Raw genomic sequence first — 72,089 nt, 5'->3', positions numbered from 1 at the left:
ACGTAACATATAATAACGGTAATGATAATATCGGGAACTAAATTAACGACCCATAAATGATGTAGGCCTCACAGTTGCGATTTGATTAGAATAATGTTTATTCAGAATGAAAACTAATAGCGAAAGTGGTCGTATTTAGAGTTACTGTTACACTCGAGCGCATATCCATCTGACACAGTTCGATCATTCACAAACTTATCGCGAAATACAAGTTATCTACACGAAAAGGTAGAGTTCACACCAGGCACGTGGCTGCTCACCGCTCAGAGACTAAGTCCCGTGATACCACACAACGAGAAATTTTCTAATTCCTTTCACTTCCTAGCTGCCTAAAGACCGACTGTCCGCTTTCGCGTCTCAATCCGAACTGTCCCTTTGGTGTCTCCAGCCGAACTGCCCTCTTTCGTGTCCAGACCAGAACTGCCCTCTGCCCGTCTCCGACCGCGTTTCCAGCGCGCCGAACATCTTCGCTCAACTGACCAACGTAGTTAGCTTTCCTGAAGCCGTCCATCTGATTGGCTACAACTTATTCTACATTATTTTACATTTTAACACATTTAAATAACCAAAGCCTGACCACTTTCACGTTCTAAATAAAGTAACTATATATCCATTACATAATAAACGTTAAGTTCTTTTACATAAAACCAATACAATTTTCTTCTTAGCTTTGAATGCCACGACCAGTAACCTAGCACCAATGTGCTTTCTGATAAATAAATAAAGAACAAAACTAACTATTATGCACTAAACTTTACAACAAATACTCTATTACCTAATGATTCAAAAAGGTGTCATGCTGTGATCGTTCTGTTTTGTGTGGAGGAAATGATGGTCTGATGCTTAACTGAAAATATTGATAATTTAAATTTACTATATCTTTTAAACAAATAAAGTTACAGAGTTGATATTTACAACGTTGGCATTTTCAAAAAATGGTTCAAATGGCTCTGAGTACTATGGGACTTAACTGCTGAGGTCATGAGTCCTCTAGAACTTAGAACTACTTAAACCTAACTAACCTAAGGACCCAGAATGAGATTTTCACTCTGCAGCGGAGTGTGCGCTGATATGCGCAGAGCACTTGCCCGCGAAAGGCAAAGGTCCCGAGTTCGAGTCTCCGTTGGGCACACAGTTTTAATCTGCCAAGAAGTTTCTTAACCTAAGGACATCACACACATCCATGCCCGAGGCAGGATTCGAACCAGCGACCGTAGCGGGCGCGCGGTTCCAGACTGTAGCGCCTAGAACCGCTCAGCCACTCGCGTTGGCATTTTAATGATGCGCTTCTATATGAAATGTCGATCGTTAAGATCGACCAAAGCGTTCAGATTTTAGCATTCAGGTCTCTGTTACAAAACTTGTTAATTTCTCTTTAACAGTAAATCCTAAACTATTATAGATATGACCAATACTCAAGTTTTATTGGGATCACCATGAAAATTTATGGAGGACAGCAGATTAAAATTACTGTGGCTTGATTTCCTGCATTACTACAGAATTAAATAGTTTTCATAAATGTTTCCCTTTATGGCCGATCTTAGGTCCACCATAATTTACACTGCTGCGTCTCCTCGGCCAGAAACGGATTCTGCTGGGTTTCCCTATGACGTAGGTTCTCGTCTGTCTCACTCGCACACTGCAGCGCTTAGGCCTCAATAGACAACAGACGCCTGTGAGTTTCCCCATCTCGTGGGGAATCTGCGCCTTTTGTGGCATGCGGTCCTGGACGACAGGGTTCGTTTCACAATTCCTATAGGCTAACTCTTTCGGCCATATTTTTTAAATGAGAGCGCAGTGCTCGTTAACTCACAACAGTAAGCAGTGCGTAGAAGGTAACGCGTTTCTGTCGTTGTGGGCACAACGTCACTGAGGAACATTGTAGCGCCCATATTTGTATCCTGGAGGCTGTGTGATTTTATGAGTGTTATGGCTTTCACTTTGTTACTTTTGATAACTGAGTGATGGGTAAGTAAAGGTGTTTGAATACGCGACATCAGTGCCAGATTTTTCTGTTGTTGTCTGTAACACTAAAAATCGTAACAGAAAACGGAGTGAAGTAGACTTTCATGCTTTCCCTCTTGATGCAAGCTTCCAAAAAATTTGGCTGACGAAATGCTACAGAAAAGACGCCGTGAACATTACATACGCCAGAATATGCACTCCTCATTTCGAAGAAACAAATTTTGTTAGAGACTTGCTAAACTCATTAAATTTATTCAGGGAGGCATTTTTAAGGTAGGTGCATTGCCGTCGTGCAATTTGCCTTGTAGTAAAGCGAGTGATAACACACCGCGTGCAGCTTAAGAGAGGAAGGAACGTTTTAACAAACGTGAGATCCGTAGAAGGAGCCTAAAGACTTTAGAAAAGTTTTCACCACGAAATAAGATTGCTGATAAATGTAGGTTTATTGATGAAGTTGTTTGTTATGCTTAGGATAAAGTTAGTTAAAAGATCTAACGGTACTGTTAATCGAGAAATAATTAAAGTTTACGCCAGAGGATAATAATGTATTTACTCGTATCTGTGCTGCATCAAAAGATTAGACAAAGGAAGCAGAGGCAGTTCACCATTGTAAAGCAATGGAATGATTTTGTCGTCACGTTGGTGAAGAATTGAACAATATTTATGTAATTAATTTGTGTGGAACTTAGATCAGTGACAGAGGTGAAGCTCGTCTGACAGTGTTTGTTCGACAGAATTGGAATCCCAACTACCTAGCAAGATCCTAACACTGATGGTGCCAAATTCTGGCTTGTTTCCCACATAACGCTCCAGCTTTACTCAACAGAATGGTTGGTATGTGAACTCGTTTATGTTTCCACCAAACCACAGTTTGCTGTAGTGGTAAGTTATCGAGGCAATTCCCTTTTTCATGGAGAATTGAAACAACTTGGATCAACATTCTCTACCAAGTTTGGAATAGTTCTGTCATGAGTGGTTCTCACAAATGGCTTAACGATTCTGAGGGTCTACAACGACCTTGTTTCAACTTTGATCTTTCAGCGCTTTGTCGGATTCTGCGCGTACTGTAATATCTCATGATTCAACCTCACATACTACTTCTTCCCCTTCCATAGTACTGTCTGTGTTTCTGTCCACTATATAGCCCTTCTATAAATTGTGCCCACCTCTCAGTCTTCCCTTCTTTGCCTACTACCGTCACATAAGTTCTTCTCTTTGTTCCAAATGTCTCTTTCATTTTTTTATGGGCACCATCTAGCCTTCCCAGTCATGCGCTACAGTCTGGAACCGCGCGGCCGCTACGGTCGCAGGTTCGAATCCTGCCTCGGGCATGGATGTGTGTGATGTCCTTAGGTTAGTTAGGTTTAAGTAGTTCTAAGTTCTAGGGGACTGATGACCTAAGACGTTGAGTCCCATAGTGCTCAGAGCCATTTGAACCGTAGTCATGCATGCTTCTACAGCGTTGAATTTCTCCTCAAGGCATTCCTTATTTGTCATTTTGCACATTCGTCAGTCTCATTTTTTAGACATCTGTATTCTCTTTTGCCTGCATTATTTGCTTCATTTTTATATTTTCCACTTTCGTCAACTAAATTTGGTATCGGATAGACCGTCAGTGACAGAGCAGCTCGTGTTCCTGCTTCTAAAAAGGCGAGTACACCGTTCGTTTGGTGTATATTTTTACGAGCTTCCAGCAGGAGCGACTTATATATTTACAAATACCTGTGTAGTTACTAGATTATTTTTGTAATTTCTTGCATGTTTGTGTGCACAAGCTTTTATTTTAATAACAGTGTAGCGTACCATACTGCCATTGCTATCGACCCTTATATCGACCCTCGGATAGTACAGACTTTGTTTTGGTAAGTGTAGCTCAATGTCGTTTGGACCATTAGTGAGGGAGCACGTCGAATTCCTGCTACTAATAAGCTGAGTACACCTTTCGTTTGTTGTATATTTTTACGAGCTTCAAACGGGAGCAACTGCAGTAATGGATAGGAACTGCGATTGCTGTGTACAGATGCAAGCTGAGTCTGCGACCCTTCACTCACAGCTCCAGGCTGCGTTGGCTTCAGTAACACAGCTTGAGGCTGCTGCCAAAGGGCATCACTGTGGGTGGTCGGACACGGGGATGTGAGAGACGTCGAGCACGTCCCACGCGTCCCCCATTCAGTCCACTGCTGTGGCCGCCCCAGGTACTGCCCTCACTGAGGTTGACCCCTCACCCATGGTCAAGTGGGAGATCATTCCAAAGTCTGGCAGGCAGCGAAAAACTTTCTGAGGGGCTGATCGTAGGGCCTCCCAAGTTCGTTTGACAACCAGGTTTCAGGCGTTATCTGTGGCTGACGATATCTCTGAGCCGGATGCAGTCGTCCACCCTGTTCCAGAGGAAGCTTCTCGGCCCGCAAGGTCTGGCGTTCACAGAGGATGGGTTTGCTGGTAGTTGGGAGCTTCAACGTTAGGCGCGTAATGGGGCCCGTTAGGAACACGGCTGCCAACTAGGGGAAAGAAGCCAGTGTGGACTCCATGTGCATACCGGGGGGGGGGAGTCATTCCGGATGTGGAAATGCTGCTTCCGGATGCCATGAAGAGTACAGGGTGCAGCTAATTGCAGGTGGTGGCTCATGTTGGTATCAATGACGTATGTCGCTTTGGATTGGAGGAGATTCTCTCTGGTTTTGGGCGGCAAGCGGAAATGGTAAAGACTGCCAGTCTTGCTTGCGAGATTAAGGCGGAGCTCACCATTTGGGGCATCGTCGATAGAATCGACTGTGGTCCTTTGGTGTAGAGCCGAGTGGAGCGTCTGAATCAGAGACTCAGGCGGTTGTGACCATGTAGGCTGCATATTTCTTGACTTGCGCCGTCGGGTGGTGGTTTCCGGGTTCTGCTTAATAGGTCAGGAGTCCATTACACATAGGAAGCGGCTATACGGGTAGTGGGGCTGTGTGGAAGGGAGTGGGCGGTTTTTTAGGTTAGAGGGCCTCAAGGAACCACAGAAAAGGCGTCCGTCTAAATGGGGGCAGGTAAAAGACAGTAAGTTAGTTGTAGAAACGATCGGTATTGTAGTTGTAAATTGTCGTAGCTGTGTTGGGAAAGAACCAGAGCTCCAAGCCCTAATAGAAAGCACTGAAGCTCAAATATTTATAGGCACAGAAAACTGGCTAAAGCTGGAAATAAGTTCAGCAGAATTTTTTTCTAACGAACTAACAGTGTTCAGAAAGGATAGATTAAATACAATTGGTGATGGAGTATTTATTGCTGTCAGAAGTAGTTTGCCTTTTAGTGAAATTGAAGTAGATAGTTCCTGCGAAATAGTATGGGTAGAGGTTATACTTGACAATCGGACTAAACTATTAACTGGGTCGTTTCACCGACCCCCCCCCCCGCCCCCCCCCCCCCGACTCAGAAGATATAGTTGCTAAACAGTTCAAAGAAAACTTGAGTCTAATTTCAAATAGGTTCCCAACTCATACAATTATAGTCGGTGGCGACTTTACTCTACCCTCGATATGCTGGAAAAATTGTACGTTTAAAGCCGGAGGCAGGTATAAAACGTCATCCGAAATTGTACTGAATGCTTTCTCAGAAAATTATTTTGAACGAATAGTTCATGAGCCCACTCGAAGCGTAAATGGTTGCGAAAGCATATTTGACCTCTTAGTGAAATAATCCTGGACAAATAGTGAGTATCGTGACGAATACAGGGATAAGCGACCACAAGGCAGTAGCTGCTAGGCTGAATGCCGCAACTCCTACAACCATCAAAAAGAAACGCAAAGTATTTCTATTTAAAAAAGCTGATAAAAATGCTCTTAACGCCTTTTTAAGAGACAGTCTGCACTGCTCCCGATCTGATCATGTAAGTGTAGAAAAGTTGTGGAGTGTTTTCAAAGAGATAATATCGACAGCAATTGAGAGATATACACCACATAAATTAATAAGTGATGGTACTGATTCCCCATGGTACACAAAACGTGTCAGATCGCTGTTGCAGATGCAGCGAAAAAAGCATGCCAAATTTAAAAGAACGCAAAATCCCCAAGACTGGAAATGTTTTGCAGAAGTTCGAAATATAACGCGTACTTCAATGCGAGATCCTTTCACTAATTTCCATAACGAAACTCAGTCTCGAAATCTGGCAGAAAACCCAAAGAGATTCTGTTCATACATAAAGCACGCCAGTGGCAAGACGCAGTTAATACCTCCACTGCGCGGTAGCAACGGTAAAGTCACTGTTGACAGTGCCACTAAAGAAGAGTTATTAAACACGATTTTCCGAAACCCTTTCACCAAAGAAAACGAAGTAAATATTCCTGAATTACAGTCAAGAACAACTGCCACGATGAGAAACATAGAAATAGATATCCTCGGTGTCACAAAGCAGCTCAAATCAATAAAAGCAAAGCTTCCGGTCCAGATTGTATATCAATCAGGTTCCTCTCAGAGTATGCTGATCCAATAGCTCCCTATTTAGTAATTATATACAACCGCTCGCTCACAGAATGATCCGTACCTAATGACTGGAAAATTGCCCAGGTCACACCAGTACCCAAAAATACCCAGCTCGTTTTGTATTATCGCGAAGTAGGGGAGATAGTGCCACAGACATGATACGTGAATTGGAGTGGCAATCATTAAAACAAAGACGTTTTTCGTTGCGACGGGATCTTCTCATGAAATTTCAATCACCAGTTTTCTCCTCCGATTGCGAAAACATTCTGTTGCACCCACCTACAAAGGGAGAAATGATCATCACGATAAAATAAGAGAAATCAGGGCTCATATAGAAAAATTTTAAGTGCTCGTTTTTCCCGCGTGCCGTTCACGAGTGGAACGGTAGAGACACAGCTTGAAGGTGGTTCATTGAACCCTCTGCCAGGCACTTTATTGTGAATAGCAGAGTGATCGCGTAGATGTAGATGCAGATGTGTTATCCAAGGACTTCCAATGGGCATTGTCTTGTTGCATATTTATCCCTTTGATGCCCCCAGTATTACGCATCTCAAAGCTATCTATTCGTCTTGTACATAATTCTGTCCCCTGTCCTGAGGGCTCATAGCAGTAAGCACACTCAACAGTCTGACATCATTCAAAACCGTTGGGAAGCAAATACATCAGATAAGTATTGTATGTGAGCGTAAATTATTATTTCAGCACATACACTCCTGGAAATGGAAAAAAGAACACATTGACACCGGTGTGTCAGACCCACCATACTTGCTCCGGACACTGCGAGAGGGCTGTACAAGCAATGATCACACGCACGGCACAGCGGACACACCAGGAACCGCGGTGCTGGCCGTCGAATGGCGCTAGCTGCGCAGCATTTGTGCACCGCTGCCGTCAGTGTCAGCCAGTTTGCCGTGGCATACGGAGCTCCATCGCAGTCTTTAACACTGGTAGCATGCCGCGACAGCGTGGACGTGAACCGTATGTGCAGTTGACGGACTTTGAGCGAGGGCGTATAGTGGGCATGCGGGAGGCCGGGTGGACGTACCGCCGAATTGCTCAACACGTGGGGCGTGAGGTCTCCACAGTACATCGATGTTGTCGCCAGTGGTCGGCGGAAGGTGCACGTGCCCGTCGACCTGGGACCGGACCGCAGCGACGCACGGATGCACGCCAAGACCGTAGGATCCTACGCAGTGCCGTAGGGGACCGCACCGCCACTTCCCAGCGAATTAGGGACACTGTTGCTCCTGGGGTATCGGCGAGGACCATTCGCAACCGTCTCCATGAAGCTGGGCTACGGTCCCGCACACCGTTAGGCCGTCTTCCGCTCACGCCCCAACATCGTGCAGCCCGCCTCCAGTGGTGTCGCGACAGGCGTGAATGGAGGGACGAATGGAGACGTGTCGTCTTCAGCGATGAGAGTCGCTTCTGCCTTGGTGCCAATGATGGTCGTATGCGTGTTTGGCGCCGTGCAGGTGAGCGCCACAATCAGGACTGCATACGACCGAGGCACACAGGGCCAACACCCGGCATCATGGTGTGGGGAGCGATCTCCTACGCTGGCCGTACACCACTGGTGATCGTCGAGGGGACACTGAATAGTGCACGGTACATCCAAACCGTCATCGAACCCATCGTTCTACCATTCCTAGACTGGCAAGGGAACTTGCTGTTCCAACAGGATAATGCACGTCCGCATGTATCCCGTGCCACCCAACGTGCTCTAGAAGGTGTAAGTCAACTACCCTGGCCAGCAAGATCTCCGAATATGTCCCCCATTGAGCATGTTTGGAACTGGATGAAGCGTCGTCTCACGGGGTCTGCACGTCCAGGACGAATGCTGGTCCAACTGAGGCGCCAGGTGGAAATGGCATGGCAAGCCGTTCCACAGGACTACATCCAGCATCTCTACGATCGTCTCCATGGGAGAATAGCAGCCTGCATTGCTGCAAAAGGTGGATATACACTGTACTAGTGCCGACATTGTGCATGCTCTGTTGCCTGTGTCTATGTACCTGTGGTTCTGTCAGTGTGATCATGTGATCACCCCAGGAATGTGTCAATAAAGTTTCCCCTTCCTGGGACAATGAATTCACGGTGTTCTTATTTCAATTTCCAGGAGTGTATATATGGACTGGTACTTACGAGCACAATCATCGTTGCCCAGCGGTGTCAGTGTCACATCCCCCCTCCACTTCCAGAGGCTCTATCATCTCCATTATCATTAACGTTTGCACCCATGAATCAGGATAGTATGATGCATATGTCATCGTTATCATCTGCAAAATGAAAAAGAAGCTTCAGTATATCATACCTATACACAACCACATATACAAACACAGTAAAAAAATATTATTTGTTACTTACTTGAAATACCTGCATCGAGACAAGTACATTTCCGATCGTCATCATCCCTTCCATATCTAGTGCCACTGCATGAGCATTTCATGATAAAATGCCAGATAACTACTGATGAGGGTCATGCTTGTGTAGTTATGTCTTATATAGCTGCTGAGGACCGAGTGGAGTGGGAGGTTGCATACTCATCTGCCTTTGACTGTCTTGCAGGCAGACGTCATATCCTATGCCTATTGGAAGTGTGTCAGAGGACTGGGGCATAAGGTAAGGGCCAGTAGATGTCTGTAGGTTGCCATGGCTAGACATCTGGAGATTGTAGTGTCTAGTCGTCTGGAGTGTGAGGGATCATGGCCACGAAATAGCCACCGAAGCCGCCGTCTGAGGTGCACAGGGGCATGGCCAGGAGACGAGCAGGAGGAGATAAGGAGTCTTTGGCAATGCAAGGGGGCCACTGCACTTGTTAACTGTCTGCACGCACAATATCGTGGCTGCTGCAGTCAAGTCACGTGTGGCCTAGTAGCATACGCGTAATTGTTATGGTACTGCATCACCACATAGAAACGTTGTAATAAAACATAAAATAAATAGACCATACAGTATGAAACTGTTTAAAACAAACAACCTGTATCCCACTTGGATCCTTCCAACTCCTTGTGGTACAGAGCAATTGCATGAAAACGTTGCAATAAAGTAACTGTAACATCTCCTCCGACCTGGAGCGTGTTGATAACGAAATTCTGCTACACATACGCCCTACAGTGTGTTACATTGCACCAAAATATTTGAGTAAATAGACCACGCAATGTGCAAGCTATTTCACTTGGAATTTCCGCTATTTTACATTGCACTAACGTCATAGTGGCAAACTTACATGACTATTCACGAAGGCCGCCTTCCTGGGAAGCCATCTTGGTGATCTTTTGACCTTCTGACATCGTGGCCGGTCGGTGTGGCCGTGCGGTTCTAGGCGCTGCAGTCTGGAACCGAGCAGCCGCTACGGTCGCAGGTTCGAATCCTGCCTCGGGCGTGGATGTGTGTGATGTCCTTAGGTTAGTTAGGTTTAATTAGTTCTAAGTTCTAGGCGACTGATGACCTCAGAAGTTTAGTCGCATAGTGTTCTGAGCCATTTTTGAACATCGTGGATCGCCATCTTGGGGAAATTTGGTAGCCATGTAGGCTGTTTCAGTCTCCTCAACCAGTAGGATAACCGCCCTTCAATAGGTTAAAGGGTTGGGGGGGGGGGAGAAAGGTCATTGATATGGATGACAGGTAGGGAGCTAAATATCTTTGAATTGGATAGAGATGGGGGAGAGGAGGACTGGGAGGGGGACGAGGAGGGGGAAGGAGCTACAAATCATTGATAAGATGGGGGACATCTGGGAAAAATGCAGAGTGTTCAGAAACTAGCAAAACCATGATACTACAGAGCATCTCGGACATAGCAGAGGTTGTCAGCTGTTCATGTGTTACTGTCAGGAGCATCTATGGAAAGTGGTTGAAGGATGGTGGAACCACAAGCTGGCGGCAAGGTGTTGGATATCCACGCCATTTTGGAGATCCGAGGTGTGTGCCCTCTGTAGAGTAGAACAGGCTGTGGGCACGAAGGTCATGTCCAGAGATGCTGTCATCCAGGCGAATGGGTGCTCCATACAGACACCGCGCCAAGAATGTAAGCTCCGAGGGTTCAAATGGTTCAAATGGCTCTCAGCACTATGGGACTTTACCGCTGTGGTCATCAGTCCCTTAGAACTTAGAACTACTTATACCTAACTAACCTAAGGACATCACACACATCCATGCCCGAGGCAGGATTCGAACCTGCGACCGTAGCGGTCACGCGGTTCCAGACTGTAGCGCCTAGAACCGAAGCTCCGAGGGGGTGGGGGGCGGGGGAACTATGCTTGTTGTGGAGGACGTTCGCCTGGGCTTCCGTGGGAACAGTGGTAGTAATAGATGGCAACATGATAGTAGTGGGCTACGTGAAGATTACTGCAGACCCCATGCATCCGTTCACGATGGATGTCTTCCCTGACGGCAACGACATCTTTCAGCGTGATAACAATAACGAGCGACGTGGCGCATTGCTTATCACACTGGACTCGCATTCGGTAGGTTGTCGGTTCAAACCGGCATCCGGTCATCCTGATTTAGGTTTTCCGTCATTTCTCTAAATCACTTCAGGCAAATGCCGGGAGGGTTTCTTTGAAAGGGCATGGCCGATTTCCTTCCCCATCCTTCCTTAATCCGATGGGACCGATGACCTCGCTGTTTGGTCCCCTCCTCCAAACCAACCAACCAACCAATCGTGATAATAATCCTTGTCACAGGGCCAGAATGGTGCTGCCGGCCGGTGTGGCCACGCGGTTAAAGGCGCTTCAGCCTGGAACCGCGCGACCGCTACGGTCGCAGGTTCGAATCCTGCCTCGGGCATGGATGTGTGTGATGTCCTTAGGTTTAAGTAGTTCTAAGTCTAGGGGACTGATGACCTAAGATGTTAAGTCCCATAGTGCTCAGAGCCATTTGAACCATTTGAACCAGAATGGTGCTACGGTGGTTTGAAGTGCATGATACTGAACTCACTTTGAAGTCCTGCTACCAAATTCGCCAGATCTGAATTCAGTAAAACACGTCTTGGACACTCTTGAGCGCCAGCTCCTTACACACAACCACCAACCCATAATTTACTGGAATTGCGTTCAAAAATGGTTCAAATGGCTCTGAGCACTATGGGACTTCACATCTGAGGTCATCAGTCCCCTAGAACTTAGAACAACTTAAACCTAACTAACCTAAGGACGTCACACATATCCAATGCCCGAGGCAGGATTGGAGCCTTTGACCGTAGTGGTCGCGCGGTTCCAGACTGAAGGGCCTAGAACTGCTCGGCCACACAGGCCGGCGGAATTGCGTGACCTGTGCGTAAACATCTGGTGTCACATACCTCTGGAAACCTACCGAGGTACTGTCAAACCACTTGGTACATAAATGTTTGCTGTTCTGCGATTCAAAGGTGGACCAACACGCTATAAAGCCGGTGGTCATACTATGTTGGCTCATCAGTTTACCGGAAAAACAAATGCTACAGAGAAATGAGTAGTATTGAATGCAAGCTTGAGGGCGAAAAGTGGAGTGGGTATTACAGTTTTTAGCAACAAATATTGCAAGTAAACAGAACAAGTCTGTTTACAAACAAGACAGCTAGCGCGTATCTTCGACATTTGTACAGCTGTCCAGATATTTTCAGTGCAATACAGTTACTAACATAAATGAGGTTTAAGATCAAACGAAATACAATTACTCTTAAACGAGCCACCGGAGACTTTGGGTCTGTTATACGAAAGTACTCGTAAAATATCTATGAACAAACCGCAGTTTTGTCGGTGGAGTTCTGTTTCACTCTGTCTAGTTTTTCTAGGTAGGTAAGTACTCTAAAATTCCTGAGTAATCCTAATATTGTCAGTGTTCTCAGAAAATTACTATACGGTAATTAATTTCAAAAGGTTAACGATTAAAAATTGGACTGCAAGGTATTGGATTTTTCTGAAATGTTTTTGAAAGGAGTTAACCATCTTTTTACAGCTTCGTGCGCCATCAGCAGTGTTAAAAATAGCTACTTGTTTTATTTAAACGATGCATAAGGATTAACGTTAAAATGTAAAATATTTTATGTAACAATATTTAATTTTAGAACGTTTCATTTGGCATGAGGTGTGCAGTTATTTTGAATATCCGGAATTTAGGATAAAAATATGAGCATAAGCTGTGAATTAGTGAAGTTAATGAATTTCAGTTGCTATCCTGACCACTACGAGTATAGTTTACATTCATGGAGTACGAATCGACGATTACTGTAACAATTTTAGTAAGACGAAAACTTTAATTTTGAACGGAATAGTAAACCCTGCGTAGCCGCAGGTCGCGAGAAACGAATTGCCTACTCACTAATGAGTCACTAGGCTGGGCGTATCCGAAAGAAAGAGAGAGCGGAAACACCGAGTGGTCTATGATCGATTACCTATCGCATGGAAAATGTAAAACGAGAAGCAGAGCCTTCATAAGGCTTAACAGAGATACTTCGGCCATGAAGCCATTGTCGTTTAAAACTCTGACCAACGGCTGATCTAAGTCAACTCGTCACAGTACGTGACAAATAACAGACAAACGGTGGTATCCAGTCATTACTCTCCAATTCCTATACGCTGCTGACTTGACAGTCAAAACAAGAATTATAGTTTGCGACCACTTGCACACTCATAAAGCAGTATGTCTGAAACATTTCTCGGAGACTCGTGTTGCTCGCATCAAATCTGCGTCGGTGACTTCCAGTAAGCTCAAAGACGTCTTAAAAATCGGAGACTTGTTCCTAACACAGCTAAATAGTATGCTAACTGCTGTTTTCGGGATTGCAATGGTTTATTGCAGTTTTCACCTCCGTAGACTTTTTTACTGTTTAGTCCACTGCGGGTTGTGATTGTAAACTAGCTTGATAGCTGCAGTGCTTGCCTACAGTCTCACGTAGTCAGTAGGTCAGTTGGAGAAAACACTATTCATCAGTGCTGATGAAAGCAAGTTCCCCATGAAACCGTAACCTCATGCAGTAGACCACTCACTTTCAAGGTTTTAACTGTAAACTAATCTGGGAAACTGTTACAGCGATTTTAAACACCAGTGGATACATTCCGTTGCTAAATTACGATATACTGGTGCTTTTTCCTTATTTATTCAGTAAATGGTGCAGTTTCTTCCTCTTTTATGAGCGACAGTAGTAATTTATTGTCTGATGGCCTTCTTACTGATTCAAAATATAAATATTTAGCAGTTACCTATCTGTTGAATCGCATGGAGAGGATGTGCGTGGCTTCGGTAGGGTCCAAGGTTCAGATGTAGCGTACTTTTTCATTTCTTTGATTTAGATATGTGATACTGTAACGATTCATGCAATTTAACACGTGTGACGTGCAACATTTATAACCGTGTTCAGCTTCACAAGCCTCCGTGTTATGTATTATAGAGAAAATCTGGCACCAATCCTATTTCGTCCAGGCCTCTTTCCCTTCAAATTCTTGTGCCTTCACGGATGTTATCTGCAATCTTAATCTATTTCATTTTATCACTGCTGACCTTTCACGGTATTTAGAAAGGAAAAGGTGGGCCGGAGTAAAATGTCTTGATGGCAGAAACAAACCATTTATTTCTTCAGTTCAAGTAAATATGTCTCATGAGGACAAGAGATTACTTGTTATGACAAAGAGCATGATCAATAGTTATTGCTTGTCAAGACGCAGCTATGCAGCTACTTATTTATGCAACAAACTTTCTCGACTGGCAAGGCATCCTATTTCTGCTGTGCAGAGAGAAATTCATAGTTAATCATTGGGGCACCACTCTTTATTCACACGAACTTTTCCAGCGTCAGGCTCTGTCCTCACTTTCTATTAAGTACACTTAATTTGTCAGTTTCAGTTTTTGTCACATTATTTACTTGTGTCATTAACTTAAAACTCCTTTGAAGCCACTGAAAAGTACTTTATATAAAAAAACTCTTCAAAAACACTCTAAATATTGCAAACTGGTCAGATGTCCTTAACATTTACTGTCTCTATATGACTGTCAGAGAACCATGTCGCGAATGAAGTGAATAAAACAGTGGCTGCTTAGTTATTTTACCATCGACTGATAACTAGAATTTATATGCCTTATGTACCTAATGTAGAAATCTCTGTTTCGCTATGAAAGGTATTTGAGGAGGTGGGCAGAAGGATTTAATCATTCTAGAGTAATGATATATTGATGCCTGAGTTCTGTTACATTTACTTAGTTGAAAAGCGGACATCATAAGTATAATCAATATATAGACCACAGTTAATGCTCTTCTGGAAGTCAAATTAATGTGATCGCTCTGTAACGCCACGATATAGAATAAACGTAAAGTACGAGACAGTCCGCAGCTCGTGGTCGTGCGTTAGTGTTCTCGCTTCCCACGCCCGGGTTCCCGGGTTCGATTCCCAGCGGGGTCAGGGATTTTCTCTGCCTCGTGATGACTGGGTGTTGTGTGCTGTCCATAGGTTAGTTACGTTTAAGTAGTTCTAAGTTCTAGGGGACTGATGACCATAGATGTTAAGTCCCATAGTGCTCAGAGCCATTTGAACCATAAAGTACGAGACAAAGCTTAAATATTGTGTCGTTGAATCTCTGATTTTGTGAAAGTTTGACTTCGTTCCGCAGTTTTACAAACCACACAAGTTATTCGACTTCAGAATCCAAAACGTTCATCGCCATCACCATAAAGAACGAACATAACAACATATCCTTCTTTTTCTCCTTTTCCTTGTTTCATCTACATAAAACCAGAACTCTGGCCAAATTTGTTACAATTCACAACGTTTTATATTTAATTTTTTTTTACACTTACAAAGTTAGTGAGTGTATAAGCCCGAAATTCCTATCTCTTATTTAGATATAAGTACACGTTTCCCATGAATCAGTAAAGCAAGAATTTGTAAATAATTCTTAGGGAACCTTCCTCAGACTGGATCTTTGTTGCTACTCATTGATACTCCTACCTCAAGGATTAATTTATTTCTAAGCGACTAGTAAACATTACCTCTATAGGTCTTACGGTCCTTCTGATTTTGTGAATAATTTTGAAAATTCAACTCACTCTTATACAAGTATGAAAGAAAACCTGTTTCACGATTGTACAGTTTTTACTGAAGCAGATCTGATTTCCTATATCAACGTCACTTGTTGTTTGTTGTCTAGTGTATCATCAGAAAAAAATGTGTGTGAAACCTTATGGGACTTAACTGCTAAGGTCATCAGTCCCTAAGCTTACACACTACGTAACCTAAATTATCCTAAGGACAAACAGACACACCCATGCCCGAGGGAGGACTCGAACCTCCACCGGGACCAGCCGCACAGTCCATGACTGTAGCGCCTTTGACCGTCCGGCTAATCCCGCGTGGCGTGTATCATCAGAATTTATAACAACAAATCCCCTCCTGAATTTTAGTTTGAGTTGTGATGCTGCCATCTCATCTGTGCCGACAGCGTGTATATTACAGTGGCTTTCCGTTTCAAATAAAGAAGCAAGACGTCGAGACGAAGCACACTGTCCGACAAAAAAAGTGAATCACCCAGAAGGGGAGGCGGATACGAAATGAAACCTCACGGACTGAGAGGGTATGCGACATGATTTCAGCTATTACAACATCAAGTCAAATTTACGAAGAACTTGACAGTGTGAGTCTATGCTGGCCCGAAGCTGTTGCAACTGGTCTTTAGTATCCAGTATACTGACACTGGGATGATTCTGACATCTGAGATGGTCCCACACACGTACTATTGGAGACAAATTTGTTTCCATGTTTCAGTGGAACAACATGAGCCAAAGTTACTGTGTCATAGAAAGAGACGCTAAATATCTCGTTCAAAGAAATGTTTTCGGAAAACGCGAGAACAGAGTTTTGTATAATATGTACAAATAAGTAACACAATACTGTCAAAGGAACTAAGCTACTCCTTCATATAGAATCAAAGGAACGTGCTACAAGGAAGGCTTTCAACTTAGATTACTCGTATCTTCAAATTCTTCTGTAAGCCTATTTAAAATTACAGAGCAGACAATTTTGTACAGTGTTTAATAAAATGTTATCGAGATTCATGAACTGATTTCGGTGATCGTTGTAATCACCTGTTCCAGGTCTAAGACCATTGTTTATGGATGTACGCACTTGCCCCAGAATATAATGTCATACGAGTTAATGGAGTGAAAATCAGCAAAGTACACAAACTTCCGCGTTTCAGAGAGGAAAGGAGCACTCAGTTTCTGCATGAACGTGATGCTTCTACATTTTTTTATTGCTAAACGTCAAATCCTAAGGACATAAAATGTTTTATTCACTAATTATTTCAATATTTCGTAGTAATACAATTTGATATTTGGTTATGATTGGATTTAGGACGCTCGGCATCGCAGCCTTCAGCGCCAGTGTCGTCACATTTCAAAATGTTGAAATGTGTGTGAATTCCTAAGGGACCAAACTGCTAAGGTCATCGGTCCCTAGACTTACACACTACTTAAACTAACTTATGCCAAAAACAACACACACACCCATGTCCCAGGGAGGACTCGAACCTCCGGCGGAAGTGCAATCCGTGACATTGCGCCCCAGACCGCGCGGCCACTCCGCACGGCTCGTCACATTTACGAGCGTTCTGTATCGGAAACTGCAAACATTGAGTTTTATTGCAGCTCAACCGAGAGCTGTTGTTATCCACTATCCTGTTTGCTAAATGCTGCAAATTACATTTCACGTATTTCAAAATAGCACTTACATCCTCTGTAAATAGAAAAAAATTCAATCATCTGTCGTGTTTACTACTGGAACATTGATACGTATGAGGAAAAGCAGAGGACCTAGCATGGAACTGCGCGGCACCATCCATTTCACAGCAAGCCATCAAGATTAAAAATTTGTCCAGTTTATTGACAACCTCCTGTGTCCTATTTGCTAAGTATCAAAGGATCCATTGATGAGCTCTTCCCATAATTTCATAGTGCTCCGTCTTACGCAGAAGTATGACATGGCGCACGCAAGGTAGTATTCTGTGGTTCTCGGGAAGTCATTTAAGAAATCCGCGAAAAACCTAAATCTGGTATTGGTCCCCGCTCCCCATGAATCTGAATACATTGCTGTAACCGTTGTACCACCTCTTTCTGTATACTTATATATGCTTGTGAACAGATTATGTTGACTTCGAAGTTAGCACTAATCTTAAAGGAATATAAAAGACCGTTACTCATCGCATTTATGCTCGTTTTTACATGTAACCTGTCGCATCAGAGTGACGAATATGAACCACGTTACTATTCGATCCAGCGAACCTGACTAGATACAGATTTTTTTGTATCAGAAGCGCATACACGTATTAAAGCAAGAAAATAACAATCTTGACCGAAACAACGAAAGACATGGCTTTATGAGGTCAAGACTCGGTCCCACACAAAATTGTAATAAACAACCAAAAAAACAGAGAGAGTGAATGAATGCAACTTCTTGGAAAATACCATTTCCGTCACAAGTGAAAGAAACACACGGAATAAAACTAAAAAAATAATTTATATTAACGGAATCATATACAGAACACTAAACAAAAAATTTAGTAAAGAAAACCCAATAAAGTTCCACAAAATAATGGCAGTACCAAATATACTTTATGGCAGTGAGATTTGGACAGTAACAGCTGGAAGAAGAGCAGTTGGCTGTAGACTATCTAATATATAAGGAATACAACACTCAGACGAAGCATAAATGAACCTATCAAGGAGTATAGACATGGGCGTACCCAGCGAGGGGCAGATATTCGCAGGTTTTTACTAGTTTACTGTTTTATTTAATAACAAATGCTCCATGTTTTCTAGGATTGTACAAGTGCATTCTTGTATTTAAAATGTTTATTAAAAGCAGTTTTTCACTGGTTTACTGTTTTATTTAATAAGAAGTGCTGTATGTTGTCTCGAGTCCTTGTTTCCTGAGACTAGTATGACCTGCCCCCCCCTAGGTCAGATCCTGGGTACGCCCTTGAGTATAGAAATAAATGGAGAGAACTTGTCACAAGAATGAATGAAAATAGAATGCCTAAAATAATAATGAATTATCGACTAATAGGCAAAAGATCAATAGGTAGACCAAGAAAGAGGTGGAGAGATCAAGTAGAAACTAACCACAGAGTACAGAATCACTGAACAAGAGGGCGTAACAGGCAAATGCCTAACACTAGATGAAGGAAGAAGAAAATAATTGAAACTCTGTGTACTACAATGTAATATTCCCGTCCAAATGCACTATACGCTCTCCATACAGTAAATTCGGTTCCTAAGAGGCAAGGATGCAGGAAGAAAATAGTTACGCAGAGATCGCAATGCAAGGTGAACGGCTGCGAAGTTTTGCAGGTGCCAATCTAGAAAACTCCTTTACGTCACTCGCAATCTAATTTCGCGTGAGCCTTGAACAAACCGGCTTCAAAGTGGTTTGTTGTGCAGAAGCAGGCTATGGAAATTATGTATGCCTGCAAAGAAGTTCTGTTCTGTCGTGTGTTTCATGTAGCCGTGTGCTCATTGGCTGCGGGTGAAAAACGTTGTGTTGCCTTTTCCTCTTCATGTCCCCAGATACTAACCCATTACAGTGAAACCGTATCCGTTGCGTGTTGCATAACAGTGGAAACGTACGGTTAGATGATTAATCAGCTAGAGTCTTTTGGAGATCATCAGTGAGACAACCTGAACGTTTTCAAATTCTAGGACAGGAAACGCAAAGTTTTTAGTGACTCCATTGTTGAAACGGGTCACGCCATACGAGATCCTGCTGGTTGCCCTTAAAATAAAAACTGTTTAATGTGGCTCCTTGGCTACGAAAACGTACAATGACATTTATAGCACCCTTATGAACATCTTCAGGTGGGCGTACCCAGCACCCTGCGCATACAAGCGTTTTCTGTAATTCTTCAGCTGTTACTACGTATTTTCTCTTTGGCTTGACATTGTGGGGTGACTACTTCTACAATGCACTGGACGTTATCTTTAGTACAGATCGTCTAATGTAAACCGCTTATCATTTTAAACACATTCATTCGCATTTCACTTGACGCAACAATGTTCTCCAGGGTGTACGTACCATCGTAGCCAAAACTGAAACATTTATCTATTTTAAATACTGGTAGAGTCGCTCTAATTTAGTGAGTGACAATACATTTGGGCTAACAGAAGACACGTTAACTGAGTTTTAGTGGTACACGCTACACACCTATGTTATACGTTCTACATTTCCAGCTGAGTCAACCTGCATTTAAGCCCGTGTTTCACATACTTAACAGGTGAGAGTAGATTTGTGGTATCTATAATGACGTTGTTCGTGGCTAAGAAACAGCAGACGTTCGTTGTTCGATTATTTCTTCAATGTTCGTGTCAAAGTTTCGTGAACAGGAGACGTTGACATATATACTTAGGTGGCCAGCAACTGCGGAAAAAATTACAATTACATCGCCTGAAAAGTAAGTGAAGCACCCAGAAGACATGATCGGATGGCAATGTAACTTCGATACACACCATCGGTGGATACGAAAATGATTAGAGTTGCAATTATCTGTGACCAACAGAGCGGCCACCAGAGTGTGATACTGCTGTTACCAGGCTAGTAGGTTATATAAGGGGCACGAACAGCGTCAGATGTTGAGTGATCACTAGGAAAGACATGGTTATGCCACGTACTCTTGTACGGCAGCGTGATCAGCACCTGACATAGTTTCAAAGGGGCCTCACTGTGGGTCTCCGTTTGGCCAGCTGATGAAACCGCACAATATTTTGATTTCTGGACCAATCGAACGTGATAGGGGCTCGATGTTGGATTTTATGGGAACGTGAGAGCAACCAACATACTCGTCGCCAACGTTCCAGTCGACCACGTCTGACCAACACAACACAAGGAGGGATCGCTGTAACATCGTAACCCCTTTATGTCTGCTCCTGCCATCACAGACCAGGTAATGGACTCTCTGCAACATCGTCTCATGCTGCGTCATTGGTCGGAGACTAGCACCAGCCGGACTATGAAAGTACTGTCCCATGCGCCGGCTGCCGTTGAAACCATAACACAAACGGCTACGTCTGGAGCGGTGCCGTGTCCGGGAAGCACGGAGTGCTGCTCAGTGACGTCACATTGCGTTTAGCGATGAATCGCGGTTCTACATTGCCCCGCCATTGCGGGTATGGCGGTGACCTGAAGAGAGGTCCCATTCTTCCGATGTTTTGGAAATGCACCTTGGTGTTACTTTTGGCGCCATGACGTAGGGAACCATCAGGTATGACTTCATGTCACAGCTGGTACTGATTGAGGGAACTCTGACGCACAATGGTACGTCAAGAAAATCTTCGTCCTCGAGTTTTAACATTCAAATTCAAATGGTTCAAATGGCTCTGAGCACTATGGGACTTAACTTCTGTGGTCATCAGTCCCCTAGAACTTAGAACTACTTAAACCTAACTAACCTAAGGACACCACACACATCAATGCCCGAGGCAGGATTCGAACCTCCGACCGTAGCAGTCCCGCGGTTCCGGACTGCGCGCCTAGAACCACTAGACCACCACGGCCGGCATTTTAACATTCATGTGTTAGTACCGTGGTGTCGTTTTTCAACAACACACTGCTCGTCCACAGATGGCACATGTCTCTATTAACTGTCTGCGCAATGTTGAGGGACTCCGGTTCTGTCCACGCCGTGCTTATGTTCCGTCTGTAAAGATCTCGTTGTCAAGCAGGTGTAAACCCTATACTTCATGTCCATCTCCTTCCGTATTCGGAGAAAGCGAGGCAGGACCAATCATGTTTTGGGTTTTTTAAGGTTTTCCAAAGTAAGTTTAAGTGGTCACCTGCACGGTTCCTTTAACAACGGCACTGTCCATTTTTTCCACCATCCTTTTCCAAATAAGCTACTGTTCTGCATCGAATGACATACAATATGCAGATAACTGTGGACACGAGTACATTTTATATGCTTACCTAACGGAAAGTCATGCTTCACCGGCTTAGCACAAAGTACGGCTGGTGATAAATGCTTCAGCTGACCACGTTATACAAACCCCTGAATAAGGTCAGATAATATGCAAAATCCCAACAATGTTCAGTGTCTTATTAAACTTAACATTATAAACAGAAATGTCTTTTTATTTCAAAGCGTCGAAAAATTATTGGTATTTAGTTAACACTCGAATTGAATCTGTTTTTGTAAGTTTTTTGGTAAAAAAAAAAGAAATAATGGGTCAATGAGACGATTGCTACTACCTATTTCTATTTTTATATATATATACACTCCTGGAAATGGAAAAAAGAACACATTGACACCGGTGTGTCAGAACCACCATACTTGCTCCGGACACTGCGAGAGGGCTGTACAAGCAATGATCACACGCACGGCACAGCGGACACACCAGGAACCGCGGTGTTGGCCGTCGAATGGCGCTAGCTGCGCAGCATTTGTGCACCGCCGCCGTCAGTGTCAGCCAGTTTGCCGTGGCATACGGAGCTCCATCGCAGTCTTTAACACTGGTAGCATGCCGTGACAGCGTGGACGTGAACCGTATGTGCAGTTGACGGACTTTGAGCGAGGGCGTATAGTGGGCATGCGGGAGGCCGGGTGGACGTACCGCCGAATTGCTCAACACGTGGGGCGTGAGGTCTCCACAGTACATCGATGTTGTCGCCAGTGGTCGGCGGAAGGTGCACGTGCCCGTCGACCTGGGACCGGACAGCAGCGACGCACGGATGCACGCCAAGACCGTAGGATCCTACGCAGTGCCGTAGGGGACCGCACCGCCACTTCCCAGCAAATTAGGGACACTGTTGCTCCTGGGGTATCGGCGAGGACCATTCGCAACCGTCTCCATGAAGCTGGGCTACGGTTCCGCACACCGTTAGGCCGTCTTCCGCTCACGCCCCAACATCGTGCAGCCCGCCTCCAGTGGTGTCGCGACAGGCGTGAATGGAGGGACGAATGGAAACGTGTCGTCTTCAGCGATGAGAGTCGCTTCTCCCTTGGTGCCAATGATGGTCGTATGCGTGTTTGGCGCCGTGCAGGTGAGCGCCACAATCAGGACTGCATACGACCGAGGCACACAGGGCCAACACCCGGCATCATGGTGTGGGGAGCGATCTCCTACAATGGCCGTACACCACTGGTGATCGTCGAGGGGACACTGAATAGTGCACGGTACATCCAAACCGTCATCGAACCCATCGTTCTACCATTCCTAGACCGGCAAGGGAACTTGCTGTTCCAACAGGACAATGCACGTCCGCATGTATCCCGTGCCACCCAACGTGCTCTAGAAGGTGTAAGTCAACTACCCTGGCCAGCAAGATCTCCGGATCTGTCCCCCATTGAGCATGTTTGGGACTGGATGAAGCGTCGTCTCACGCGGTCTGCACGTCCAGCACGAACGCTGGTCCAACTGAGGCGCCAGGTGGAAATGGCATGGCAAGCCGTTCCACAGGACTACATCCAGCATCTCTACGATCGTCTCCATAGGAGAATAGCAGCCTGCATTGCTGCGAAAGGTGAATATACACTGTACTAGTGCCGACATTGTGCATGCTCTGTTGCCTGTGTCTATGTGCCTGTGGTTCTGTCAGTGTGATCATGTGATGTATCTGACCCCAGGAATGTGTCAATAAAGTTTCCCCTTCCTGGGACAATGAATTCACGGTGTTCTTATTTCAATTTCCAGGAGTATATATATATATATATATATATATATATATATATATATATATATATATATATATATATATATATATGCCTTTATTTTATTTTATTTCATGACAATGCTGTTCTTTGTTTAAGTGCGTATGGATAAAGGGTCTAACGCAGACAGCCATATGATGTAAGCTTAGCTCCTGAAATGTGTAGCTATGGATAAAATTCCTCACTTTTGTGTGTTGTATTTTCAATATGATAACGATAAAACTAGATTTTCTTCTTCAGTAGCATTGAAAACGAAAATCCAGGAACTGAATGAACTTGGAGCATGGATTCTGATGTACATACACTGACCGATACATACGAAAATCTACTTTTATCGTCATCCTATTGAAAATACAACACACAAAAGTGAGGAATGTTATCCATAGCTACGGGTTTCGGGAGCGAAGCTCACATCATCTGGTTGCCTGCGGTGGATCCTTTATTCATAAGCACATCAACAAAGCACAACATTTGTAAATAATAGATTTCAGCTATCGGTCGTCCTTTTTAAATGTTATTGGCAGATCTAGATTTCAGCTAGAAACTAGTCATTCTCAATGCACTATCATTTTTGATCAATGCATGTAATGCCTGTTGGTCGGACTTCATCCACAGTTCATTGAATTCAATGAATTGATTCAGTAAATTGTGGATGAAGCCCGATCAACAGGCATCACATGCATTGATCAAAAAAGATAGTGCATTGAGAATGGCTAGTTTCTAGCTGAAATCTAGATCCACCAATAAAATTTTAAAAGGACGACCGATAGCTCAAATCTATTATTTACAAGTCAATATAACGGTCGCTGCGTGCAACAGCCTTCTGGATGGAAGGTAACCTGATAAAGCACAAGATTGTCGTGAAATAAAATAAAATAAAGGCATACAAACATGAAATGCTCGTCTTACTTCAAAACGGCAACACCTGACTCTGTTTTGCTTTGTCGTTAGCCGCCCGATCACTAAAGTGCTCCTTTTTAAAGTGGTAGCTCCGATCGCATCTGCTTGACGTCACACAGCTGCTCTCCCGTACACTGACTTGTTCTGTAAACAAGTATACGCCATCAACTGACTACAGTGTGCCACCAACCGTTTCACTGTATTCCAGAGATGTCACACGGGACGTGAAGAAACTACAGTGCCAATAGTTATCTACGCAAACTTCACGTGTAGTTGCTGTGGATAACATTCCTCACTTTTGCGTGTTGTATGCCGAATAATGATAACGGTTATCTTCACAACCGCTACCTTCGACCACTAAATGGATAATGTTAGTCTACTTTCATACTTGCACGCTATGGCTAATGGAATATACTTTTCTGATATTAATAGACACTAGCCATTAACATTTCGCTAAAATATTAGCAAGTTTATTTCACAGAGGCCACGGAAATTGTCCTAGAAATCAAGAATTTACGTGAAGATTCTCCAAGATTTCTGCTCAAAATAATAACGCTATCTGAACAACAAACTTTTTCTACTGTTCTGGTAGTGTTGCACAGCTATTCAGTCTTTCAAGAGAGGGTTTGGGATTTCAGTGAAGTGATCGAAACAACGTGAAACAAAACAATATGCATTTTCTCACAATCAACATCAATTCTGCATTCAAGCAGTCCAATATCAAACACCTCACTAACCACACTTTCAAACGACGATACTGGGATACTGGTACGTCAATGTCATAATCTGCATTTTGACAAGCATGTTGTAACATAGGCTTGTAATCCTGTACAAAAAGTTGATTCTTTAACACAGATTGAAGGCTGATAACGAAATTACTATTATATAACTTTACTTGAGGCTTTTCGCATTGTCGCCTTACATAATCAATGATCCTTCTCATGTAGAACTTACATTGTCTTAAAAAGTACGCATCAAGAGGTTGGAAATATTTTGTTGACTTTGAAGTGTTTTTGGCCGTATTATATCGATATTTTGTTTGTTCGTGTTACCAAAGCTCCTTTCGTTAAACCTTGAATAAGCGGATATGCTGTCCACGTGAGGTTTAGTCAGCACAGAGTGCACTACGCCCGGCGCCGTAGGGAAAGCGGGCCGTGCCACTGTGGCTGACAAACAGCTGTCTGGGACGTCGAGTTCAGGGCCGCGAATTGCGCGGCATGTGGTGGTTATCATGACAACGTGAACTGTAATCAAGACATATGATCAGCGACATCATTGTGTGTCAATCGCATTTCGAATAGTTTAGGTTATCGGAAACCTTAATGGGAAGCTTGAAAATATAAATACATGTTTCTCAACCCTCCTACTACCGGAATTTTTTTGTCTCACTGAATACCACTGAGGTCAAATAGACCCCACGTAATTTACACCGGATATATTGGCAACATTTTGATGAACAAACATAAAAACATACGAGAACATTACAGCTGTTCAGTGTAAGAATAACTATTCTGTTTTCATGAGTATGACATTCAGTGCAAAAAAACACGAGTAAATTTTAAAATGTTCGAAGTACACTACCTGCCATTAAAATTGCTACACCAAGAAGAAATGCAGATGATAAACGGGTATTCATTGGACAAACATATTATACTAGAACTGACATGTGATTACATTTTCACGCAAATTGGGTGCATAGATCCTGAGAAATCAGTACCCAGAACAACCACCTCTGGCCGTAAAAACGGCCTCGATACGCCTGGGCATTGAGTCAAACAGAGCTTGGATGGCGTGTACAGATACAGCTGCCCATGCAGCTTCAACACGATGCCACAGTTCATCAAGAGTAGTGACTGGCGTATTGTGACGAGCCAGTTGCTCGGCCACCATTGACCAGACGTTTTCAATTGCAACATGCGGTCGTGCATTATCCTGCTGAAATGTATGGTTTCGTAGGGATCGAATGAAAGGTAGAGCCACGGGTCGTAACACGTCCGAAATGTAACGTCCACTGTTCAAAGTGCCGTTAATGCGAACAAGAGGTGACCGAGACGTGTAACCACTGGCACCCCATACCATCACGCCGGGTCATACGCCAGTATGACGATGACGAATACACGCTTCCAATGTGCGTTCACCGCGATGTCGCCAAACACGGATGCGACCATCATGATGCCGCCGGCCGGTGTGGCCGTGCGGTTCTAAGCGCTTCAGTCTGGAACCGCGTGTCCACTCCGGCGCAGGTTCGAATCCTGCCTCGGGCATGGATGTGTGTGATGTCCTTAGGTTAGTTAGGTTTAAGTAGTTCTAAGTTCTAGGGGACTGATGACCACAGATGTTAAGTCCCATAGTGCTCAGAGCCATTTGAACCATCATGATGCTGTAAACAGAACCTGGATTCATCCGAAAAACTGATGTTTTACCATTCGTGCACCCAGGTTCGTCGTTGAGTACACTATCGCAGGCGCTCCCGTCTGTGATGCAGCGTCAATGGTAACTGCAGCCATGGTCTCCGAGCTGATAGTCGATGCTGCTGCAAACGTCGTCGAACTGTTCGTGCAGATTGTTGTTGTGTTGTCTTGCAAACGTCCCCGTCTGTTGACTCAGGGATCGATCGTGGCTTGCACGATCATTTACAGCCATACGGATAAGATGCGTGTCATCTCGACTGCTAGTGATACGAGGCCGTTGGGATCCAGCACGGCGTTCCGTATTACCCTCTTGGACCCACCGATTCCATATTCTGCTAACAGTCATTGGATCTCGACCAACGCGAGCAGCAATGTCGCGATACTATAAACCGCAATCGCGATAGGCTACAATCCGACCTTTATCAAAGTCGGAAACGTGATGGTACGCATTTCTCCTCCTTACACGAGGCATCACAACAACGTTTCACCAGGCAACATCGGTCAACTGCTGTTTGTGTATGAGAAATCGGTTGGAAACTTTCCTCATCTCAGCACCTTGTGTGAATGCTCTGAAAAGCTAATCATTTGCATATCACAGCATCTTCTTCCTGTCACTTAAATTTCGCCTCTGTAGCACGTCAACTTCGTGGTGTAGCAATTTTAATGGCCAGTAGTGTATAAAACTGAATAAAACACCATTGGATATAATTGATTCAAAGACAGAAAGTCATATATTTCTGCGTCTACATCTACATCTACGACTATATGATTACTCTGCAATTCACAATGAAGCGCTTGGCGGAGGATTCATCGAATCACCTTCAAACTATTTCTCTACCGTTCCACTCTCAAACAGCGAGCGGGAAAAACGAACTCTTAAATCTTTCCGTGAGAGCTCTGGTTTCTCTTATTTTATTATGAAGATCATTCCTCCTTAAGAAGTTGGGCACCAACGCTTTTTTCACATTCGGAGAAGGAAGCTGGTGACTGAAATTTGATGCGAAGACCCTCCGCAACGAAAAACACCTTTGCTTTAATAGTTGTCACCTCAAATAGCTTATCATATGCGTGGCACTCTCTCCCCTATTTTGCGATAGTACAAAACGAGCTGCTCTTTTTTGAACTTTTTCGATGTCATCCGTCGATCTTATCTGATGCGGAACCCACACCGCACAGCAATACTCCAGAAGAGAGCGGACATGTGTAAAAAATGGTTCAAATGGCTCTGAGCACTATTGGACTTAACTTCTAAGGTCGTCAGTCCCCTAGAATTTAGAACTACTTAAACCTAACTAACCTAAGGACATCACACACATCCATCCCCGAGGCAGGATTCGAACCTGCGGCCGTAGCGGCCGCGCGGTTCCAGACTGTAGCGCCTTTAACCGCTTGGCCACCACGGCCGGCGCGGACATGTGTAGTGTAAGCAGTCTCTTTAGAAGTCCTGTTGCATTTTCTAAGTGTTCTGTCAGTTAATCGAAATCTTTGGTTTGCTTTCCCCCTAACATTATCTATGTGATCCTTCCAATTGAAGTTATTCGTAAGTATAATCCCTAAGTATGTAGTTGACTTTACAGGCTTTAGATCTGTGTGATTTATCGTGTAACTGAAGTTTAGCGGATCCGTGTTAGTACTCATGTGGATGACTTCACACTTTTAATTATTTAGAACCAATTTCCACTTTCCACACCATACAGATATCTTGTCTAAATTATTTTGCAATTCGGTTTGGTCACCTGATGACTTTATAAGACGGTAAATGACAGCATCATCTGCAAATAGTCTAGGAAGGCTACTCAGATTGTCTCCTAAATCGTTTATGTCGATCAGGAACAGCAGAGGGCCTATAAAACTTCCTTGGGGAACGCCAGATATTACTTCGGTTTTACTCAATGACCTTCCGTCAGTTACTACGAACTGTGAGCTTTCTGACAGAAAACCAAGAATCCAGTCGCACAACTGAGACAATACACCATAGACACGCAGTTTGGATAGAAATCGCTTGTGAGGAACGGTATCAAAATTCTTCAGGATATCTAAAAAGCTTTGTGGAAATCTAAAAGTATGGAATCAATTTGACATCCCCAGCCAATAACACTTTTTACTTCGTGAGAATAAAGAGCTAGTCGTGTTTCACAAGAACGATATTTTTTGAATCCGTGTTGGCTGTTTGTCAATAAATCGCGTTCTTCGAGATAATTCATAATGTTCGATCACAGTATATGTTCCAAAATCCTACTGCAAATCGACGTTAGCGATATGGGTCTGTAATTCGGCAGGTTACTCCTCTTTTCTTCCTTTTATATTGATGTGACTTGTGCAAGTTTTCAGTCTTTAGGTACAGATCTTTCGACGAGCGAGCGGTTATATATGATTGCTAAATATGGAACTGTTTTGTCAGCATGCTCTGAAAGGAAAATGACTGCTATACAATATGGACCGGAGGCCTTGCCTTTATTAAGTGATTTAAGCTGCTTTGGTACATCAGGAATATCAATTTGTAAGTTTCGAAAAAATAGCTTTGAAAATAAAAGATATCCGCTTTTCCAATGTGCCTATGGGGTCATATTGACCCAGTGGCACCAGGAAGGGTACCACAACAGCTGATTCAAGAAACACTAACAAATGGGTACAAAAATAAGCGGGAAATAATATTTTCATTGTTGCAGATGTTTTGTATAACGTCCGTTCAACATAATAGTCATCATTCTATTTTCATAAATGTTACATCCAAGAAACAAACAAACAATTTATGTTGGCGTCACATTGACCCCAGTGGTGCTCAGTACATAAACCATGAATAAATTTTGTTGTTGTTATGGTCTTCAGTCCAGAGACTGGTTTGATTCAGCTCTCCATGCTACTCTATCCTGTGCAAGATTCATCTCCCAGTACCTACTGCAACCTACATCTTTCTGAATCTGTTTAGTGTATTCATCTCTTGGTCCCCCTCTACGATTTTTACCCTCCACGCTCCCCTCCAATGCTAAACAGGTGATCCCTTGATGCCTTAGAATATGTCCTACCAACCGATTCCTTCTTCTAGTCAAGTTGTACCACAAATTCCTCTTCTCTCCAATTCTATTCAACACGTCCTCATTAGTTATGTGACCTACCCATCTAATCTTCAGCATTCTTCTGCAGCACCACATTTCGAAAGCTTCTATTCTCTTCTTGTCGAAACTATTTATCGTCCACGTTTCACTTCCATACATGGCTACACTCCATACAAGTACTTTCAGAAACGACTTCCTGACACTTTAATCTATACTCGATGTTAACAAATTTCTCTTCTTCAGAAATGCTTTCGTTGCCATTGCCAGTCTACATTTTATATCCTCTCTACTTCTACCATCATCAGTTATTTTGCTCCCTAAATAGCAAATCTCATTTACTACATTAAGCGTCTCATTTCCTAATCTAATACCCTCAGCGTCACCCGATTTAATTCGACTACATTCCATTATCCTCGTTTTGCTTTTTTTGATGTTCATCTTATATCCACCTTTCAAGACACTGTCCATTCCGTTCAGCTGCTCTTCCAGGTCCTTTGCTGTCTCTGACAGAATTACAATGTCGTCGGCGAACCTCAAAGTTTTTATTGCTTCTCCATGGATTTTAATTCCTACTCCGAATTTTTCTTTTGTTTCCTTTACTGCTTGCTCGATATACAGATTGAATAACATCGGGGAGAGGTTACAACCCTGTCTCATTCCCTTCCCAACCACTGCTTCCCTTTCATGTCCCTCGACTCTTTATAACTGCCATCTGGTTTCTGTACAAATTGTAAATAGCCTTTCTCTCCATGTATTTAACCCCTGCCACCTTCAGAATTTGAAAGAGAGTATTCCAGTCAACATTGTCAAAAGCTCTCTCTAAGTCTAAAAATGCTATGAACGTAGGTTTGCCTTTCCTTAATCGATTTTCTAAGATAAATCGTAGGGTCAGTACTACGACACGTGTTCCAACATTTCTACGGAATCCAAACTGCTCTTCCCCGAGGTCGGCTTCTACCAGTTTTTCCATTCGTATGTAAAGAATTCATGTTAGTATCTTGCAGCCGTGGCTTATTAAACTGATAGTTCGGTAATTTTCACATCTGCCAACACCTGGTTTCTTTGGAATTAGAATTATTATATTCTTCTTGAAGTCTTAGGGTATTTCGCCTGTCTTATACATCTTGCTCACCAGATGGTAGAGTTTTGTCAGGACTGGCTCTCCCAAGGCTGTCAGTAGTTGTAATGGAATGTTGTCTACTCCGGGGGCCTTGTTTCGACTCAGGTCTTTCAGTGCTCTGTCAAACTCTTCACGCAGTATGGTATCTCCCATTTCATCTTCATCTACCTCCTCTTCCATTTCCATGATATTGTCCTCAAGAACATCGACCTCATATAGACCCTCTATATACTCCTCCCACCTTTCTGTTTTCCCTTCTTTGCGTAGAACTGGGTTTCCACCTGAGCTCTTGATATTCATGCAAGTGGTTCTCTATTCTCCAAAGGTCTCTTTAATATTCCTGTATGCAGTATCTATCTGCGGGAGGGGCCCCGGCGGGGGCCGCCTTTAGCTATAGCAAGGCGGCCGCGGCGCTAAAATCAAAACTTCCGGTCGCGGCCACTGATAAGGCCTTCCGGCCAGCACCAGGCGCTGTAGATATGTGACGTTTTTCAGAAGACGGCGTCAGTCGTTGGGCAGCCGTATGAGCAGCAACACCGAGCGCAGCAACGAGACATATTTATCATGCCACGCTACTACATGAGGAGAAGACGTCCTCGTCTAACAGTATACAGGGTGTTACCAAAAGGTACGGCCAAACTTTCAGGAAACATTCCTCACACACAAATAAAGAAAAGATGTTATGTGGACATGTGTCCGGAGGCGCTTAATTTCCATGTTAGAGCTCGTTTTAGTTTCGTCAGTATGTACTGTACTTCCTCGATTCACCGCCCAATTGAAGGAAGGTAATGTTGACTTCGGTGCTTGTGTTGACATGCGACTCATTGCTCTACAGTACTAGCATCAAGCACATCAGTACGTAGCATCAACAGGTTAGTGTTCATCACGAACGTCGTTTTGCAGTCAGTGCAATGTTTACAAATGCGGAGTTGGCAGATACCCATTTGACGTATGGATTAGCACGGGGCAATAGCCGTGGCGCGGTACGTTTGTATCGAGACAGATTTCCAGAACGAAGGTGTCCCGACAGAAAGACGTTCGAAGCAATTGATCGGCGTCTTAGGGAGCACGGAACATTCCAGCCTATGACTCGCGACTGGGGAAGACCTAGAACGACGAGGACACCTGCAATGGACGAGGCAATTCTTCGTGCAGTTGACGATAACCCTAATGTCAGCGTCAGAGAAGTTGCTGCTGTACAAGGTAACGTTGACCACGTCACTGTATGGAGAGCGCTACGGGAGAACCAGTTGTTTCCGTACCATGTACAGCGTGTGCAGGCACTATCAGCAACTGATTGGCCTCCATGGGTACACTTCTGCGAATGGTTCATTCAACAATGTGTCAATCCTCATTTCAGTGCAAATGTTCTCCTTGCGGGTGAGGTTTCATTCCAACGTGATCAAATTGTAAATTTTCACAATCAACATGTGTAGGCTGACGAGAATCCGCACGCAATTGTGCAATCACGTCATCAACACAGATTTTCTGTGAACGTTTGGGCAGGCATTGTTGGTGATGTCTTGATTGGGCCCCATGTTCTTCCACCTACCCTCAATGTAGCACGTTATCATGATTTCATACGGGATACTCTACCTGTGCTGCTAGAACATGTGCCTTTACAAGTACGACACAGCATGTGGTTCATGCACGATGGAGCTCCTGCACATTTCAGTCGAAGTGTTCGTACACTTCTCAACAACAGATTCGGTGACCGATGGATTGGTAGAGGCGGACCAATTCCATGGCCTCGGCGCTCTCCTGACCTCAACCCTCTTGACTTTCATTTATGGGGGCATTTGAAAGCTCTTGTCTACGCAACCCCGGTACCAAATGTAGAGACTCTTCGTGCTCGTATTGTGGACGGCTGTGATACAATACGCTATTCTTCAGGGCTGCATCAGCGCATCAGGGATTCCATGCGACGGAGGGTGGATGCATGTATCCTCGCTAACGGAGGACATTTTGAACATTCCCTGTAACAAAGTGTTTCAAGTCACGCTGGTACGTTCTGTTGCTGTATGTTTCCATTCCATGATTAATGTGATTTGAAGAGAAGTAATAAAATGAGCTCTAACATGGAAAGTAAGCGTTTCCGGACACACGTCCACGTGACATATTTTCTTTCTCTGTGTGTGAGGAATGTTTCCTGAAAGTTTGGCCGTACCTTTTTGTAACACCCTGTATAAAGCTGTAGATGATATAGAATTAACTGTTCATCCTACAAGTGGTCACGTGTTTTTACATTTTAATGAGCTGTAAATATAAAAATGAACGAAACATCATTGGATGCAATCGACTCAGAGGAAGAAAGTCACATGTTTTGAAAAGAATAGTTTTCAAAACAGGGGAGATATATAGTTCCAGTGTGCTTATGGTGAAATATAGACCCCGGTGGTACTAAAAACTAAACTCCTCCCGAACAGGCGATGAAGGCCCAACGGTTCCGACCGACTGCCGTGTCATCCTCAGCCCACAGGCGTCACTGGATGCGGATACGGAGGGCATGTGGTCAGCACACCGCTCTCCCAGCCGTATGTCAGTTTAAGAGACCGGAGCCACTACTTCTCAATCAAGCAGCTCCTCAGTTTGCCTCAAAAGGGCTGAGTGCACCCCGCTGGCCAACTGCGCTCGGCAGACCGGATGGTCACCCATCCTAGTGCTAGCCCAACCCGACAGCGCTTACCTTCGGTGATCTGACGTGAACCGATGTTACCACTGCGGCAAGGCCGTTGGCCCGGTGGTACTAGGAGGGGTAAAATGTATAAAATACAATCAACTGTTTTTCCGTGAAGTGCGAAAATTAATTTTTAAAATATCGTTGACACGTTCTTTGTTTTACAATGACTAACGGAAAGAAATATGAAAACTGTTCTCCAACATAGTTCTGAACATCAGTTTGTGTGAGATATATACGAAGTTTGGAAGACTTCTCAGCACCAAATATTTATTGAAAGTGTCCTGAATGAAGACGGCCATACAGTGGTCAGCAGGTTGAGAGCAACAGTTCCGTCAGTGACGGTATGCCTGTTTAGTAAAAGACCGGCACCCTCGCCACCGTACGACTCATCGCCTGTCGCGGGTGGGTCTTGCACCTGTCCTAAAGCAAGGTGAGCTGTTTCAGCTGTTTGAGCCCTAATTAATGGAGCGCTCTGTTAATTCAAGACGTAAGCCGTCGTAGGAGATCCAAAACATCTCATGCGTTAGTGGAAATGTTTTGAACTTGGAGGGCCTTAAAGACAGAAATTTTGTGCTATTGCTAGAATTGACAGATATATGAAGAGTGACTTGTGTGGTCGACTGACCCATCGAGGAGCCGTAACAGTTAGCACACTGAACTCGCAATTGGGAGGTCGAGTGTCCAGGTCACCGCCCACGCATCCAGATTTACACTGAGATGACAAGTCACAGGGTAGCGATATGCACGTATACAGATGGCGGTAGTATCACGTACACAAGGTACAAAAGGGCAGTACATTGGTGGAACTGTCATTTGTACTCACGTGATTCGTATGAAAAGGTTTCCGATGTGATTATGGTCGCACGACGGGAATTAACAGACCCTGGACGCGGAATGGCAGTTCGAGCTAGACGCATAGGCTATTCCATTTCGGAAATCGCTAGGGAATTCAGTATTCTGAGATCCACAGTGTCAAGAGTGTGCCAAGAACACCAAATTTCAAGCATTACCTGTCACCACGGACAACGCAGTGGCCGACGGCCTTCGCTTAACGACGGAGAGCAGCGGCGTTTGCGTAGAGTTGCCAGTGCTAGCACACAAGTAATACTGCGTAAAATAACTGCAGAAATCGATATGGAACGTACGACGAATGTGTCGGTTAGGAATGTGCGGCGAAATTTGGCTTTAATGGGGTATGGCAGCAGACGATCGACGCGGGTGCCTTTGCTAACAGCACGATGTCACCTGGAACGCTCTTCTCGGCTCATAACCATCTCGGTTGGACCATACACAACTGGAAAACTATGGCGTGGTCAGATGAGTCCCGATTTCAGTTGGTAAGAGCTGGCAGTAGGGTTCGAGTGTGGCCCAGACCCCACAAAGCCATAGATCCGAGTTGTCAACAAGGCACTGTGCATGTTAGTGGTGGCTCCGTAATGGTGTGAGCCGTATTTACATGGAATGTACTGGGTCCTCTGGTCCAGCTGAACCTATCGTTGACTGGAAATGGTGATGTCCGGCTACCTGGAGACCATTTGCAGCCATTCATGGACTACACATCCACAAACAACGATGGAATTTTTATGGACGACGTTGCGCCATGTAAGAATATTCTGGACAATTCGAGAGAATGATTTGGCCACCCAGATCGACCGACAAGACTCCCAACGAACATAAATGGGATATAATCTAGAGGTTATTTCGTGCACCTGGAACAATTTCGCAGTTATGGACGGCTATAAGGCAGCATCCCTCAATATTTCTGTAGGGGTCTTCCAGAGACGTGTTGAGTCCATGCCGCGTTGAGTTGCTGCACTACTCCAGGCAAAAGGAGTCCGACACGGTATTAGGAGGTATCCCATGACTTTTCTCACCTCAGTGAAGGTTTTCCGTTATTTCCCTAAATCACTTAAGGCAAATCCTACGACGAAAGGCCACGGTCAATTTCCTTCTCCATCGTTCCCTCATTCGAGCTTGTGCTCCGTCTGTAAAGACCTCGCATCTGTCGAAAGGACGGTAAACTCTGATCTTCCTTCCTTCCTTTTTGTGTATCTGGCTTTGTGTAGCCCACTTATTTTTTAAAACTGAAATTGCTAGCTTAATATTGAATTTTCTTAAAAATCTTCTGATGTTTCTGTAGATCTGATCTTTTCGTGATTTAAATTATGAAACACCTTACCAGCTGCGTATATTTTCATGCTTAGCACGACGCATGTCGAGAATTTATTCTCGTTGTTAAGTGCAAATGTTTCAATTGAACTCTTATATCACTTTCATTTCCTGGCTACGCACATAACTTAATTTCATTCATCACAATCGCTGTTTTTGGGAAGCTTGCAACTCTGTCTTTCTTGAATAGTGGTTTTTTCTTTGGAGACGACTGTCTCTTTGTATCTGAGGACAGCTTGTGAGACTTAAATCTTAAGCGACATTGAAATCATGCCGACTCCTATGACGGAGTGAACTGGCGTCCTGATTAGACGCTCTATTTGCTTCCCAAGGATCTCGTCTCAAATAACTGTTTGTCCATCCAGATTTAGGTTTTCCGTAGGTTCCCCTAAAGGTAAATGCTAGGATGATTCCTGTTTCTAATGGTAACGTCGTCGTCGGGATGTTAAACCCTTATATTCATTCCTTCCTTCCGACCCTTTTGTTGGTATTACAAAAAATGGTTCAAATGTCTCTGAGCACTATGAGACTTAACTTCTGAGGTAATCAGTTCCCTAGAACTTAGAACTACTTAAACCTAACTAACCTAAAGACATCACACACATCCACGCCCGAGGCAGGATTCGAAACTGCGACCGTAGTGACTGTAGCGCCTAGAACTACAGTCTCGCTGAGACGTCCAACCTCCCCTTCGACACGTATCACTCGCGATCTGTGCGGTTAAGCGAAGATCTTTTGTTGTGCCAAACAAATTTGTTAAGTCAGTACATAGCCTACTCTCACATCACGGAGGTGATAAGCACTTGGGTTGCCATCAGTTGTGTCTCATATTCTCACTCAATGAGACAAAGCGAAATTTGGGTTCAAAGAAGTTCGTTTGTGCAGAATCTCGTGATTCCTTGAACCACCAAAATTCGAACCAGCTACCGTCGTAACAGCTCGCTAACAAACGGCAGTGACACACGCTTTGGAGTAATTCATCCGTCAGTTGCGCGCCCTAAAACACTAATAATCATCATCATCCGTCAGTAGGCAGAAGTCTGCGTACTTTCTGAATGGTAATTTTTTTTCTACATCTACATCTACGTGATTAATCTGATATTCACAAGAAAGTGCCTGGCAGGGGGTTCAATGAACTACAGTAACATTCATCTTTGACATTCAGCTCGTTTAGTTTAGATAGTATGTCGGATCGTTTAAACAACGAAATATAAAAAATTGACCGTGTTAAACGAAACCTCTAGGTAATCCTTAATCTAATTCTAAAGTAGAACTTCTGCCACATAATCCTCTCTGGAACGCATATATGTTTCCAAATATGAGCAAAAAATATTTAATACATTTATCTACTATCTACATCTACATTTATATTGATGTTAGTTGCAAGAAATTAGCAAAATTCAGTGCTAACAAGTCTGGTTTTGAATAGTTTAAATGTTTCTTAGTCATTTGTTCAAGTTCAAATGAAAAGATATAAGAAATAAAGTTGAGATTTTCAGCACATCGAAATATGTGATCGTCGCTGTCTCTTTTCTCAACTGCATATAGTTTACTGAGGTTATGAAAGGTTGCTGATTTGATCTGACAGTTGATTTCCTTCACGGGAAATTTTATCATCTTCAGTTTCAGGGCTCTTATGGTATCAGTAATGAACTGATGTTACACGACCAAACCTATGTTTTTAGTCACCACTATAACAGTCAATTTAATTTTACACTCTAGAATCTCTGCCATCTTCGCTAGTGCATGAACAACGTTTTTTAATCTTTCACTGTTGTGGGCGTGTATACACGTCCTGCTACCTCGTTCTCCAGAAGTTGTGACATGTATACTCGCGCCGCTTGGATTTTCTGAATGCGTCGTGAGCCGCCGACCTCTCACTGCTGCGGACGAGTTACTTCCATATCTCACTGAATAAAAAGGTTTCGAGTATTTATATAATATGTGCGCCTCATCGTGTGCTACCATTTGCAAAAAAAACTCGTTTCGGTATTTTGAATCGTTTATGAGATATGACGTTTTTTATGACCACATGATTAACGATGCGTAAAGAAGTGAATGGGCGCATCGCGCGCTACCCTTCTTCTGATATAAAACCCAATACTGAGATATTCTTCTGCTCTCAATTTTAAATAAAATTTCGATGTCTTATCTACATTTCATTCTCTGCAATGCATGAGCTAAAATCAACAATATGCGAAGTTTACAAAAGCCGTTTTACTTTTGCAAAATCTTCAAAATTTTGGGCACCGTTTTACTTAATTTGATGCAGCGCAGTGAGTATGGCGGATAACCAAGTAAATTTTTTTTCTCGTAATAATTTTCCGAGAAATCGGATGACAAGTATTTGATATCGGCCAGAGCACCGTCTCTCAGCACAGGCACCAACATTAAGGCGAGCAGTACAGCGATAACAAAAGCCGCCTCAGCACGGAATACAAAGAGCACGTCTGTAGCATGAAAAGAGTTTTTAACCATGATTGTCTGTGTGCGCAGTATAGTTATTGGCGTTTAATTTATGATATTATTCCGGACTATTTGATTATAACATGGCTGAGTGCTGTATTTGTATCTTTCGTTCTAACGCTATTTTTCTATAAACCAACGTCCATAGAGGCCGCGCCGGCCGGGGTGGTCGAGCGGTTCTGGGCGCTACAGTCTCGAACCGCGCGACCGCTACGGTCGCAGGTTCGAATCCTGCCTCGGGCATGGATGTGTGTGATGTCCTTAGGTTAGTTAGGTTTAAGTAGTTCTAAGTTCTAGGGGAATGATGACCACAGAATTTAAGTCCCATAGTGCTCAGAGCCATCAAACTGCACCGTTCTTCACCGCTTTTGCGCGACAACGAACAGTTCCGTGCAGTGTCGATACATCAGAGGAAATGATTCTCTCTGTTTAGATGCACGTGCACGCTGGAGCATTGCTGTGTACATACGAATACTCTGCTCCATTCCGCGGTGCGCTGCGTCCGGTGTGGACGCTGATTAAAATAGGCCGATAAACCGAAACGTGAAATTTATGGGGTAAAAGTTTTGAAGAACATAGGCTGCGGATAGATGTATACCAAATTAAGTGTGCACTTTCTTCACTCAACATGGCGTGTGGAGCGTAGTTCAAAAATTGCTAAGAAACCGGGGCATAAGGAGATGCACGCCTACTTAAGGTAATCTGCGTGTGAACGCCTGGAAAAATACTGACAATTTTCACACGGCTCTAACTGAAAAACGTGAACTCTTAGTAGGATAAAAACGGTGAGACGATTGGAGTGTTTCTTGCTGAACCTTTTGATATACGATTCCAATTAATTACGTTAGTTCTGCCCGTAAATTTATTACAGTTTTTTGTGGAGATCAGTAAATGACATTTTTATATGCCGGTCCATTCTTGGAATCTGTGCACTGATTAACTATATTACTTAAATGCTTGAAATCTTAATTACACATTAACACCACGTCTACCTAAAAAGTAGACTACAATCATGTCGTTTCAGCTACCAGTTTTTATTCTAGAAATATTTAACATCTGATAATCAAAATTAAGGTTACTTTTTACATTTAATCAGTATGGTTCAAATGGCTCTGAGCACTATGGGACTTAACAGCTATGGTCATCAGTCCCCTAGAACTTAGAACTACTTAAACCTAACTAACCTAACGACATCACACAACACCCAGTCATCACGAGGCAGTGAAAATCCCTGACCCCGCCGGGAATCGAACCCGGGAACCCGGGCGTGGGAAGCGAGAACGCTACCGCACGACCACGAGCTGCGGACATAATCAGTATGGATTTTCCTTCCTGTTGATAGTGCGTTAGTGTCTATAATTTACTTTTCTCCAAATAGTACCCTGAAACATCCCGAAAAATTTCAGACTTCTAGGCTAATAGATTTTTGTGCGTAAAATAAACGTGTCCGAAAATTTATTCCTCGGGAAATTCAGTTCAAAGTTATATTTGATCTATGACTCACATCTGTTGTTCCTAATACATTCCAGTTGCGTAACATTCTTGGTTTACATGTTCATCCCCTTCTGTCTTCCTTTTCTTGTTTCTCTTTGTTATTCTGGTCTCTTTAGTTGCCTCAGGGACTCACTTTTCAGCATCGGCCACTCTCATGTAATCAGTTGCTAACAGTGATTGTCTCATATTAAACCCAGACTCTAAGTGTCGCACATTAAAACAAATTACAGGCTTAATATCTTTCGAGAATGACAAGACAGCAGCAACTCAAACTACAGAAAAGTTTATAAGGAGAACAATTCTCCAACACTTCGCAAAGCATATCTTGTAACAGGGCTGTCAACTTGATAAACAGTTGAATAGCATATATTTCTATAACTGGAATCTAATGCCTACATTGACGTGTGAAAGCAGCCTGAACATGGGTGTGGACGTACACCGAGAGATCTTTAAATTGATTTTTAAACAACTTCCTGATGTCAAACTCAGTTATTTTAACCACCATTTAGTTAAAAAAACTCCAAGCATCGATTTAAGATGAAAAAACAAAAAAGTCGATTTTTTGAAGCTGATTCACAGGCAAGTTACCTTAAGGACGTCTTCCGCATGATTCAGTGTAGATGTTCTTATCTTCCATACCTCAATGCGTTGTGCATGTACGGCAAATCTTAGTCTGCAGCCGAGGAAGAAGTCGGAACGTCAAACGGAACAAAATTAGATCTCGGCTTCGTGGTCGACGCGGCTCACATTCCAGGCCACACAGGCCGGGGAAAGGCCGATTTTAACTCGCCAAGGGTCATCGAGCTCTGGTCGGCAACCCTATGGCCTGTTCGGAACGTGTCTAGGGAGAAGATTTATTCCAAACTTTTCAGGGAGGACGAGCACCTCACGACTTGAGGCTGCTCAAGGCCCTAGGTAAACACCGCAAAGTGGTGACAGCATGTAGACACACTTCAAAGTAGTAGAGGCGTACGCATGTCTCTTTCACGCATGTGTATCGATGTAAGAAAATCTTTAGCTGCGCACGTACTTTTAATTATTGCACACTCGCTATATTGAACTTAATTATGAGTCTTAATTATGAGCCTTGACCAAAACACAGTTTTATTTTTACTTCTATTTACCAGATGTGTTTCGCTGAAGTTTCAGCATAATCAGTGGGCTTTTATTTTCTTTCTGTCGAATAGAAAGTGTGTGTGTGTTTTTGCAACACATTTCGCATATTTTTTCTGGTCACCCCATTACCTTCACTTCTACAACAAATTCCGGAACACAACAGCAAAATTACAATGTAAATATAATGGGGAACCCAGAAAATGTAAGTATAACATCTTGCAAAAACACACACAAACACACGTTCTTCCACACAGAATCAGTTAATGTTAGGCCTAACCATAACATTCCCAGTCTTAAAATTTCGAAGTAAATAACTTTTCTACATTAAGTTCTATATTGTTGGGCTGACAACTGTGAAAAAAACAAGTGCAGTGAAAGACATAAAAAACTAGCACATCACATGGTAGCAAGGTATACATATAAAACTTTGTCTGTTCTTCATATTTGTAAATACCGTCTTAAAAACTCTAATTTTTACATGCACGAGTAGTAAAGAGCATTTTCCCTGTTTAACTGAAAGAAAATGAAAGCCCACTGATGTTGCTGGAACTACAGTGAAACATGTCTGGGAAATAGGAGAAAAGATAAAATTGCGTTTTTCTCAAGGTAGACCCCCTCCAAAACCAAATCTATTTGGAAGCAAACACGGCCAGAAAAGTTTCAGCCTCAAAATGACTACTTAAATGAAGAGTTTTAGTAATTTTTAAAATTTATTTTGAAACAAATAAGTGTACGTGCCCACACGAATCACGGACCTTGCCATCAGTGGTGTAGCTTGCGTGCCTCAGCGAAACAGATAGCCGTAAAGCACGTACAACCACAGCGGAGGGGTATCTGTTGAGAGGCCAGACAAATGTGTGTTTCCTAAAGAGTGGCAGCACGCTTTTCAGCAGGTGCAGGGACAACCGTCTGGAGGACAGACTGATCTGGCCTTGTAACATAGCTAAAACGGCTTTGCTGTAGTGGTACTACAAGCGACTGAAAACAAGGGGAAACTGCAGCCGTAATTTTTACCGAGGACACGCAGCTACAGTCTGGAACCGCGCGACCGCTAAGGTCTCAGGTTCGAATCCTCCTCGGGTATTGATGTGTGTGATGTCCTTAGGTTAGTTAGGTTTAAGTAGTTCAAAGTTCTAGGGGTCTGATGTCCTCAGGAGTTAAGTCCCATAGTGCTCAGAGCCATTTGAACCATTTTGACATGTAGCTCTATTTTATGGTTAAATGATGATGATGTCCTCTCGGTGAAAATATTATGGAGGTAAAACAATCCCCCATTCGGATATCCGGGCGGAGATTACTCAGGAGGATGTCAGGAGGAATAAGACTGGCATTTTACGGATCGGAGCGTAGAATGTTAGATCACTTAATCGGGCAGGTAGGTTAGAAAATTTAAAAAGGGAAATGGATGGGTTGAAGTTAGATATGGTGGGAATTAATGAAGTTCGGTGGCAGGAGGAACAGGACTTTTGGTGAATACAGGCTTATAAATACGAGGTCAAACAGGGGTAATGCACGAGAGGGTTTAATGAGTAAGAAAATAGGAATGGAGGTAAGCTGCTACGAACAGCATCGTGAACGCGTTATCGTAGCGAAGATAGTCCACGCTTACAACAGTAGTAAAAGTTTACATGCAACTAGCTCCGCAGATGATGAAAATGTCGAAGAAATGTATGATGGGAAATTATTCAGATAGTTAAGGGAGACGAAGATTTAATAGTCGTTGGGGACTGCAATTCGATATAGAGAAAGAAAGAGAAGGAAAAATAGTAGGTGAATATTGACTTGGGGGGAAGGAATGGAAGAGGAAGCCGCCTGGTAGAATTTTGCACAGAGCATACTTTGATCATCGCTAACACTTCGCTTAAGAATCATGAAACAAGGTTGTATACGTGGAAGAGACCTGGAGACACCGGAAGGTTTCACATTGATTATACACTGAAGAGTCAAAGAAACTGGTAGACGTGCCTAATATCGTGTAGGGCCACCGCGAGCACGCAGAAGTGCCGCAGCACGACGTGGTATGGACTCGACTAATTTCTGAAATAGTGCTAGGGGGAACTGGCCCATGACTTTAGCACGGTTGTCCATTAATCCGTAAGAGTACGAAGGGGTGGAAATCTCCTCTGAACAGCACATTGCAAGGCATCCCAGATGTGCTCAACAATATTTATGCTTGGGAGTTTGGTGGCCAGTGGAAATGTTTAAACTCAGAAGAGTGTTCCTGGAGCCACTCTGTAGCAATTCCGGGCGTGTGGCGTGTTGCAGTGTTCTGCTGGAATTGGCCAAGTCCGTCGGAATGCACAATGCACAGGTGATCAGACAGAATGCTTACGTACGTGTCACCTGTCAGAGTCGTATCTAAACGTATCAACGGGCCCAGGCAGGGATAAAGCTTTGTGTCGTGCAGTCAACAAGGGTACACGAGTGGGTATTCGGCTCCGAGAGCCCATATCGATGATGTTTCGTTGAATGGTTCGCATTCTGACACTTGTTACTGGCCGAGCATTGAAATCTGCAGCAATTTGCGGAAGAGTTGCACTTCTGTCACGTTAAACGATTCTTTTCAGTCGTCGTTGGTCCCGTTCTTGCAGGATCTTTTTCCGGCCACATGGTTGTCGGAGTTTCGATGTTTTATCGGATTCCTGATATTCACTGTACACTCGGGAAATGGTCGTAGGGGAAAATCCCCTCTTCATCGCTACCTCGGAGGTGCTGTGTCCTATCGCTCGTGCGCCGACTATAACACCACGTTCAAACTCTCTTTAATCTTCAGAACCTGTCATTGTAGCGGCAGTAACTGATCTAACAACTGCGCCAGACATTTGTTGTCTTGTATGGATGTTGCCGACCGCAACGCCGTATTCTGCCTGTCTACATATCTCCATATTTCAATACGCATGCCCATACCTGTTTCTTTGGCGCTGATAATGGTTAGACAGAAATTTAGGAACCAGATTTTAATTTGTAAGACATTTCCAGGGGCAGATATAGTCTCTGACCACGATTTATTGGTTATGAACTGTAAATTAAAATTGAAGAAATTAGAAAAAGGTAGGAAATTAAGGAGATGGGACCTGGATAAGGTGAAAGAACCAGACGTTGTAGAGAGTTTGAGAGGGAGCGTTAGGCAACGGTTGACTAGAACAGGGGAAAGGAATACAGTAAAAGACGAATGGGTAGCTTTAAAAGATGAAATAGTGAACTCAACAGAGGATGAAACAGGCAAAAAGACAAGGCCTAGTAGAAATCCTTGGATAACACAAGAGATATTTTATTTATCTGATGAAAGGAGGAAATTTAAAAATGCAGCAAATGAAGCAGGAAAAAGGGAATACAAACATTAAAAACAAAACAAAAAAGATATTGACAGAAGTGCCAAATTGGTAAGGAGGAATGGCTTGGGGACAAATGTAAGAATTTAGAAGCATATTTCACTAGGGGAAAGATAGATACCGCCTATAGGAAAACTAAATATCAAGAGCTGAGATGGTAAACCAGTCCTAAGCAAAGAAGGGAAAGCTGAAAGATGGTAGGCGTATAAAGAGTGCTTATACAAGAAAGATGAACTTGGAAATTGGTCGTAAGTTCCTATGTGACCAAACTGCTGAGGTCATCGGTCCCACACCCATGCCCGAGGGAGGACTTGAACCTCCGACGGGGTGAGCCGCGCGAACCGTTGCGCCTTAAACCGCGCGGCTGAGATGAAGTTGAAAGCAATATTACAGAAAGAGAAGTGGACGTAGATGAAGATGAAATGGGAGATATTATATTCCGAGAAGAATTTGACAAAGCTCTGAAAGATCTAAGTCGAAACAAGGCCGCTGGGGAAGACGATGTTCCGTCAGGACTCTGATAGCCTTGGGAGAACTAGCCAATACAAAACTCTTCAATCTGGTGTGCAAGATGTATGAGACAGGCTAAATACCCTCAGACTTCAAGAAGAATGTAGCAACTCCAATTCCAAAGAAATCAGTTGCTGACGGGTGTGAAAATTACCGAACTATAAGTTTAATAAGTCATGATTGGAAAATACTAACACGAATTCCTTACGAAAAATGGAAAAACGGGTGGAAGCTGACCTCGGGGAAGATCTGTTTGGATTTCGAAGAAATGTAGGAACGCGTGAGGCAATACTGATCCTACGACTTAACATAGAAGGTAGCTTAAGGACAAGCCAACGTGCATTTGTAGGTTTTGTAGACTTAGAGAAAGCTTTTGATAGTGTCACCTGGAATATTCATTTTGAAATTCTGAAGGTAGCAGGGGTAAAGTATAGAGAGCGGAGGGCTTCTTACAACCTGAACAGAAACCAGACGGCAGTTATAAGGAGTCTGGGGGCGTGAAAGTGAGTCAGTGGTTGAAAATGAAGTGAGACAGGGTTGTAGCTTACACCCGATCTTATTCAATATGTACTTTGAACAAGCAGTAAAGGAAACCAAAGAAAAATTTGGAAAAGGAATTAAAGTTCAGGAAGAAGAAATAAAATGGAAGAGCTGCTGAACGGAATGGACGGTGTGTTGAAAGGAGCATATAAGATGAACATCAACAAAAGCAAGACAAGGATAATGGAATGTAGTCGAATTAAATCAGGTAATGATAAAGGAACCAGATTAGGAAACAAGACACTTGAAGTTGTACACGAGTTTTACTATTTGGGCAGAAAAATGATTGAAGATGGCCGAAGTAGAGAGAATATAAAATGTAGACTGGCAATGACAAGAAAAGCAATTCTGAAGAAGAAAAATTTGTTAACATCAAATATATATTTAATGTTAGGAAGTCTGTTAGATCGGTTGCTGCTGCTACAATGGCAGGTTATTAAGATTTAAGTGAGTTTGAACGTGGTGTTATAGTCGGTGCACGAGCAATGGGACACAGCATCTCCGAGGTAGCGATGAAGTGGGGATTTTACCGTACTACCATTTCACGAGTGTTAAGTAGGTTGTTTAGGTTTTTATATTGGTAACGCCACGTAGCGCTCTGTATGAAAATCACTGACTGTGCTGTGTGCAGTCTGTGGCTGGGTGGCATTGTTGTAATATTCGCTGTTGTAGTGTTGGGCTGTTGGGTGCCGCCAGCAGTGGTGGATGTGGGGAGAGAGATGGCGAAATTTTTGAGAGCGGATGATCTGGACGTGTGTCCAGCAGAAACAGTACATTTGTAAGAATGGATGTCATGAACTTATGACTTTTGAACACTATTAAGGTAAATACATTGTTTGTTCTCTATCAAAATCTTTCATTTGCTACCTATGCCTATCAGTAGTTAGTGCCTTCAGTAGTTTGAATCTTTTATTTAGCTGGCAGTAGTGGCGCTCGCTGTATTGCAGTAGTTCGAGTAACGAAGATTTTTGTGAGGTAAGTGATTTGTGAAAGGTATAGGTTAATGTTAGTCAGGGCCATTCTTTTGTAGGGATTATTGAAAGTCAGATTGCGTTGCGCTAAAAAATATTGTGTGTCAGTTTAGTGTTGATCAGAACAGGTAAAGAGCGAAATGTCTGAGTACGTTCAGTTTTGCTCAGCTGTTTGAAAATCAACTAATACAAGAGATTTATCAGCACACTAATTCACTAATTTTTCTAAGGGAACGTTTCAGTGTGACGACTGAAGACAATCGTTCAACGTGACAGAAGTGCAACAATTGCGCAAAATGCTGCAGATTTCAATGCTGCGCCATCAACAAGTGTCAGCGTGCGAACCATTCAACGAAACATCATCGATATGGACTTCCGGAGCCGAAGGCCCACTCGTGTACCCTTGACAACTGCACGACACAAAGCTTTACGCTTCGCCTGGGCCCGTCATTGTCGACATTTGACTGTTGATGACTGGAAAGACGTTGCCTGGTCGGGCGAGTCTCGTTTCAACTTGTATCGAGCGGATGGACATGATCGGGTATGGAGACAACTTCATGAATCCATGGACCCTGCTTGTCAGCAGCAGACTGTTCAAGGTGATGGAAACTCTGTAATGGTGTGGGGTGTGTGCAGTTTGAGTGATATGGAAGCCCTGATACGCCTAGATACGACTCTGGCAGATGACACATACGTAAACGTCCTGTCTGATCACCTGCATCCATTCATGTCCATTGTGCATTCCGACGGACTTGGGCAGTTCCAGCAGGACAATGCGACACCCCACACGTCCAGAACTGCTACAGAGTGGCTCCAAGAACACTCTTCCTAGTTTAAACACTTCCGCTGACCACCGAACTACCCAGACATGAACATCATTTAGCATATCTGGGATGCCTTGCTATGTGCTGTTCAGAAGAGATTTCCACCCCTTCATACTCTTACTGATTTATGGACAGCCCTGCAGGAATCATGGTGTCAGTTCCCTCCAGCACTACTTCAGACATTAGTCGAGACCATGCCACGTCGTGTTGCGGCACTTCTGCGTGTTCGCGCGCGCCCTACACGGTATTAGGCAGGTGTACCAGTTTCTTTGTCTGTTCAGTGTATAAACTATTGTCTCTGGTCTTCCGCATGTTCAGGCGTTCTGTACTGTCTCCAACCACAGAGGCCTGAAAACTCTCATCTGGATCCTGTGGCTGTCTCACTCCTGTAAGCAGCCCCTCGTCTACCAAGAGATGGCTGACCTCAAATCCTGCGTCTCCCCTAATCTCAGCATGGCTTCTAAGGAACTATGTTGCGACCATCGTAGTGTTACGATATCGAGAATCAGATTGCATCAGATCATGTCAAGTTGGCGGGAATAATTGCTGTAGCGTAGTTAGGCCTAAAGAATGATCTTAAAAATACAGGGTGTTTCAGAATTCGACGGCAAAACTTCAGAAATGGATTCCTGATATAACAAGAAGAAAAAGAGTCCGGTAAACATGGGCTCTAATATGCGTACTAAAAAGCACCTACCCATTTTGGGTACTATGAGGCAAATCTCTCCTACTGCGAGCTTTTTGCTTTCCGTGTTTTGGGAGGAGGTAGTAGGGACCAAAACAAGAGTAATATGTCCAGTAAACACGGGTTATACTGAATGTATTAAGATCTATGAGCACTTGTTCACTTTCGCTACTGTGAAACACGTCTCTTCTATTGAACAAGTGCGCATAGCTCTTAAGATATGCATTTTAGAGCCCGTGTTTACTGGACATTTTAATCTTGTTTTTCTCCATACGACCTGCTCCCAAAATATGGAAACCATAGAGCTTGCAGTAAAAGAGATTTGTTTCACAGTATCGAAGACGAAGATGTTTAATAGACTTTTTCTTATTGATATATGAGGAATCCATTCCTGAAGTTTTCCCGTCGAGTTTTGGAACACTCTGTGTAATGCAGTAATTTGATAAGAAAATAGAGGACGTAAAGGAACAGACAGAAAATACAGTTGAGCAGAGAATCGCAAATGTCACAGTGCAGGTCGAAGCCAAGGTAGCATAAGACGTAAAGACACCAAGCCCATGGTAGAGGCTCTATAGTAACAAACAATTGTAGCAGAACAGGACATAAGCAAGCGATGAAAATAAATAAAAACAGGAGTAGGGCGCAGCGCGAGGATTTTGAGTGGAATTTTGGGGAGTCAAAGCTCAGCAACCTAAATTTAGAATAGAAGGGTGTCTACACACAGAATCTCTAGACGGCTTACGGAGAAATATACTAGCACACTGGAACAAAATAAAGAAAACAGAGGCAGCTTGCAGTTAAACGAAAAGAGATGGTCAACACTGGGCAAACGATGTAAGAGAGCAATGTGAAAGCCGGTCGCTGTGGCTGAGCGGTTCTAGGCTCTTCAGTCCGATATCGCGCTGCTGCTACGGTCGCGGGTTCGAATCCTGCCTCGGTCATGGATGTGTGTGATGTCCTTAGGTTAGTTAGGTTTAAGTAGTTCTAAGTCTAGGGGACTGATGACCTCAGATATTAAGTCCCATAGTGCTTAGAGCCATTTGAGCCATTTTTTAACCAATGTCAAATTTATGAAGAGTTTATTCAGAGATTTTTCCAAAAATTTTGCTCGCCTGAAATATAAGCTACTGTAGTGGTGGAGTTAATGTGGAGCATGAGGTACAGTAGTGGCAGTATTTCCTCCTGGATTTACAAGACGACAGGGAGACGGTAGTATTCCTCTGTTCCACCAATCACGTTCGGATACTGGAGAATGAACTCGTCGATCGGTTCACCAATGACGCTAACGGGAAGAAAATAATAAATACCGGGATCTGATATTTGGAGAACATTGTATCACCAACTCTTAGCGGCATGAAACAGTGAAGGGACAGTGAATGGAGTGTCACGGCCACATCCAAGTATAAAAGACTCTCCTTGACCATTTCAGCATGAATCCACAATTAACTTCCGTCTTCGTGCTGGTCATATCAATCTGGTGTGTCCAATTCTCACTGTTATAGACCGAGATTCGCAGCTAGCTGATAATGTCCAGGTGGTGATTTAGTTTTAAAAAAATTCGTCTGAGTGGAGTGTATACTTTTAATTTGAGACCCTCATTGTTATGGGCGTGCTGGCTGCCAGATGGGGGAGGAGGGAGGCCAACCGCCGCATCTCTGAGTACCTCAGATGGAGGGATGGTTCGATGCGAGTCAAAATTCAGTTTTAATATTATGTACAGTCTTAATTTCTTTTAAAAATGTTTTAATGTTCCTCCTATTGGATGTTCGGCTTGCCGACTTTGTCGATCTGATACAGTGGACAGGGTTGCTTGGTCGGATACGGGTGCGCCTTCCGACGCATGTAAGCTGTGGCCTTGAATCGCTACCGGCTGCATCTACGTTACCCTTTTATCCTCCAGCTCTTTTAATAACGCATTCTTAACATCTCTTATGGGTCTCCTGTGCCAGTTTTCCTTTACCCCCTTTGTCTGTGCTTTAAAACTGGATGTTTCTGAGGTACTCGGTATGGAGGGGCCGATGACCATAATAGTTTGCTCCCTTAAAAACCCAAAATCCATCCATTCATCAAGACGCTTCCAGAGTTAGGCTAGTGTACACCGGCAGACAGCGCTATTCTGAAAAATCCTTATTGGAGTGTCAATCCTGTATCATTATTCTCCGTCGACCACCTGAACAAGGATAGCATTTTGGACATGTATTCCTGAGGAAGCAGGCCAGACTATTTCATCCTCGTAATTAGTTCGGCAAGTCACCTCATACATGTGAAGTAAAGAAAAACTTTCAAAAAATGAAAAATTTATAATTCCAAACGTATTTAATGTCTAGAAAACACAAACATTCACGGGAAGACATTAGATTTTTTCCTAAACAAACAGAATATCAACTGTAACGGTAGCTGCAGGTGCCAGTGTAACAGTTCCGTAGTTTCTGCACGGAGTCGTTTAAACAGATTTATTGTTTGATATAAATGAAGATAGTTTGATATGGTTATCGAGCTTCCTGTGCACTTTTAATTTGATGGAAGTAAGAATACTCCAAATTGAAAACTGTACTGCGTTGCTACAAAAAATTCTGACTCAAATGTTCAAGTGCATTCCGTTGTTGAAAAAGTAACAATTCTGGTTATAGATATTTTTTTTTTTTTTGTTAGAAGGACCAGTGTATTTCCGTACTTTTTTGTGAAACCCACATTACCATATTTCTTAGACGATAAACTTTACACTTGTCCATTGCCTTTTGATTACTTGGTATATAGGGTGGTCAGAAACTGTCCCGAAAGATTGCAAGGGTGTCGCAAGGTAGGTTGTGCTGAGAAATATTTGCTAAGAAAAAAATTCTATACGTTGCACCTTTTCCGAATTAATTAGCATCGGCGTTAGCCAATCAGGCTGTTGTGCGCGCAAACTCAAGCGATCCGCTACATACAGTTAGTGTCAGTTGTTCTCTTAGCGCAGAAGACTGCTCAGCCTTTGGCTCAGGTTCGCCTCCTTACTACCGTCCCGCGTTCAATTTTTGTTTCTCTCTCTTGCTCGGTTCGAGGAAAGCAAACGAAGAACACGTTTGGCCACACCGTCTGTGGCGGGCCGCTTGAATTTGCGCGCGCAACGATCTGATTGGTTAACATCAATGCTAATTACACTACTGGCCACCAAGAAAAAATGCAGATGATAAACGGGTATTTATTGGACAAATATATTATACTAGAACTGATATGTGATTACATTTTCACGCAATTTGGCTGCATAGATCCTGAGAAATCAGTACCCACAACAACCACCTCTGGCCGTAATAACGGCCTTGATACGCCTGGGCATTGAGTCAAACAGAGCTTGGATGGAGTGTACAGGTACAGCTGCCAATGCAGCTTCAACACGATACCACAGTTCATCAAGAGTAGTGACTGGCGTATTGTGACGAGCCAGTTGCTCGGCAACCATTGACCAGACGTTTTCAATTGGTGAGAGATCTGGAGAAAGTACTGGCCAGGGCAGCAGTCGAATATTTTCTGTATCCAGAAAGGCCCATACAGGACCTGCAACATGCGGTCGTGCATTATCCTGCTGAAATGTAGGGTTTCGCAGGGGTCGAATGAAGGGTAGAGCCACGGGTAGTAACACATATGAAATGTAACGTCCATTGTTCAAAGTGCGGTCAATGCGAACAAGAGGTGACAGAGACGTGTAATCAATGGTACCCAATACCATCACGCCGGGTGACACGCCAGTATGGCGATGCCGAATACACGCTTCTAATGTGTGTTCAACCGCGACGTCGCCAAACACGAATGCGACCATCATGATGCTGTAAACAGAACCTGGATTCATCCGAAAAAAAATGATGTTTTGCCATTCGTGCACCCAGGTTCGTCGTTGAGTACACCATCGCAGGCGCTCCTGTCCGTGATGCAGCGTCAAGGGTAACCGCAGCCATGGTCTCAGAGCTGATAGTCCATGCTGCTGCAAACGACGTCGAACTGTTCGTGCAGATGGTTGTTGTCTTGCAAACGTCCCCATCTGTTGACTCAGGGATCGAGACAGGGTTGCACGATCCGTTACAGCCATGCGGATAAGATGCCTTTCACCTCGACTGCTAGTGATACGAGGACGTTGGGATCCAGCACGGCTTTCCGTATTACCCTCTTGAACCCACCGATTCCATATTCTTCTAACAGTCATTACATCTTGACCAACGCGAGCAGCAATGTCGCGATACGATAAACAGCAATCGCGATAGGCTACAATCCGACCATTATCAAAGTCGGAAACGTGATGGTACGCATTTCTCCTCCTTACACGAGGCATCACAACAACATTTCACCAGGCAACGCCGGTCAACTTCTGTTTGTGTATGAAAGCGCCCGCAAATCGGTTGGAAACTTTCCTCATGTCAGCACGTTGTAGGTGTCGGCACCGGCGCCAACCTTGTGTGAATGCCCTGAAAAGCTTGCATATCACAGCATTCTCTTTCCGTCGGTTAAATTTCGCGTCTGTAGCACGTCATCTTCGTGGTGTAGCAATTTTAATGGCCAGTAGTGTAACTTGGAATCGGCGCAACGTATCGAATATTTTTCTTAACAATTATTTCTCAACACAATCGACCCTGCAACTCTCCTGCAACCTTTTCAGACTGTTTCTGACCCCCCTGTGTATGGATGGTGTCTTAAGCACATACTTGACTATTTCCTTTCCTAAATATTGCAGTTCAGTGCTGCGTTACTTTGGGCTCACACCGACCGAGATGGAGACACTGGACATTGAATACTGGAATGCATTTGGGAGGGCAGGGTTCAAATCCTTCTCTGGACACCTAGATTTAGGTTTTCCGAGGCTTTTCCAGATGCAGATGCTTGGATGCTTCTTTGAAAAGGGCACAGATGAATTCCTTTCCCATAATTCCACAATATGTAGTTGTGCTGCATCTGTAATGATCCCGTCGTGGACAGGACGTTAAACCTTAATGTTCCTTCCTTCATTTAGGTGATTTTTTTTAGAATTTGTAAATAGTCATGTGTTAGATGTCAACTGTAATGTTATCCGCTAACTGAATACTTCATATCCACTAGTGCTGCGTTGTCTCTTAGCGTTATGGTGAGAGTTAGGAAAAAGTCCCAGACAAAGCAAGAGCTCATGAGAGAAACATAAATCAATTTGACCAAATCCTATGAATACCTTCATGAATGAATGTTTCACTTAGTAAGGGAATGCACGCCGTTGTGAAAGTTCTTAAGAGTTGGAGCTCCTCCCGGTCTGGTTTGTAGTCTGAATGGGTACGGATGTTGCATAACATCGGGCACCCTACTCTAGAGCGAACGATTTATTCGTACATATTACTGCAACTGTAAATATCCCTCGTTCTTCAGCGAACACTAATGTTATTCTTGCTTGTGTTTTCTCCTGCTGTTAAATAATTCCTATTTGTGTAGACCATTTCAGTTTTATAAAGGTGCGTCCACACGATGATTTTTCTGTTCAACTTTGCGCTTGCGCTTACATTTCCAACAGCGCAACTACGCAGGAGCATTCCTGCATGCGTAATTGCCTCGAAATGGTGGCAGCGCGTAAGAGCGCACTGCTTCCGGGGTCCAGTTAGCAGACGCCAGACAACTGGGGCCCATGAGTGTTTCGTTGTGTAGTGTGTTGAGGTTAAGCTGTAAGGCGATTCTTGTGTAATAATGTTTGCTGACTCCAAAGAAAGCACGCCGAAATTTGGATGATTACAGATAAAGAGACGTCATATGGAACGTTGCTTCTAAAGATTACTTGAATAATAGTTTGAAGTGTGATGCGCCGGACGTCAAGTATTAGTAAATAGTATCCGATAATATTACTGTAAAGAATAAGATACCTTTAGTCTGGAAGTGGGAAAACAGAGAAGAGGAAGCCTACAAATTTCTGAAAAGTGTACATGAAAACTGTGGACCATTATTCGTGCTATGGCTACTTAATAGCCCAATAACTCAGGAGCCTGACATTTGAACAAAAGAAATGGCGGGGTACGTGTAGCTCCTCTACAAACTACTAGATATTGAAAGGGATGACAATGATGAGGCAGAAAGTACGAAATTGGAAAAAGCAACTTCCGTTCAATAGATTCTGGTATACGACATTCCCGAATTTGTCGAGTCAGAAGAAGTTAATCTACACATAATCTTTCACGTTTAAAGTTGCGTATACAACTTTTCTATAAAAATAAAGTACAAATGATTCACTGAAAGTTAATTACTCTTTATGTGATGACTAAGAACCTACCTTAACTATTTCTCAGATTAAGGAATGACTCGATCTGAAAGGCGAAATAAATAGTTCAAACTGGTATATAAGTCGCGGTTACCAGCTAACGAAATATTATTGTTAGCATTATCGCTGCAGTTTCCCAAGCGGAAAATCTAAACTCTCGCTGTGACCACCTGAAATTTGCAAACGAAACGTTGTTGTCACTTTGTACTTCTCGTACCTTTGTTACTTAGATACTTTTCTATGCATAGCTGGGGTTGTGTTTTCTTTTTCTGTTGCCTTTTCAACACATTAATCTCAGCACAAACTCCCAAGCTTAGAAGGGGATCCATAGCAGATTGTTTGCGCAATGAGACGACCTGGCACGAAAACGCCCATGCGTACATGCGTTCACAAATTTTTGTGCGTGCGGTTTTATTAACGTACGTCTGCTACTCCACATGAGGAAAGAGACGTCGTGTGGACATATCTTCAACGAGGTGTAGATGCACATTTTTCTCTTTTTATACGTTTCTAACTGCAGACATTTCTATTGCATCAGTATTACCAATTTTCCAATAATAAAATACGGCTTGTTTACTGCACGCTTATCTAACATTGCTACTCCGAATATTGCTAAATTCTCCGACACACTGACATCTGTCACTTTTGCTATTGAGTTCAGTGAACAAGTTCCTCTCTTGTTGTCTGTTAGTTCCGCACGGCTCGAAGTTTACCTACGCGTCTGCTCAGCGTCACCGGATGTTGACACTACCGTCTCCAGGACAGGCTGCGCATGCGATCCAAGTGGTCTCCCGGATGTTCTACTCGAGTAACTCGCAAGCGTTTTCTCCTTGACTGTCAGACATCATGAATTCCATAATCTTTCCTTGAGAAAGTAGTCTTTGCACCCAAGGGCGATTTGCTGGAGCTAGCAGCGGAAACCTGTTTCCACACTGCTCGCGGCGAAAATCTCAAAACCGTTAAGGAACGACGGAAGTAATGTGGTACTAACGTCTACCCAAAGCAGGATACGGCCTTAGAAGTATAAAGTGTACTGGAAGGGCCGATTCGAGAACATTTTCGAACACAATCGATTTATTATTTGGCGACCACCCGTCCCCACCTTTTTCCCCATACATTATACTCGCGCCAGTTTTCGCTACTAATCAAGATATGTCCTGCGCCCCCGGCACCCCTCTCAGCTTAGCGTCCTAAACAGTGACTTATGTCGCATTTACCTTAAACCTGCCTTGTGTACTGGCATAGTTTAGCAATTAAGAATGCCTCTTCATTTTCTTTTCATGATTACATTCTATTATCGCCCGTGCTCTTCTGGTTCCTTCGAAACCACTCATGACGAAAATTTTTATTCAGTTTCATTCTGGTAGCTGGACACAGTGAACTTCCCACGCCATCATTCGTAGAAAATTTCCCTCTATCCAAACGATCCCTCACTCATGGAAATAACGTGAAGTCATATGGGGAAATAAGAAATTTAGGTCATTAGAGAAAGAGTAATAGCTCGAACCGTGCAAGGACAGGGAAGGGAACTTGTCTTGGCGTAGTTGAAGGAATTTTACCGGCGTTTGCTAGGGTTGAGTTTTTTTTAAAAAAAAAACGGAAATTTGAATCGTGGTGGGCTATAGAGAAATCTATGAGCTCCCCTTCCTCAGTCACTTACGTAGTATATGTAGTAATAAGAACGCACCTCTAACAATGCTGTTCACGTGGCGAGATGAGCCTTCTTGGAATTTTTTGAGAATTTTTTTAGGACGACAGGATATGATGTGCAGTCTGCTCGTCTATCTTGGAGTGTGATACCCAGGAAGAACAAAGTTACTTCGTTTTAATGTTATCTTACAGACTTATAAGACCTGCAGGTGTATATAGGCTCAATAATGTGTGCCTAATGATAGATTCAAACCGATCTTCTTACACAGTTTTCTGTACTGCAGCAGCATTCGCTCCGTTGACTGCAAAAACGGTACCGCCGAGAAAGGAGCTTCATCGAGTCTGAAGCAAACGCTTTGCAACGCTCTGAAACATTTGAATATCGTTAAACTATGTGGAGACATTCTTCGAAACATCGATCCACTGTCAGCTCTGAAAAAATGAGCAGTACTGCAAAACTGACGGGCACCATTCATTCTTCCACTGTGGCAGGTCCTGATGAATTACGAGAAAGGCAACAGGTCAAGATTCAGCTCTTGGTTGTAATGATTGTATGAGCATGCTGTTCGTACTGAAAACTTTCGTATTACAGTGAGAGGCACCCACATGCCTTGCACATACTGTGGCATCAAGCAGTCAGGCCTGCAAGATGAGTGGTCTGCCAAGAGAGTGGATTCATTCTTATTTATCGAGTAACATGAACTCTCGTACTCACAATTAAGTTATCAATTATCCTCCTATATGAATAATACGCAACGGAAACGCACTTCTGACTATCAGTAATTTACAGAACTCTGACTGTTCACTACGCACTGGCAATACCACATTTTCTTTTTTTTTTTTTATTTAACGGCTTTTATCAACACGTGGCCATCGCACTGAATATGAATGGCGCACGCATTATAAATTCTGGATATCATGACAACATACAATTCGAAGGAAAAGGCCACCAATCTTTTTCTTTTCACTATCTTATTTATTCCGATAAATTCTATAACCTAAACACACAAATTCTATAACCTACAACAATAACACATGAGAAATTCCGCCCAGTGGGCATGGCTTTACATTGGTGATTCTCTACCTTATGGTCTCGTAATTATTTAACGCTACAGTGCACTTTCTGGATAGGATGGTGGATCTTTTACTATACCTCACACTTCGACTCTCACAATCATCATCACTAAACTTTCCTCCAGATCGAGCGGTACCGAAGGAACAAGCATAACCCACTAATATTTTGAAACTACCTTGCTACTGTCCCATGCAAACCACACATACCCAAATTACATGACATACACCACACTACAACATGGAATACAATACAATAAATAGTCACAACACTAACACTTTCAGCTTTCCCACTTCAATTAGTATTTATCCCAGTTTCACACGACACTGCCCCACTTTGTAATTCTACTTTCCTACTATGAACTCTGGAGATATATGCACGTCTTCCTGTGCAATGCAAACCAAGTGGCGTTGCTGGATAGACGGCCGACTCACCTTGCTTCTCTCTCAGAGTCTGAATCTAGCGTCACACGGAATCATATCACGCAAAGTAATATTAAGAACATATTCATCACACACGCGAGTCCTCAACTGATACCATGGACGAGTACCTCACTTTATCCTTTGTCTCATACACAGATTGAGACTCACACCGTACTCACCACGTGGAAGTACTCGTCTCTAATTTCGAGTCCTGCACACGCCATTTCTTAAATATTTCAACTTATGGTACACACGCGATTTCTTAAATATTTCAACTTATTGTACACACGCTAGTAATTCAGCTTAACTTAAGCACACGGAAGTATTTCAACTTATTGCTACACGTGGTTTCATTGTGACCGTTGGTCACTTCCGAAGATTACTACGATCCCATTAATATTACCTGCCTGGCATTTAATTCTCCCCACAAAAGTTCCTGAAATAGAGAAATTATTATTTCAAACTACTCTTAAATGTTCCACATGCATACCATGTCTCCATTCTTTTGTCTCTACGGAGCACAACTAAGACAGGTCTTAACAGCACAAGATCCAGCGGCAGAGTGCCGAAACATGGCCGTTCTTCAGGTCCTCTCGCACCTCTGCTGAAGTGGGGGAGCACCTTGCTACCGTATTGGTCAGCCAAATTTCAGGCGCTCAAAGCTCAGGTAAATTTCATCTCTTTGGTCCCACCAAAGGTGGCCAAAGGATCGTCTCAAAGATGATCATATATTCACATTCACTATCTGCGGTTATCAGACGACCATACATTCATTCATTTCACAGATCTCACCAAACTGGATGTAGGGATTTATTTTGTGGGAGTGCACATGTGATCAATTAAATAAATAAATTGTCATTCTTTCCCACACTGGTATCCGGCTTCGCTGTATTAATTGAAATTGAGTTATTATTAGAAAAAATATGTTGTTCAGACAAGAATAATGAAGTATGCTGTACCTATTTTCAATGTCGGGCGGTACTGTACCCTTTCACCACCGGCTACCCATGCAGAAAAAAATGGCACGGTACTATCCTTGCAATGCGAGGGTAGTTCCGAACATTTTTTTAAGAAAGCTGTATTAGAACAAACGTAGCAAGTCATCAAAATAACCAGGAGGAGACCTTAAATTGCGGGGTAAAAACCTTTACACAGCAAAGTCTAAATACAAAACAAAATCAACAAAAGAAAAACATTGCGTACACTAGTTACATGTAGAATGTCAGGCTCCATACCATTACTCTAAAATATACATCAAACCTACAGAGAAATAAAACTGAGAAGAAAAACAATGAAATATACCACAAGTTACATACTGGTTACGTAATATAGTTCATCTAAGACATCATGTCATACCTAATTAACTATCATCACTTAAGCAATTGCCACCACTACTTGACTGTGAGTTTAACCTTATCCTTGTCCACCAGTACAAATACCTGCTGCTGAGCTAGTCAGTCTATCAACTTTGATCAATACACCCAGTAAATAGTTAGCAGTAAGTGCTTGAATCCACCAGTAGCTCTCGTATCTTACTCTACTGCTCATTTCTCTGTTGTTGCACATTTAGACGACAAGAAGTTGCATTTCGACTAGCCTTCGTTACACTTTAATGTGAAATATCACCACTGTGATAATGCAAATAAGTGGCTTCAGTCAACACACCAACAAGATCATTACTGTCCGCGACATCAAAATGCATCAGTTAATTCCGATATTTGTTGTGCAATGCAAATTCTTGTCCCCTGTGACAACCTTACTGACCAATGCAACAAGAGCCGCTACATTAGTATTACGCCACTGGCTAATAATTAAAGCATCATTGTACCAAATATTCTAATAAACATGCTACATGAACTTGATAACCCAGAACAAAAAAAAACTATTCTAAACACAAATGTTAATGAAATACAATTACACTTGCTGTCCCTTCAGGAATGAAACATATAAAAAAAATTTACACAATTACAAGTACAAATACATTATTCCCTATCTTGCGAGTCACACGGAATCATTTCATTCTGTGATTTTCTTGGGGTCAAAAAAGTTGCTGACAGGTTCCCTAGAAACACTGTCTCGGTGTCAAAGCTCTCCCATGGTTACCCGGACGAAAGTCTTTAAGTCACTCAAATCGGCATTTTGAACACATTAAACACAAATGTCATAGTCACTCTCAGAGTACCATCCACACGAATCTGGTCGTCCAGAAATGGCCCTAAAACTACTATTACCCACGGTTCTGTCCTTTCAGTTCATGGTGTAATTAAAAGTCGTAAGTTCCAACAAACAGCACTTATTACCGCGCCAATTAAAGAAATGCCTCCTACTACAAATGCAAATGTCAATGTCCCACTTTAGTTTCTTGCGTTCATACAATAATTAGTCACCAAACGACAACTGTCCTCTTTAAGTATACCAAGCGTCCCACATGCAATTCACAAAGCACACTTAACAAGTCACTGCCAAAAGTTTATGGATCCCACCGTTCAGCGGTCAAGACAAAACAAAACAATCGTCCTGTCTGCTAAAGACAAAATCTTTTCCACCACTCACAACGTGGGAACACCAGTCCTTCACTTTCCACTTTATGGAGACATACGAGCAGTCATCTTGTTTCACGGCTCCACAGTCCAGTACTAGTTAATAGTTGCTGTTAAAAAATGCCCGCCGGACTCTGCCGCGCGTCGTTCATTCTGCCGTCGCTCTGCCGCCGCGCGAGCCGTTGAGCCGAAGAAACCACCCGCTGTTGCCTCCGCGGGATACTGTCTTCAGTCGTAAGGGTGGCGGAACTTATGAATGGCAGCCAGTGGTAGGTGCGTGTCGCCCCAGGCCGTTGACCTGCTGTAGCGGGCGCGTGGAGTGTACCCCGACCGGCAGTGGAGTGGGGAGTGCCGCGGCTCTGTCGCCTCTCCCCTGGCTTACGTGGTACGGACGCGTTCTGTGTAGCCCCTCAGCGGTACGACACCCAATCAGTCCGACCCTTCCGTGCATCTCGCAACATTACAGACAAAAGGATATTCTTACATTATTTAAATACTCATTGATTACATGTATGATCTATTAGATACATTGGTAATAAAAGAATCTTTGTTCTAAAAAACATAAAATCATACACCCTAGTTTTCTACACATACAACATCAAAATTTATCCCTTTTCTATATACAGCCCATGCTTGTGTTACTGATTGTACCTGTCGTCCCTCATACAAAACATGAAAGTGTTAAAAAAAAGGAATAAGAAACAATTTATACAGCTCATAATTACAATATCAAATAGTAGACTACGCTAACATCCTATCACATTGAAAATATTAGAAACTGTTAATTCTAAAACTACAATATACAGTGAACCTTTGTGCTTGTGACAGACTGAAATTAATACCCCTTGATAGTGTTCTAACAAAAAAATAAGAAATAATCTACACAGCTCAAAATTACCTACCACATGTTGTTAAATAGTAAACTACTTTAACATCCTAACACAATAAACATTTTAGAAACTGATGACTCTAAATCTACAACATACAATACACCTTTGTGCTTGTGACAGACTGAAATTAGTATCTCTTTATATATTTTACCTTTTTATTATATATAACAACATTTCTAGGACATGTATGTACCATCCACATGATGTCAGATCCTGACCTGCCATCGAGGTTCATCCAAATCAAACAATAAAGCACAATAATGTTTTAGTTATGGATCGGTAGCATCCCCTTTACAGGAGTGTGCACATTGATCACACTACTCTACGACTCTCACTCACCAGACATCACATTTTCATTCTCATTCCATCCATTAATACACTAACAGAATAGGTCTAGAAGTCACCTAACCTTAACACCACCACACTCACGACAACATACCATACCTTTGCTCCCTTATACTCAACCACATAACACATGAAGCTGTTTCGGAGATATCATTCCAGTCTCCGAATTCGTCCTTTCACTCTGGCACCTCTCTCCATCGGCTTACCTCTGCATTCACTTTACCGATTATTCATCCTGCTAAATATCAACTTAGAATTGCGACATTTCATCTAAGAACAAAAAATACACAAATTATTCATCCTGCAAAATAACTGTACACATTCTTGGTACCGTTTTGAATAGTTATACTGGCACCAGGCTTCAACAACAACAACAAAAATTACTTTTTTTTCATGTTGCAAATGTTATGGTAAGAATTAGATTTACACTTATATTACATCTTACGTCAATATTCCACAACGTTCACCACCTGGATCTCATACTCCCTTTATGTCCCTTCACGTTGTGCAGTTGTCCTTATCTCGTCATTCGTATTTCGGCTCTCCGTCCGTCCACTACTTCATCATTTCCTGGTCTTCCTTCGCCATTGGCATCAATCTCTATTGCAGCATACACAGGCCTCTCTGTAACATACATCTAAGACATCTCCACATTATTAATTCTACTCACCTTTATTTACCACTGTTTCATCACGTCGAATCTCTCTTTATTAATCACACTGCTTCACGTCGCTTCTCTCCTTAAATATCACCTTTATCAACTACCATTTATCACGTCGCTTCTCTCACTATCTACCATCTTTATCCTCTCATTACTCATCACGTCGTTTCTGCTTGATCCTTATTCATATGACAAAAAATACGTACATGCACCACTCTGTCGACTCCTGTTCATGACTCATTCGACCAGTCTATTCCGTCATATTTCCTGACATCCCGCCTGAAAATTCTTATGTTCGATTTGACCCTGCACAACGTTACACACCACAAATAAATACACTGACTATCTACCATAAATTGCCTACTTTCGATCTATCCTTAACTTTTCCATAATTTTATGTTAGAAATGTGATGAAGCCCACGAGATTGTTTTCCCTTGATCGTCTCAATCAGTACAGCATTTTCCTGGACAATCCGCCTCACTCTGAATGGTCCACTATACACAGTAAAGAATTTGCTAGTTAGGAATCTAAGCTTACATGAAAATTAAATGTGTGCAGAGAATATACAAGCTGGGAGAAATGGGCAGCCCAAGTGTTAGAAACTTTGGTGCTAGTGGCCTCTTTCACTAACACCAGATTCCGAACAACCATACGCAGCACCTCATTATAACTGTCACCATGACAATGACATACTACCGATCAGACGGCAGCTAATCTAAAAACTTCGATCACAATGTTGACTTTAAGTACCAGTAATAGTCAAATCGCACTAATTAAACTGGACTCATTGGCATTAACCTAACATTTTTAGCAACTGGTTTTTGAGGAAACAGTCCTTTTACTTTAGTGTTCGAAATTAAAATTTGCAAATTTTAGATGCCATTACTGGTGTTTCATTCTCTGATCAGAAGTATGGTATTTGCATTCCTACATATCAGTAGAGTATGTCTCCTACATAAACAATTTTCAGTGCCAGTGGCAAGTGTTTTAAGGCAACATGCTAAGGGCTGATATGTTGATATGTTGGATCCATCAATCTATTACGAAAAGAAAGAAATGCCAGGATTCCATGCTCTCCTGTCATTCTGATAGTTTCTGCTGTTCCTATCCTCGACTCTGTCTGACCTATGAGTCGTATCTCCGTTTACGATGTTGCTCTCATTACCAAGTTCCTGTAACAAGTGCTGAAATGACGCGGAATCGTCTAAGCCTCTGCCTGCTATCACTATATCTCTGCGCAATCTCACTGGCAACTTCGTTATACAGATCCTAATGAGCTCCCCAGTTTCGTATGGCACATCCAAATACCTATTTCGTCTCAGCATTTCCTGATAGCACGCCACTGGATCCCTTATACCACCTTCATTACAATTTGGCATCATCAATATGCTTTGCTTAACCTGGTCCTGCTTACTTTTCGACCAGAATTCATCAAAACTTGTCACAAAAATTCTTGTAGCTACTACAGTCTTTAATAACTTCCTGCATTTTCGCTCTAGCCTCGTCCCTCAAATGGTTACACACAAACTTCATTTTGAGGAGCGGTCCCCACGATGAAGGTCATGAATCTTGAAATTGAGACAGCCACAGGCATGGATGTTGGTAATTATCAGGATCCGGAAAACAAGTGTACGTTTGTACCGACACGAAGTGCCTCCTACATTCTCCTTCCGCATTTATGTTTTCCGACCTTGGACTATACCCAGTTGGGTTTGCCATCTGTTTTATCCGACACAACCGTTCTTCTAACTCTCTGAGTTCGTCTTCCTCTTTCTGCCTATTTTCGTTTTTTGAATTTATCTCACTCTCCCTCTGCAATCTACCTGGTGGTGCGTCACCTTCGCTACTGCACGCTAATTGCAACTGTGCTAGTTCTTCCCTATGTTTCCTACTTATTTCTAATTGCGACTCTTTAAGCTGTAATAGTGATTGTATCTCCCCCTGGTTGGCATAAACCTCTCGCTGCGTACTGTCAGAGCCTGTCTCACCTCTTATACTGATCTTTTCTACATCTGCACTAATCGTATTCATTCTGACCACTACCTCTTTGATTCGCTCATCTGGCAACACGTCCCTACGTTCGGTAGTATCACTCTCTATTGCAAAAATTCGTATCTTCAAATTATTGGCTTTTTCTTTCACGGCGTCACATACTTGCTTCAACGCACCCAGATTCTTCTCCCCCTCATCTAACTGATTATTAACTGCCGACAGACGCAGCTTTCTCATTGCCTCTTTATTTCCCTTATCCACTGCCTCCAATCTTTCCTTATTATCTTTATCCACCGCTTCCAATATTTCCTTTTTATCTATATCCATCGCTTCCAATCTTTCCTTATACGCTTCCCATCTTTCCTTATTATCTTTATCAATCGCTTCCAATCTTTCCTTATACTCCCTATCTCTTTCCTTATTGTCTCTATCCATCCTCTCTAAAAACTGCAGTAGCACATTGTCATTTGCTACTTTCGGTGCGCTCACCTCGTTCGCCTGAGAAACCGTAGCTTCACTAAGGGTAGCTGCACTTTCACTGCATACCTGACCCAGTCCCTGCTCGCCCGCGTCGTCGGGAAAAGCCCTCGATTGTGAACAAAGCCCGCCGCTAAAAGGATCACCTAGCTGCGGTCCACTGAACAATTCAGCCCCTTCCGAGTGTTTGCCGTTCCTGCTCATTAGCCCATGGTCGACACCTACTTCCTGCTCCACTGCTACATTCACCCCAGAATCAATCTTCTCCATGGTGACTACACTTTTCGACTGCGACCTAGTTACTACGGACATTACGCAAAAAAAAATTTATACAACGCTCTTCCAGCCTTGGACGACATAGCAAGCGATTACATAAAAAAAATAAAAGATCCTCACCAATCCAGAGAGAAATCGCAAACAAAAAAAAAATTTTTTACTTCTTAGCGCTATCACAATATATTCCATCAAATAAAAAAATCTTAACAGCAATAATCCTAACAGTACAATCCTGGCAAAGTATCCTGGCAAAATATATCCTGGCAAAAAATATCCTGGCAGGGTCGAAATTATGAGAGGCACCCACATGCCTTGCTCATACTGTGGAATCAAGCAGTCGGTCCTGCAAGATGAGTGGTCTGCCAAGCGAGTGGATTCATTCTTGTTTATCGAGTAACATGAACTCTCATACTCACAATTAAGTTATCAATTATCCTCCTATATGAATAATACGCAACGGAAACGCACTTCTGACTATCAGTAATTTACAGAACTCTGACTGTTCACTACGCACTGGCAATACCACATTTTCTTTTTTTTTTTTTATTTAACGGCTTTTATCAACACATGGCCATCGCACTGAATATGAATGGCGCACACATGATAAATTCTGGATATCATGACAACATACAATTCGAAGGAAAAGGCCACCACTCTTCTTCTTTTCACTATCTTATTTATTCCGATAAATTCTATAACCTAAACACACAAATTCTATAACCTACAACAATAACACATGAGAAATTCCGCCCAGTGGGCATGGCTTTACATTGGTGATTCTCTACCTTATGGTCTCGTAATTATTTAACGCTACAGTGCACTTTCTGGATGGGATGGTGGATCTTTTATTATACCTCACACTTCGACTCTCACAATCATCATCACTAAACTTTCCTCCAGATCGAGCGGTACCGAAGGAACAAGCATAACCCACTAATATTTTGAAACTACCTTACTACTGTCCCATGCAAACCACACATACCCAAATTATATGACATACACCACACTACAACATGGAATACAATACAATAAATAGTCACAACACTATCACTTTCAGCTTTCCCACTTCAATTAGTATTTATTCCAGTTTCACACGACACTGCCCCACTTTGTAATTCTACTTTCCTACTATGAACTCTGGAGATATATGCACGTCTTCCTGTGCAATGCAAGCCAAGTGGCGTTGCTGGATAGACGGCCGACTCACCTTGCTTCTCTCTCAGAGTTTGAATCTAGCGTCACACGGAATCATATCACGCAAAGTAATATTAAGAACATATTCATCACACACGCGAGTCCTCAACTGATACCATGGACGAGTACTTCACTTTAACCTTTGTCTCATACACAGATTGAGACTCACACCGTACTCACCACGTGGAAGTACTCGTCTCTAATTTCGAGTCCTGCACACGCCATTTCCTAAATATTTCAACTTATGGTACACACGCGATTTCTTAGATATTTCAACATATTGTACACATGCTAGTAATTCAGCTTAACTTAAGCACACGGAAGTATTTCCACTTATTGCTACACGTGGTTTCATTGTGACTGTTGGTCACTTCCGAAGATTACTACGATCCCATTAATATTACCTGCCTGGCATTTAATTCTCCCCACAAAAGTTCCTGAAATAGAGAAATTATTATTTCAAACTACTCTTAAATGTTCCACATGCATACCATGTCTCCATTCTTTTGTCTCTACGGAGCACAACTAAGACAGGTCTTAACAGCACAAGATCCAGCGGCAGAGTGCCGAAACATGGCCGTTCTTCAGGTCCTCTCGCACCTCTGCTGAAGTGGGGGAGCACCTTGCTACCGTATTGGTCAGCCAAATTTCAGGCGCTCAAAGCTCAGGTAAATTTCATCTCTTTGGTCCCACCAAAGGTGGCCAAAGGATCGTCTCAAAGATGATCATATATTCACATTCACTATCTGCGGTTATCAGACGACCATACATTCATTCATTTCACAGATCTCACCAAACTGGATGTAGGGATTTATTTTGTGGGAGTGCACATGTGATCAATTAAATAAATAAATTGTCATTCTTTCCCACACTGGTATCCGGCTTCGCTGTATTAATTGAAATTGAGTTATTATTAGAAAAAATATGTTGTTCAGACAAGAATAATGAAGTATGTTGTACCTATTTTCAATGTCGGGCGGTACTGTACCCTTTCAACAGTTTCTACACAACAATAACTTCCATGAGAGCTTAAAATCGAGCCCTGAACGCTCTTGTTAGTCATATAAAGAAATGGTTCAGTAGGAGCACTTCTCGGTGTCTCTTGTGGTCTTACAGCTCCAAACTGTGCTGATCTATCATTCAGTACTCTAGTTTACACAATATACGAAGACTTTACATGGTTTGAAAAGCAACTAAAGAACGGCTTTGGTGAATTTGGTTTTCCATGTAGTGAAATTCTAAATTCGTGATACGTTAATGAAACAGACATGTACTTATGGAAAAGGAACGATGGGACATTGTCTTGGTCCTCAATTAGAAGGCGGTTGTTACGCTGAAAACCGTGTGTGCATTCTGCGTTGTATAGGATGCTCGTGACTCCAAGATCTAAGAAGCATTCTCCTACAATTGGAGTCGTCAGTATGAATAGGAGATAGCAAACCGTCTTTTCCTGCAAGCTATATTTCAGTTTGAGCTCAAGTTATAATTTAGTACGTGGATACAGCAGTGAATGGCTCTGTCTACTAAAAAGTATCATATAGCGTTACACCACGTCTACGACGTCATTGAATAGCGACAGCAGTCCCGAATTTTCTAAGTTACGGGTGCTTTCAACGGCTACGTGTAATGCCTGGAACTGATTCCTGGGACCATAATGGAATAGTTGAATGCTCGTCCACACATACAAAATGTTCAAGGCTACGTTTGTGTTCGAGAGATATTGATCCGTACTGATCCGGCGTGTACACATGGGACATTATCCACAGAATGCCTGGCATCGCACAGATCAATAATTTGCTCGTGACGTTTCTCAAATCTTCAATACAGTGGACCTTGGAATTCGTTCAAACGCTGTTTGTCGTTTGTCAAATGCAAGTCACTATTCTGTACTTCAACGCGAAGAGGTGCTACGGATCGTACCACAGCACCTGACAGACTCAACAAAGTTGATATAAGTAAGCTGTATGTGCACAACATTCTGTATAAGAGTAAAATTTTATAAAAAAATTCTTCAGCCATTGGAAGCTGAAAAAATTTATTTCAGTAGATTATAGAGGTAATTTTGAAAGCACATATACCTGCAGAAACAAGTGAAACTGTAGAAAACAAGTCTCATTAGTGAAATTAGGAATATCGGTGAATGATTTAGTAAAGAAGGAAAAGTTTTACTTTGCATTGTAACTATATTTCTGAATATAAAATACAGTTGCTCAGAATATTGTATTAAATGTGTAATGAATTTGCTTTTTCTCATACCACTGCACTTGTAAGCAAGTGTAAAACAGTTTGAACTAATTACCTTGCTTAGATGATCCTGTGTTAAATGTTTCTTTGAACTAATTACTTTCCTAAGAGGATAGTGCGTTAGCCGGCCGGAGTGACCATGTGGTTCTAGATGCTACAGTCTGGAACCGCGTATTCGCTACGGTCGCAGGTTCGAATCCTGCCTCGGGCATGGATGTGTGTGATGTCCTTAGGTTACCTAGGTTTAATTAGTTCTAAGTTCTAGGGGACTGATGACCTCCGAAGTTAAGTCCCATAGTGCTCAGAGCCATTTGAACCATTTGATAGTGCGTTAAGTGTAAGTGTTGGGATCTGTTGTTTTTTCTCACACGATTCCACTGTACACATGCGGAAATAAGTGTGCAAAAGTTTATATAATTACCTTGCTTAATTCAGTTTAGTTTTTTTCGTTCTTATTTTGTTCAGTAAGGACACATCTATAATTATTTTCATCTAAAGAAAAATAGAAAAATAAATCTCAACAAATTGGCAAACGTTATGACGTTTCTGTGTATTCATTAAACAAAACTCATACTACACAGCAAATTTATAACAGAGTAATAATTATGTGTCATAAAGAAACTCTATGTCAGCTCATCTTTTTGACAGATGAATTTATCTCTACTTTCCCTGTCTTAGACGTCATGTCACGATGTTGTCCTGAAGTGAGGGATGGGTGGCGGCGGGGGGGGGGGGGGTTACTTTGTGACAACTAATATTCCGTATTTTGAATACCTTATCGCACATACAAACTTTATTGCCATCAAAATTAAATGATAAAGGTGTAAAATTCGATATAAGTGGAAATTAAATGTCTCAGTACATATTTGTGTACAGTTATGTTACAAAAGTGCTAAAAGTGTCACCAAGTTGCCCACTTTTACGGTACGTTAAGGAGGACGATAATTTAATTGTGATGGCGGTCTGGAAGCCAATAATATGAAAAGGAAGAGACGGAAAAATGCTAGCAAAAGGTGAACTGGGAGAAGAAATGGAAGGGGACGCTGCATGGTAAAATTTCATAACGAGCACAATTTAATCATTATTAACATGTGATTTATGAATCGTGAAAGAAGGCCGTATACGTGGAAGAGACGTGGAGACACAGGACGGTTTCGGATAGATAATATTATTGTAATACTGAGCTTTCAAAATCAGTTTTTAAACTGTGAAACATATCCTGGGGCAGATGTGGACTATGATCATAATTTATTGGTTATGAATTGCAGATCAACACAGAATAAATTACTGAAATATAGGAAAATAAGGAGATGGGATCTGGATAAGTTGGAACAATTAGACATTCATGATAGTTTCTCAGGGAGTATTAGTCTGCTAATGACTGGAACAATGGGAAATAACACAGTAGAAGACTAAGCCGTAGCTCTGAGATATGAAATAGTTAATGTAACACACGAACAACTAGGCATAAAGATTATCCGCAATAGAAGTTCTTGGATAACACCCTAGATATTGAATTTAATTGATGAAACGAGAAAGTATAAAAATGCTTTAAGTTAGGCAGTCAAAAGGGAATAGAGACGTATAAAGATGAGATTGACAGAAATAGTAAAATGGCAGAGCATTAATGGATATAGTGAAAATGGAAAGCTTTAGAAGTATGCACGACTGTGGGAAAAAAGAGGAGCAAGTATACGAAAATTATTAAAGCGAGTAAAAAGCAAAGGAGGGAAGACTGAAATGTGCAAAGAATATGTAGGAGGGCTATGCAGAATAAAGGACAGAAACTCGAAGACAATATCATTGAAATGGAAGAGGAAGTAATGAATATAAGTTGAGAGATGTGATAGTGTGAGAAGAAATGAAAGACCTAAGTCTAGACAATGCACCAGGAGCAGACAGTCCCTCAGAGTCGTTAAGCTCTTTGGGAGAAGCAACCTTGACAAAACTATTCTACATGATTCGCAAGATATACGAGTACGAGACAAGCAAAATACCTCCAGGCTTCAAGAAGAATTTTATAATCCTAAGGCTGGTGCTGAGAGGTATGAGTATTGCCGAACCATTAGTTTAATGAGTGATGGTTACAAAATACCAACACGTATTATTTACATAAGAACGGAAAGTATGGTAGGAGCCGACTTGTTGGAATCAGTTTGAGTTCCGGAAAAATGTAGAAAAACTGAAGTAGTATGAGACCCACTGCTTGCCTTAAAAGAAAGACTGAGAAAGGGCAAACCTACATTGATAGAAACGGTAAATTTAGAGATAGCTTTTGGCACTGACGGCTACAATACACTATTTGAAACTATGAAGGTAACAGGGATCAAATATAGGTATGAAAGGTTTTCTGCAACTCGTACAAAAACCAGGTACCCGTTAACGAGAGTCAAAGGATATGGTGCAAACCAGCTGACGATGTCAGAATTACAGAGGATATAAAATGCATACTGGCAATGGCAAGAAAAGCTTGTCTGAAAAACAGAAATGTGAACATCGAATTCCTGTTTAGGTCAGGACACAAAGAAATTAAATACTTTAGGTGCCAGTGGACACTGATATATCTCGATTAGGGCAAGTTGAAAATTTGTGCCGGACTGGGATTCGTACCTTGGTTTCCTGCTTGGGCAGATGTGCTGACCACTACGCCTTCCGGACACAGTGATCACAACCGCTCGGACTACCCTAGCACGCCTCCCGTCAGACCCAAATTATCAACTCGTACCACACACTACTAATGGAGTGCCCTTGCTCGTCAGCCTCATTCCTCGCGGCATCTTGCCGATTCCCGTAAGAGTTAGAGCTTGGTGTGCATCTGCTCTGGAGGGATCATTGGCCGCCATCGCCTTGATTAATTACGATTATGAAGTCTTTCCTGAAGGTATTTGGCATTTGTCTGGAGTGTAGCCTTCTACAGAAGTGAAACTGTACAGGCGAGAAGCGAATAGCAGCTTCTGAAATGTGGTGCTACACAAGAATGCTGAAAATTATATGGGTGGCTCGGATAATAAATGAATCGAAAACAGAGGAGAAGGAAGTCGTAGCAAAACTTGACTATATGAACGGATTACTTGACAGGACATATTTTGATGTATCAATAAATAGTTAACGTGTGATTTAGCGAATTGTGATAGGTAAAATTTATAGGGGGATATTAAGGCTTGACTCCAGCAAATTGGTTATGCGTGTATGAAAAGATTTGCACAAGACAGACTAGCGTGGAGAGGTGCATTAAACCAGTTTTTCGACTGAGAACCATAACAACTAGGGCGTTTTAGGATTCCCTGACCCAATTTTCTCTGTGGAGACTATAGTATCTTCCCCTCCATCGTGTGAGTAATGTTATTGCCCTACCAGTATCTGCGACGTTTGTTGATTGCACCCTTTTCTCACGGTCTGACATTTTTCCATAGACGCTTCCGTTTTGATTCCATGGCTCAGCTCCACAAAGCAGATGCTGACAAGTCCATATCTGACACGTTTCTGTTGATATGTAGAGTCTGCAATATAATTTCTCTGTTTTCAGTGCTATAAACAAAGATATGTGAAAGTTAGTAGTTTTTGTTAACTGTTGGTAAACGTCCTCAGTACTAAATGCATATTGTACATTTGCGGTTCTGTTGAGTACGCCGGCCGCAGTGGCCGAGCGGTTCTAGGCGCTTCAGTCCGGAACCGCGCGACTGCTACGGTCGCAGGTTCGAATTCTGCCTCGGGCATGGATGTGTGTGATGTCTTTAGGTTAGTTAGGTTTAAGTAGTTCTAAGTTCTAGGGGACTGATCACCTCAGATGTTACGTCCCATAGTGCTCAGAGCCATTTGAACCATTTTTTTGTTGAGTACGAGAACGAAACACAAATAAAAGGAACATTTCCGTAAGAATTCAGAAACTTGTTTAAGTTAAACTAATTTTTGAGTCTGAGAATGACAGTCTAAACATAGACAACTCCAGAACCAAAACGGAGTCCATGTGGAAAGACTATACACGGTTCGTAACTAAGGACTGATTCTTAAGTCCCTGCTGATATTACTTGTGGTTACTCTTTCTTTTAACGTACCCAGAGTGCCTAAAATTTTAATAACAGTAACAATAAACTACGTAAAGTGTTTTTTTTATACACTGCCTAACAGAAACAGTGAAGCATCCGCAACGGGAGGAGGAAACGGAATGAAACTTCGCAGGTTGAGAGGATATATTATATTATTTCAGCGATTACAAAATGGAGTCATATTTACAAAGAACTTGGCAGGATGAGTTTACTTATCAATGTGATGTTGAACCCCCTCTGACCTGGGTGCATGCACTGATTCGACTTGGAATTGTGTCTTAAAGCCTTTGTATCCCTTCCTCACGGGAGATTGCCCACATCTGCTGTAAATGGTCCTTGATATTCTGGATACCGGTACTGGGATGGAGATGACGTCAGAGCTTGTCTCACACATGTTCTACCGGAGACATATCTAGGGATCTTGCTGGCCGCAGAAGTACCTCAATATCATACAGGCAGCTCACAGACGTACGTGCCATGTGTGGACGAGCATTGTCCTCTTGAAAAATGCCACCACAATACTATCGGATGAGAGGTAACAGCCGGCCACGGTGGCCGAGCGGTTCTAGGTGCTCAGTCCGGAACCGCGCGACTGCTGCGGTCGCAGGTTCGAATCCTGCCTCTGGCATGGATGTGTGTGATGTCCTTAGGTTAGTTAGGTTTAAGTAGTTCTAAGTTCTAGGGGACT

The sequence above is a fragment of the Schistocerca americana genome, chromosome X (assembly GCF_021461395.2).
Source record: "Schistocerca americana isolate TAMUIC-IGC-003095 chromosome X, iqSchAmer2.1, whole genome shotgun sequence".
In the NCBI taxonomy this organism is placed as follows: domain Eukaryota; kingdom Metazoa; phylum Arthropoda; class Insecta; order Orthoptera; family Acrididae; genus Schistocerca; species Schistocerca americana.
The sequence above is the reverse complement of the archived record's forward strand: the minus strand, read 5'-3'. Positions refer to the sequence as shown.